This window comes from Osmerus mordax, chromosome 2, assembly GCF_038355195.1.
Source record: "Osmerus mordax isolate fOsmMor3 chromosome 2, fOsmMor3.pri, whole genome shotgun sequence".
NCBI lineage: Eukaryota > Metazoa > Chordata > Actinopteri > Osmeriformes > Osmeridae > Osmerus > Osmerus mordax.
In genome coordinates this window covers 20,217,356-20,289,444 of record NC_090051.1, presented here as the reverse complement: position 1 = coordinate 20,289,444, position 72,089 = coordinate 20,217,356, and the positions used below count along the sequence as shown (strand labels likewise).

At 47.0% G+C, this 72,089-nt stretch overlaps 2 protein-coding genes across 2 annotated transcripts; one reads left to right on the top strand and one right to left on the bottom strand.

The window, feature by feature from the left end:
• Positions 1 to 15,768: 15,768 nt before the first annotated feature.
• Positions 15,769 to 40,483, top strand: tmtops2b (teleost multiple tissue opsin 2b). Its single transcript, XM_067255111.1, has 4 exons — positions 15,769 to 16,887; positions 31,122 to 31,447; positions 34,819 to 35,052; positions 40,084 to 40,483. Exons 1-4 carry the CDS (start codon positions 16,521 to 16,523, stop codon positions 40,294 to 40,296), a joined length of 1,140 nt encoding a protein of 379 aa, XP_067111212.1. The 5' UTR covers positions 15,769 to 16,520; the 3' UTR covers positions 40,297 to 40,483.
• On the bottom strand, positions 35,981 to 59,663 carry st6gal2a (ST6 beta-galactosamide alpha-2,6-sialyltranferase 2a). Its single transcript, XM_067255110.1, has 7 exons — positions 59,529 to 59,663; positions 50,416 to 50,475; positions 49,204 to 50,270; positions 45,310 to 45,407; positions 44,580 to 44,681; positions 42,484 to 42,658; positions 35,981 to 39,276 (listed from the first exon to the last, which is right to left on the bottom strand). Exons 3-7 carry the CDS (start codon positions 50,183 to 50,185, stop codon positions 39,029 to 39,031), a joined length of 1,605 nt encoding a protein of 534 aa, XP_067111211.1. The 5' UTR covers positions 50,186 to 50,270; positions 50,416 to 50,475; positions 59,529 to 59,663; the 3' UTR covers positions 35,981 to 39,028.
• Between the last annotated feature and the right edge of the window lie 12,426 nt (positions 59,664 to 72,089).

Here is a 72,089-nt window from a genome sequence, read left to right as displayed (position 1 = left end):
TTTACACAGCTTGAGAATGTGGTTCTGGGTAATGGGATTTGTCTTTCGAATAATTGCTCTGTGTTTGGACAGAGAAAAGAAACTAATGACAGACAGGAACTAATCAACACCCGACAAACTACATAAACGTATTACTGTGCATGAATGTGATTTTCACAGGGTTTTTTTCATATGCTACGCAGGATATACGAAAAAGGCGATTAATCATTAATGTCGGTTGTCACATTTCAGACACAGGGCTATGCACATCTGTGAACTTGTTAATCTTCCATCGTGGAACTAGTATGGGAGTAGTGCTGCGTTTAACTAATGCATACACTTACTTGAAGTACATAGTGTTTAACATACTCACAGGCAATGTAGGCGATCAAGGCGAGGGCAACTAGCAGCTTCATCATCCTCCTGTTGAGTCCTGATATCACCCAGAGCACCCGCTTCATCATCTGCTTACTGCAGCATCAGGAACCCCGGAAGCACAGGAGGCTCTGGCTCACAGCATTTCAGTCACCAAAACGCTCGCTTTTCTTCAATCCCTCAGTTCCAGTTAACTTTCCTTGCCCAATCTGTACCTGTTGTTATGTGTGTAATTTATGGATAAACTGTAAATGTATTTTCCAGGCAAACAGTCCTCCAATCCCCGATACGTGGCCAACTCTCGACTTGCTAGCTAGCTAATGTTGCTCATCTCTGCCACCATTGCATTAAGGTTGTTACTGAATTTCCCTCATTCTGCTTCGTTGCACGTGTAACAATTATGCAGTAGAGTCATTCATTTGTGTCGTTTCTAAATGCAGTAAATCTGAGTAACTTGAGGCATTATCTGGTTGATTGGCCTGCTACACAATTTATCATCTACCAGAGTTAGCATTTAGCTAACGTTAGCTTGCCAGCTTGAGCCAGCTGCCGACGACATTATCAATATTAATGGCAAGGACTGCTTTGTATGTGTTTTTAGAAAACTAATCATATGCATTGGCCATGTTATAAGAATGTAAACGAATAGTTATCTTATCTTTCCACTAACGCTCGCATAACGAAGTTATTTCCCTCTTGAGTCGAAGATATTCCAAGCAAGCGATTATTCCATGCATCGATTGAGCAGCCTGCCGCGATAGCGACTATGTCGTTACACTTAGTTTGGACGCCTTGTCATAAAATAATTTATAATATTTTTTCACTTGCACTTAATAACAACAGAATGGCAAACGTTAAACTACTGAATACATTTTTACCGAAACCCTGCGTATTCATTATTCACTCAGGTAAGATGTGTCGATTTCCGCTGCATTCACCTCATGCACAGAGGCTTATTCATAAACTCATGCCTTGGTCTGCTGATGCGCACTTGAGTAATTTTCCATTTAACTAGTGCGCTGCTTTTCGGAGCCTATGCATTGTTTCTATGTGAAAATAATGTCACCGCTCGATTTTTCTTTTTACATTTTTGACAGAATAACACATTAACAACTTTTTAAACTACAGTGCAACGACATGCAGTGAATTGAGTCTTAACAATGGCTAACCAATATTATTAATTAAATCAGATAAATTATTTGACTTTGTCTGAATCCAATCATATTCTTATCATACCAGCCTAATGAAGGGGGTATCTCCATTTATAGACATAATTGCCTAGTTTTCCACTTCATAAATAGCACACTCAATGGAATGTGTATGATTTGTAATATTGAATGAGAATGAGTTATCCTAGAGAAGGTCACTGATGAGTTTAACACATTCACGAGGTTGATGGGAAGTCTTGCTTTAGTCATCAGGCCAATTGTTTTACGGAACAGTTTACATCCCACTCTCACTAATGTATTTTTAGGGCAAGGTTGTGAGTGAGTGCTGTCCTGTGAACCTGAATGGTGTTTGGGACACGGACACCAACAAGATGAACAGTGTGAGATCGGCTGCAAGAATAAATTAAAAAAGCTAAATGAACCTGGTCAAAGACTCTTGAACGTTCTCAGAATTGATCGGAACCTCGTTTGCTATTCCTCGACTCAGAAAATAAATCTGTCTTCCCACGAAAACAAGAAAACAGCTGTTTTTACCAAGCTGCCAAGAAAAACTTGGTAAAAACAGCCATATCCCCTCTCTTCACCCCTCTCTTCAGAGCCTCTTTGATCAGTTTGTAGTTTGTGAAGTAAGTAAGACTTTATTTATATAGCACATTTTATACAAGAATTGTAGCTCAAGGTGCTTTACATAAAATCAATAAAAACAATAATACAAGTGATAAAAGTAATAATTAAAATAGCAAATCTATAAAAACAATATAATTTAATAATTTAATTTAATATAACTATTAAAAGTAGTAAAACCCTTCTGAGATGAAATTACTTAAATGCTTCGGTAAAAAGGTAGGGTTTAAGCTGTCTTTTAAAAATGTCTAGCGTGTTTGCTCCCCTAATATTTATGGGTAATTTGTTCCTTTGTACCCTCTGAATGTACTGTAATCACCTTCAAGCTGTGGAACTCTGTACCCACTCCATTACTCCTTAGTGCGTTCCCCTTAAGTGTTCTAATTCCTCATTAACATTTCAACTCTGCCACATTAAAATGTATGCAGGCTGTCAACAGTGTTGAGTGAGAGGTGTACTGCAAGGGAAATCTGAATGCAGAGGAGGTGAGTGGGGGTGGATTTAAATAATCCAAAGTGTGTCTATTTAACTCATGCAGCACTTTGAGCACACATATAGACCTAAAGTCTCTCCCCAAATGGTCTTAGCTTTGATCAACACAGACACACACACGCGCACGCACGCACGCACACACATACACACACACACACACACACACACACACAGGCCTATAGCCAGAATCTGTGTTTTGTCCAACCACAAACGTAAATCAAACATTTTAACATTGGGAGAATTCTTAATTAATCAAATGTATCCTGAATTTTCCTCAGGATTAATAAAGTAAAATGAATGAACTTCAACGTAACTGGATCATCAAACCTTTGACTTAAATAGCCCAGACACCAAATCTAATGTGTTGGTGTGTGGTTGTGACTAGTTTCGAAATTCAAGATGAGTGCAGATTGGTGCATGTCGACTTGCAGTCATGGTGTGAAGACATATCTCTACCACACAGGAATCCTTCCTCTTCTGCTTGGCAGACCCACTGACATGTTAACCTCTGAATACATTTCAGCAGACGTTAGAGATCCAGGCCTCCAGCTTTGCCCTGAGATCTCATAGGTATGCTACCCCATACTGAGTCTCCCCTCCTGGGTTCTGAGGGGAGAAGCAGAACCAATATATACATTTTCCTGGTGCAAATGATAACCCCGCTGACATTGTAAGAGTCATTTGACATATTGCAGTGAATTTGTAAAAATAGGTCAACATTTTGACTCGAGTCCCGTGGGGGGGGAGTTACAGGAGGTATTCCTGCATGAGTCGGCCTGTTGTCCCTGTGTTGTACAGCTATCCTCTGGGGGATTAGGTGTGTTTCATGTGGATGGACTGTCTAGGGGAGGTGGAGAAGGACAGATTAACATTAAAAAACTCACTTTAAGGTCAGACAGTACCTTAAATCTACAGAATATTTTTTGTTAGATTTTTGTATTACATCAACAACTCATAGAACTGTGTTATCTGTCAACTTGCATATGACACAGGGTCGGCTCCAAGGGGGGGGGGGGGGGCATTGGGGGGCAATGCCCCCCCAAATGGAATGCTGTGTCCCCCCAAATGGAATGCTGTGCCCCCTCAAAAAATAATTTTGTTCAAGTATAAATAAGAAATACTGGCATTGGCTATAAATTAAATATCAAGATGGCTACACTTTCCTTTAGAATATGCAGGTCTGCTCTTATTTTGACTCTCATACATGCTTTGTAAATGCGTGCCCCCCTTGTGAAAAAAAAATGCCCCCCCATTTAATTTGTTCTGGAGCTGAGTCTGATATGACAGCTTGTTTAACATGGGTATAACTGGGTATAACTGAAGTAAGGTTTAACCAAAGCACCGTCAAGGTGCAAATGGTGGGTCACAATGACCCGAAGGAGGCACAAGGGTTGTTAAAGCTTTTTTCAGACGAAGGTCACCCCAACTCAAGCAGGTTCCCCTGCCCCTCAGTTCTACAGTTCTTCTACTGGAATCTGGAAAGCAGAAGAACATATGGAGGGCGGATGCAGGTCACTGTAATGGTGGCGAAAAGTGTGTATGGGTTTGTGTAAATGTGTGGGCTTTTGTATGTGTGTGTGTGTGTGTGTGTCAGAGAAAGAGATGATGTACTAAGGACGTAGAGAGGCCTTTCCTGTGAGCTAGTTCCACCCAGTCTCAAAGATGTCTGTCTGATTGGCTGGTGATGACACATCATACCTTGGTTCCTATAAGTCATCCCTGTCTCTCTGGGATCACCCGGGAAAGTGAAGCAGGTGTGTGAGTGACGTCCATGTCCTTCTCTGGCATTTAAGAGGCCCACTGATATCAATACTATAGGCTTACTATAGGCAACTTTGGCACCTTCATTGCAAGTAGTGTCAAACATTATATTTGTACGTACATTTCCTTACACATTTACGGTAATTGCTGACTTTATTCTGTGGCAATCATTATTCAAATCTAAATCCCCTTTAAATGTCACGGATCATTTGAATGCACCAGTCATTTGTGGGTTTGTCATTGTTAAACCATCCAGGTGCTGAGTTCTCTATCTGTTCACAACCAGAGATTTAATCTGCCTAGTAACAACACTGTGCTGCTGGTCACCACGACAGCGGCGGTGCACGCAGACACAGTTTGGCTGTGACTCATATTTCCTTCCTCCTTTTCTTCTGACTGTCATTCCACTGTAAAACAATGTAATTACAGTGCTTTTAAAAGTAACTTTAGATTAATCTGTAAGAAACTGGAAATGAATCATAAAAAAATTACTTTATCAGCACACTCTCTTTAATCTCTACTTCTACCATTAGATCTCTATCTTGGTTTCTATTATCTGCATCACCATCTCGTTTCCTTGTCTCTGTTCCTACAGTATCTGCATATTCACCTCTCTACCTCTCCTTTTACTGCCCCTTCCATTCCCCTCTTCTATCCATCCCTCCATCTCCACCACTCTTGCATATCACAGACATTAAATAAGGATCCATTTAGAGTATTCTAGCTCTTAAGAATCATAGCAAACATCTGAGGAGGTTGTTTAACAGTTTTTGTGGCCTCTCTCCTCTTATTTCAGGGGGTCAGATCGCTGAGGGGTTAGGGAATCGGGCTCGATTCCTGGCCGTGCGAAATGACGTTGTGTCCTTGGGCAAGGCACTTAACCCTACTTGCCTCGGGGGGAATGTCCCTGTACTTACTGTAAGTCCCTCTGGATAAGAGGGACTGGATAAGAGGGACTGCAGCCTTACACCCTCACCCCTCACCTACGGACTTCTTCAGACAACCGCCTGGTGGTCCCACCGCTCAAGACCGCCCGGTCCCAGCACAAGCTCTTCTCCTGTCTGGCCCCCCAGTGGTGGAATCAACTCCCCACCTCCATCAGAGACACTGACTGTCTCTCCACCTTCAAGAAAAGGCTCAAGACGCACTTGTTCCGGGAGTACAACGGTACTTAGGAATGGTTCGCTTGACCCGATGTTAGTTTCCTCAAGGATCACAATGACTCTTGCTTAGAGACTTGTTGCTCTTGTGGTTAGTGGTAACTGATTTAAATTTTTGTACTCGCTGTGATATATTGTTTTTATTATTGTTGCTTGTTTTTTTCCACAGGTACACTTGCACTTATAGCGGTTCATGTTGTTTAATTATAACCTGTTTAACTACATGCTCTTATGGTTCTTCCCTTTGGCACTTACTTTGGTTGTTCACAAAAACATTCAATATGCTGTCTTTGGATACAGGAATCTAATCCTCCATGATCTCCCATAGACACTCACGCACACACACACCCTCCAAAGTTTTAATACATCTGTATTTTGCACAGATACTGTACACAAAAAAAACTTGAAACCCAGAAGTCAGTCAGCGTAGTTACTCCCTTAATCAGGGCCTGTGTGGGCAGACACTCTTGCTGAGAGAAGCTGATGGTTTGATTGGCCATAAGACATGCCTATCTCTTGAAGTCCCTCTCGGTTTCTGTTCACACCATCAAGTAAACCTATAAAATATTCCATTTGATTTGGAGAACTGGAGTGGAAAGTGTTTACTATTTGATCTCCTATCCGATCTTTAATAACACGCTGGTTCAGATACACAGATATACTTTCTTGTCTTGATTTGCTGCTGCAACATCACACTCACAAGCAAGGGCACATGAACACACATATACAGACACACACACACAGTAAGGGCAGACATATAATTACTCTCTTTCACTGTGTCTTTACTCTCTTTGTCCGTCTCTTTCTAATAACAAATTTAGGTGAAAATCAATGTGCTGATGTTCTTTTAACCCTTGACCTCAAACCAAGGCCTTGCCTCAAGTGGACTAATTAATCTGATGTTTATAATTAGCCTTCAGCCTTCATCCCACCACACACACACACAGTAAGGGCAGACACATAATTTATCTCTTTCACTGTGTCTTTACTCTCTGTCTTTGTCCGTCTCTATCTAATAACTAATTTAGGTGAAAATCAATGTGCTGATGTTCTTTTAACCCTTGAGCTCAATCCAAGGCCCTTGCCTCAGGTGGACCCCCCAAACCCCCACCCCACCCCTACCCAATTCCCCCCACACCCACCCACCACCCCCGCAGGTTTAGTGGCCTGCCACGCTGTGAGCCGCTCATACAAACAGAAGTAATCACCTGTTCTGCAGACTCTGGTTGCCTTTTGGTCTGACTGCCTGGCTATGTGACTGCCTGTCGGGCTGTTTGGATGTCTGGTTGTCTGTGAGGTCAAGCACATTATTGGGTCAGCCTGCCAGCCAACCAACATGGCCACTCTAATGTAAGAGTCAATCAGCCTAATTAACACAGGATGATTCAACAAACAAGTCTAACGAGGACAGCGTGCCCCAGTCTCTCACTCTGGCCTAGTCCCTCATCACAGTGGCCACTGTCAGAGTCTGGATCAGACGTAATCCCTGTCCAAATGGAATTGATCAGATTATAAAGACGAGCAACAAATTGTATCATATCTGTCCTCGTGTTCTTTCAGTGAAAGGGATGTTTTGCAACCAAGCACGTGTGTCATTGGGATATTGAATCAAATAGAGTAGCTATACATTTCTGCTCACTATCACCCCAACCCTCTCTAAACCACTCTCTTTTTTCTCTCAGGCTTCAAGATGTTAGTTATGGTATTAGTAATAGGTAGGTATTAGTAATGATGGGAAAGCTTTTTGACAATGACACTGTTTTGACGAACATTTTGGCAGAATATGAAAAGATAAAGACTTCTAATGGAGGACCACTGGGAACAATTATCGCTGTGGAAATTATGGGGATTATGGTTATTATGATTATGATTAGTGTTTATCTCTTGCTCTTTTCATATTACCCTTCCCCCCGCCCCCCCCCCCCCCCCCCTCGCCCACCTTCACACACACAAGGTTTCCCTGCAAACACAATGTCATTTAGTCATTTAGCAATGTGAGGCGACTGGTCCATCCACATTGTCTGAGCAGCCAACAGCTGAACATCATCTAACCAATATAGAACTCGACAACACCAGTAAGCCGTAGAGCAGGGATACACATGCTCGGCACACACATCCAATACAAAGGGAGGAGGGACAGAGATTTGATCATTTATATTGCTGTCAACCTCTCCTACCTGTTGCCCTAGTTGGAAGAGAGAAACAGTATAGGGATGATGTGTGTGTGACAGTGTGTGTGTGACGGTGTGTGTGTGTGTGGATTCTATGTTTCTCAGCTTGTTCTTCACTGTCGTCTTTGTGCTCCTGAACAGATGCTGGGGAGTGAGATCACGTCTGACTTTTATCTTCCAGCATGCCAAGGACCTTTTACACGGAGAGCGGAACTCTCTAGGGGAGCACATTAGTAAACATGTCGGCTACGACGGATAACGACTGGATAATTACTGGATGTTCATGGTCAATTCTGCAGAATAGTTCATACATTTCAATTATATAGATAGTTAAAGATGGAGCAAATTTGATTTGGAATGAGTACAAAATATGGGGGCCCCCTGGTACTCTCTCTTGACAACTAGCCACTGTTAAGCTCTTTTTCAGCTAGCTACACTGCATTCTTTTGGTATTGCGTATTTTTAATATTCTTAATTTGTATGTATTCTTTTCCTTTTGTAGATGTTTATTCCGTTTTTTTTAAAATCAGTAACCTATTTTGATTGTAATGTTTTAAGCCTATTTCCTCTTCTTGCCTGGTTTAGTGTCACACTTTCCACTTGAGATTCTACTCTACCTACCTACTACCAACCTTTTTCTCTCCTTTTCCTGAGGATAATTGCATTCAAATGGTCTCACACAGTCTTTCATGCCTTGAATTTGTTGACTCAGCATCTGGCTTGAATTGACCACACACACATGCACAGGTCTATTGACTTGATGTTATTTATTCATGTTTAGAGTGTATGTCAGTGTGTGTGAGAGAGGGAGAGAGAAAGAAGGAGAGAGAGTGTGTATTGTTATTTGTGTTTATAAGGCAGCCACAAAAGCTGTCACTCTGCCATTCACTTTCTAAAACTGCAGGTAAGCTGGAAACACCGTACAGACTTGTGATAGCTAGCTTTTAAATCTATGTAATCTTTATAAATAATAAGTATGCATTTTTATATAAAATATACAGAAATATTAGTTGTAAAAATGTCATTAAAAAACGGACCCCTGTGCAACCGACCCAAGCAAGCACACCCTACAATTTCTCCAGAAATTGTATCCTCTCTAGTTCTTTTTGTGTGGTTCTTGGCGGGTCTGCCTTGCAAGAGCGATCGATATGTCCCAGTGAGAAATACAGTACCTGGATGACTGAATAATCCTACACATTTATACACACAGAGTACGGTAATTACATCTCTGTTATTCTCCGGTATTAACCATGGGCTTGTCAAAGAAGCTCTGAAGACTACTGTATGCCGTGACTAGATGTCTTTGTGTACTGTGTGCTGCCCTGGGTGCTTGTGTGCTTGTCGGAAACCTCTCAGGCATATGTGCTTAATCAAAGTTTGGCTATGTTGAGTTCAAATTCATTCCACTGGTATGCTTTCCAAATCACTTCTAGAGTCTAAACTCAAAACTCTTTCTCTGCACATCTCACTGGGCCCCAATTACCTTGCCTTCCTGCCTTCTCTACATAAGCACATCATTGTGTTTTTGTAGATTTGTTTGTGTCAGAGGCACTTTAACAGGAGATAACAGGGGTTACAGGAGATAACCCACACAGGTAATCAATTATGAAATAAAATAATACATTAAATAATAGATACCTGTACTCAGAAAACCAAATCAACATCAGAATGCACAAGGATGTGTGTTTTGAGGAAAGAACCACAGTACCTGTGGAGTGAATACCCAAAGAAAGAACCACAGTACCTGTGGAGTGAATACCCAAAGAAAGAACCACAGTACCTGTGGAGTGAATACCCAAAGAAAGAACCACAGTACCTGTGGAGTGAATACCCAAAGAAAGAACAGCAGGAAATAAAGCATACCTGCTGTGAAGCACACACACACACACACACACACACACACTCACACACACACACACACACACACACACACTCACACACACACACACACTCACACTCACACACACACACACACTCACACTCACACACACACACACACACACACACACACACACACACACACACTCACACACACACACACACACACACACACACACACTCACACACAGCACACACACACAGCACACCTGCTGTGAAGCACACACACACACACTCACACACACACACACACACACACACTCACACACAGCACACCTGCTGTGAAGCACACACACACACACTCACACACACACTCACACACAGCACACCTGCTGTGAAGCACACACACACACTCACACACACACACACACACACACACTCACACACAGCACACCTGCTGTGAAGCACACACACACACCACAAACACAGGTGAGCGCACACACCGACACACGCGGATAAGCAAGCACACTCCCATTCACACACTCAAACAGAGATTGGAATGCACACACTAAGTCTCTCGCTGGCACGCACACAAATACACACACATAGGTTCAACTGGACGTTAGAGAAAGCGAAGGAGTGACATTAAGGGGAGAGAGAAAATGTCCCCTATCTGACACCTCAGTCACAAGGACATTAGAAGGAAAGAGAGGGGAAAGAGCGCCACTGTCTCCTTTAGGGAGACTCTCTTTGAGTGAGGCCATTAGAGCAGGAGGAAGGGAACATTAATCAGTGGGCTATTCCGGAAAACCACCCATCTGTCGGTGGAGGTGTGTGCTACTGTGTTAGTGTGTTGTTTGGTAATGAACCAGCAGACAGCTGCTAATGGAGGTAGGACACCTAAGTGGAGCTTCATTAGTGGGTCTGGTCGAATCCTCCCTAGACGAATCATGGCTTACTGATGTTCCTTTCCTCCCCTTAACCTTCTTTCGGCGTCTCTCTCTCTCTCTCTCTCTCTCTCTCTCTCTCTCTCTCTCTCTCTCTCTCCCTCGCCTCCTCATGTGTCTGGTCCCAGATCTGTTTGGAGCACCCTCTCATCCTTTGATCCAGATGCAGCCAGTCCCAGATTCAGAACAGCAGTGCCAGCAGTCATGGGCACCAGGACAACTGCCCCCCCAGCCTGTGACAGACTGACACCTCTCAAGGGGGTCAAACAGCCTGAAGGGTGCATCCTAACCCTAACCCTAACAGTGAAGGAGACTGGCCACTTTAAACCTTTGTTACCGTAAGAAGTGGAGAAAGGGGAACATGCAGCATTTCTGTTAGGGATTTACTATGTAACTTGTTGAGAAATAGATTGGGGAAAGCATGTGGGTGGTTGCCTGAAGGTTTTAAAAAGGTCCAAAGGGAAAGGGGGAGAGAGAGAGAGTGAGAGTGAGAGAGAAAGCTAATGAGAGCCAAGAGACAAGATTGCGAACGATGAAATGTTCTAAGTGGATGAGACAAATGTCAGATGATGCTATATATGTTCCCCCCTGTCTATGTTCACTACTGTCTGGAGAGAGAGAAAGAGAGTGAGAGAGAGAGAGAGAGAGAGAGAGAGAGAGAGAGAGAGAGAGAGAGAGAGAGAAAGACTGAAATACAGAGTGAGGGGGGGCAGAAAGGAAATGGAAGAGAGGGACAGAGGTCACTGTCTTTTTCCCCGATGGCAACTGGGTGAAGGTAGAATTCGGCGTGTGTGGTGTTTTTATAAGGCTGAGATGATGATGACTGATGATGGTGTTCAGATGTTCAAGCTGAGCTGAGAGGCTTCTCACAAGGCCGACCCACTGAGGCTACCAACCATCCCTTCACCCCCTGTCCCTCTCTCTCCATCTGTCCATGTTGGCGTCTGAATACTGATTTGACACATACTAAAGAATGAAGGCATAGCTCGGACATTTTGAATGTAATTATTTCTCAGAAGAAAATCGTGATTTGATTTGATTTTTAAGGTTCCTCTCCCCATCCTGATTACTGTGATGTGCGCACACCGCACTTCAGATCAGTTCTTTTATACATTCTTCCATTATGATTGAACAACCAGAACCTATTCCCATGAAAATGCCAGACTGGAGGGTGAGGGGACAGTTTTGGCACCTGGCAAATAAATGGTTTCTGTCTCCACTAAAATGCAGAAAAGCCTTTTCAGCTCTTCACATTCTCCACTAGAATGGGCCGATCCCTCCTTACAGCTTGAACCGAATGAAACGATTCCTTCACAATAAAACATTTGTATTACCAGTGGTATTGCAAACAGTGGGAAGGCCAAAGTCTGTACGAAAGAAATGATTTCCATTACCTGGTGCCTTTTGTGTACAGACCTTGGCAGTCTCTTCCTTTTAAGAGAAGCTCTGAATCATGGTTGAAAAATCTGCCCCCTCAGGCACACTCCTAGTCTTAGCCGTTGTGTAGACTGCAGTGACCGGACACTAAGAACTTGCATCCTGGATCCACCAGACAAGTAAATAGGTTATGCACTTGAAACACATACAGTAATACACATGCCTTTTATTGAGGATAACCGGAAATGATGGTATCCAGTGAGATTATGGATAATGGATCTTATGATCAGTGTGGACCAGTAAAAGGACTCAGCTGTGGTGGTGTGACTGTGCAAGTCTAAAAGCGCCCTTCTCCTGAGGTCATTCCCATTGTAGCATGTCAGTGTCATAAGCTCACCGTCTTAGCGCTAACTGAGATAGAAGGGTGTGAACATGTTTTATTTGTGTCTGACTGTATGTGAACATGTGTGTGTGTGTGTGTGTGTGAAAGGGAGAGATGGGAAAGTGAACTTGTGTATGCCTGTCTACCACACAGACAGTACCCTTGCACACATCTCTGACCCTTCACAACAGCATCTCAATGTGGTCTTGGCCTAATCAGTTGTTGCCCAAGACAGGTGTGACTCAAATGTCCAGAGAAAACCATCACCTCCCTTCTCCTATCCTGTCCTTGTTCTTCCCTGTCCTGTCTTGATTTCTCTTGTCCTCTCCTATCTCCTCTACTGTCCTCTCCTTACCTCTGTTCCCCTTTCCCCATATCTCCTATCCTCCTTTGTCTTCTCCTCTCCTCATATCTCCTCTCCTCCCCCCTCCTCTTCTCTCCTTCCCTGTCCTTCCTTCCCCTGTCTGTTCTTTACCCGAACTCACATTGTAACTCGCACGTATAATTCCAATCTATTCTAATGAGGAGTGCTAATCAACACTAACAAGCAGCCAAGCTCTGGGACCACTATAGCAGGGAAACAGTCTGAGGCAGGGCCAACAGTAATCACAGCTATAATTTGTCATTTCCATTTTCTAATTCTGAAAAATGTGTGCAGTCCCCATTATGGTGCCAGTTGTAAAAGTAGATAGGAGTCAGGTAACAAAGGTATATCGTTTTTCTGCACGGGCAGCACACTTCACTCTCTCTCTCTCTCTCTCTCTCTCTCTCTCTCTCTCTCTCTCTCTCTCTCTCTCTCTCTCTCTCTCTCTCTCTCTCTCTCTCTCTCTCTCTCTCTCTCTCTCTCTCTTCTCTCTCTCTCTCTCTCTCTCTTGCTCTCTCTTTCCACCTCTCTCGCTCTCTATAAAATTCTCTTTTCAAATGTTCGCACATTCTGACTGATTTCTTTCCTCTGTCGCTCTCTCGGCTCCTCTCTCTCTCTCCGTCTCTTCTTCTCCCTCCCTCTCCCTCTCTCTGTATCTCTTTTCTTCTCATGCATTCTCCTTGTCTCTCATCAACACCCTACACAGCCCCAGGCTGCACAGCCCTCTGTCCTCTCACGTCTCAGACCCCCCACGAGGCCTGGGCAGGGTTAGGGCCGGGTGCAGCATGCCTGGGAGGGGTTAGAGGCCCCCCACTGACACCTGTGGATCAGAGGGTGCAGCATGCCTGGGAGGGGTCACTGCCACATGGGTCAGGTTCAGAAAGACAGCAGGAATAAACAACGCCGACCCAGATGTGACCTGGAGTGGATCTGTATCTTTACTACCTGCACTATTGTTACAGTAACAAGCGTAGTTACCATAAAGAAGACAAAACCATAAGATTCACAGGGATCTTGGCTGGGACTAGTTAGAGTTTGTCTATTTGCTACATTTGTCTAAAGTCTAAACTACAGAGGTGCATTCTGGGCCAGTACCGAGGAAGAGGGAAGACCAGCCTGGGCATTGCCCACCCAATTCACTGTCCCTGAGTCACATGGATTTGTGAAAGCCAGAAATGTTTCTGTCCACCCACAGATGCAATCCCTGAATAATATCTGTTTGAATTTCAAGTCATTTTTCAAACATACTGGTTAAATGGGAAACATGCTACTGTATTTCCAGATTAACTCTCCAGGATTATATGAGAGGGTTTCTGGTACACAAGTACACTTGACCAATCAACAGAGAGAGGATAATGAACAAGATTCCGAGGACTCCTCCAAAATATCATACAAGATGACAGCATTTCAGGGCTGGGCGGCTGGATTGCTAGCATTAAAAATAGGCTGAAATTTTAATAAATTTGTGGACGCTAACAATAACTTTGAAAGCCTTGTGGAACATTTCACAGCTAATCAAAATGTGGTCTAAAATTCTGTGGAAACGTCCGTGAATCTGACTGTGAGTGTGAGAACACACACACAGACAATAGCGCTGTGAAGCTCAGATTGCCTCTGAGGATTTGGTCTGTAATTTGGGATAAAGCAACACATTTTAACTGTAATTGTGTTCTTGTCAAATAAAAGAGATTATTTCCACATGCTGTCCTAACCCTTCAACAAAATTAATCAGGCATCATTGTGTTGTAAATAAGAGCTTTAAAATCCCTGCTGAGGCCTGCAATACTAATATAGAATGCTGATATCTGGATTAGTTTTGTCTATAACTAAAAGAGTTGTCCTATATGCTGGACATAGCTACTGTACACCAGTCAGGGCTGATGAGTTGGGTGTTGTAGGAGGACAGGTGGCAACTGGCATCCCTCCGGCATCACTACCTCAACTACATGCTTATTACACAAGCATACAGACAAGCTGCACATAGGCTACATACTGTAGTGCCTACAGTGCATAAACTCAGGAGGGGGATTTAACCAGTTCAGCTCTGTCACACAAACATATACAGTTCAGAGTGTAAATAATCCCCCCTCTTGGATGCTAAAGCACGCTACAACTTGTGTACTTCCTCTGGTGCCACAACCTCTGCCCTCAGCTCCTCTGGCCCAGCCTGTCTGCTTCTTACAGCATGATGTAGCAGTCCCAGACCTGTCTGTCTGCCTCTTACAGCATGATGTAGCAGTCCCAGACCTGTCTGTCTGCCTCTTACAGCATGCTGTAGCAGTCCCAGACCTGTCTGTCTGCCTCTTACAGCATGATGTAGCAGTCCCAGACCTGTCTGTCTACCTCTTACAGCATGCGGTAGCAGTCTCAGACCTGTCTGTCTGCCTCTTACAGCATGATGTAGCAGTCTCAGACCTGTCTGTCTGCCTCTTACAGCATGATGTAGCAGTCTCAGACCTGTCTGTCTGCCTCTTACAGCATGCTGTAGCAGTCCCAGACCTGTCTGTCTGCCTCTTACAGCATGATGTAGCAGTCTCAGACCTGTCTGTCTGCCTCTTACAGCATGATGTAGCAGTCTCAGACCTGTCTGTCTGCCTGCTGTAGCAGTCTCAGACCTGTCTGTCTGCCTCTTACAGCATGCTGTAGCAGTCTCAGACCTGTCTGTCTGCCTGCTGTAGCAGTCTCAGACCTGTCTGTCTGCCTCTTCCTGGATGGTGCCGTAATCTCTCACTCGTGTCATGAGAGATTGGTCATGTGTTGGTTGAGATGTGTCAGAAATAACCATTCCAACGCAAAACATCCAAATAATATTGTCTTTTTGGAACACTGAGGTTTAACTAACTCTATTTTATGAGATATTGAAAACTGTCCAATAACATTGGGATCATAGGGATCGTGGTGATTTGGTGTCTGTATGTGCATGCGAAGGAAGGTGCGTCTGTCACTTTATCCATAAAACTCCCACCTCTCAACTATTTCCCATTCGGTTTTTCTTTCTCTCTTTCACTATCTCTCTCTCTCTCTCTTTAAGGCTCTATCTGGTGACGTAGGCTGAGATTTGGCTTTAAAAGCTTTTCCGCGCTCATTCGAGGATTGAGAGCTCTCAGGTGCTCAACACGGTCATGCGGCCGATGTGCGGATTTATTGGAGACTAATATGTTCGTAGGGAATTATAACGTTAGTAGCCAGTTCGTGGAACATTTGTATACACAGAAAGTTTGTTTGCAAGGTATGGAATACTATACTTTCAATGTTGATTCTTAGCCTAACGGCCAGCATTCAGCAAGACGTTTCATACGATCAGAATAATGATAATGATTAGAAAAAAGATTAATTAACCTTACACAGGACATTATCCATTTACTCCATCTGCAGTCGAAGATTGTGAATTAATCTGGAGCCTTCGCGTAACGGAAATGTACACTGTGGACCAGCGTGCGCTCTCACTTGAGGACTGCCTTGCACCATCGCTTTACAGTTAAAATGCTCAGAAAATGCCAATTTAGGCACTAGCCAAGAATCAAAATAATTCGACAATTTATGTTAGATAGCCTACTACATCTGTAGCCTGACAATCTCGATTGTAGAGATGCATAAAGCTCAATTGATGCCCAACGAACAATACAAACGCAGATGAGTTTTCACTACAAACAAGTTTTGAAGAAAAAGAGAGAGAATTCCGCATACCTGTGTTATCCAGAGCATGGATTAAGCTACCATCTGGATCTCTACTATTGAACCCATCTCGATGGGCTGTAATGCAGTCTATAATCTGTAAATGGGCAGTGAGAATGGAAGAAAGAGATATCTAGATAATTGCTGCGAGTTGTGCGCCCTATCCAATTGCACCCAAGCCCTCATAAGACTAATGTGAAACTACCTTTAATGAATAAAACCCAGGATGTTTTCTGACCAGGCAGACCTGAACTACAGTTTCAACGTGAGCGAAGACCTGTTCACGTTCCTGGACCGAGATTCGAGCAACTCCACGGAGTCAAAGCTCTCCAGAGCTGGCTTCATAGTCCTCTCTGTGTTCCTGGGCTTAATCATGACTTTCGGATTCCTCAACAACTTCGTTGTCCTCATGCTCTTCTGCCGATTCAAGACTCTGCGAACGCCTGTCAACATGCTCTTATTGAACATCAGTGTTAGCGACATGCTAGTGTGCTTGTTCGGCACCACGCTGAGCTTCGCGTCCAGCATCCACGGGAAGTGGTTCCTAGGCACCCACGGGTGTAACTGGTACGGCTTCATCAACTCCTGTTTCGGTGAGTCAGAGGACGCCAGACCGCCACTTGCTGCTGTTTGTCTTCATTTCGGCCTCTGTTCAAACAAGCCCTTTTAATTTAGTGGGTTGTTTCTCACGTGGGTTTAGAAATAGGCACATCACTGTTTTTACTCATACATGCTGTTTAGGGCTGTAAAACAGCGTTCAGAGATCGTTATTTACGTTTTCAGTTAATAAAACACGGAGTAGGTGTATATTTTAAGAATCCGACACTAATAATGAAGCTTGTAAAGCTATAGAGAACCTCTGCCATTTATAACACTGCAACGTCCCTTTAATTAAGTCACCATGACGCTTGAGACTAAATAAATACATGAATATTTAATGTACTGTACAATAATTTCACTATTGTCTCTTCGGGCCTATTGGTGAATGTGCCATATCAGTAGTATAGTTGACATGCACAAAGACCAAGTGCATCAGTTCATAATGAAAAATATGTCTGAAGGTTTCAACTACAGCCAAAGGAAATGTGAAATTGTGTTAGAATATATATTTTTCGCATGAAAAACCATTCTGAAAGTGAACCTTTGGCTTATTCGGTTTGTATGCTGCAATTTGATGTCACACTTGATGCAAAGTCAAAGCCATCCACTCAGAGTCTATTGGATTGAAACATCACTCAGGCTTTGAAGTGACAAAATATATGTTGCTGTAGGCAAGTAACAGAAGCTAACAAGCTAATGAAACCTCCAGCTCTATACCAGGACAGCTGCCTCTAGCTCCCCTGGGATCCAGTCTGTCTGTTTCACACAAGATATGGACTGGGATTAATCCTATAGAGCATCCCATCTGGGATGTGAGACATCTCTTCTCAGCCACTTACTTGAAGAACGTGCACACGCCATATCCTCCTTAACGGTTATTGATACACTGTTTGATCGATATCATATCTGCAGATATGGATTATTGTTCACAGTAATCATACCAGCCAGTGTGTAAAACTCAGGAAGATGGTATGTGGTGTAATTATGACAGAGAGAGAGAGAGACAGAGAGAGAGAGACAGAGAGAGAGACATAGAGACATAGAGACAGAGAGACAGAGAGAGAGAGAGACAGAGAGAGAAAGAGAGACAGAGAGAGAAAGAGAGACAGAGAGAGAGAGACAGAGAGAGAGACATAGAGACAGAGAGAGAGACAGAGAGAAAGAGAGACAGAGAGACAGAGAGAGAGAGGGGGGGGGAATGTGTGTGTGCGTTCGTGTGCGTGTGTAGGGTTGAAGATGACACCAAGGTCTGAATGGTGGGTGGACAGTCAGGTAGTGTGGAGGGTGGCGATGGAGGGAAGGTGTGGACCGGAAGGGGGGTGGGGGGTGAGGATGAAAGGAAGGGGAGGTGTGAGTGGGATTTGACTGATTGTCTTGAAGAGAGGAGGGCAAGGTTGAAGAGAGAGAATAATGGGAGAGATTATAGGAGAGGATGGGAGATGGAGAAGCAGAGATCCAGATGTTAAATTGGCAGAGACAATCTGTCGAGTTGCAAGAAACAGGATATCTTAAGGAGGAAAACATTGAGGAGAGAAGAGGAGTTGGTAGGAGAAAGAAAGGAGATGAGGGGAGAGGAAACAAAGGGAGGAGAGATGATCGGAGAGGTGAGGTGATGATGGGAGGAAAGCAGACGGGGTCAAGGACAGGTGAGGGATGCGGTGTGGGGAGTTGACGAGGCGGGGAAGCAGGTCAAACCCATAGCTGTCACACACACATCAAAACACACACACACACATCAACACACACACACCTGAAACCCCTGATCCTGCATTCCTGTCAAAAGGACCAGGGGAGTGGCCAGTGATTCATGACTTGAATCCTTCCTCACAAGATTCAGCTTTTTATTTCTTCCTTTCATTCTCTCTTTCGCAGAATTCTGTCTCCTCCCCCCTTCTTTCTTGTCGTTACACACACCCACGCGTGCATACTCATGCATTCTCCTTTGGTCAGACGATTAAATCACAGCTATCGCCTGAATAACGTGTATCCGTTTAAAGCTTAATATGAAAGCACTCTTAAGAGAGTCAGATGGCTGCCATTTATGAGCTCCAGGCTTTGTCCCCGCTCCTGGAGAGGGACCAGGAGAGTGAAGGCTATTGTTCTGCTCTCTGGAATTTGCTTATCTTCAACATCCATTAAAAGCAGTTACAGTACAGAATGTTCTTCTACAGGAAAAGTTCAGACCCATATATCAAACAGGGGCTATTTGATAGCAGTTCAGAGCAACTCACAGTAGGAGTGTGATTAGCCAGAGTGCTATCTGTCCATGAGCTCTCAGTGGAGAGGGACGAGAGCTGCCGCTGCTCTCTCTCTCTGCTCTCTGTCCTGTGAGTCGGCTTAGTCTTACCGACCAGCACTAAGTCCAGGATTGCCTGGCTTTCTCTGGACCGATTGCCTCAGCTGAGTGTGTGTTTGCCCAGAACAGCTCAGGAAATGAGTGTCATTTTTTTAATGTACTATGTACCTTCTGTATGTATTTGTTTGTGTGTGTGTGTGTGTGTATGACCTGTCAATACAGAAAACTGCACAAAAGAGCACAATAAATAAGTGATATCTGTTCTTGTGTTCCATGTACTATGTACCTTGTGCATCTGTCTGTGTGTATGTGTTTGTGTGCGTGTCTGTATGTACGTGTGCATGCTAACGTGGATTTAATCTGAAAGCTGAAAGGATGAACCCCCTCCATGTGCTGTGTGTATGAACACTGAGCAGCAAACACTGGGATCCTCGTCTGCCACCGCAGCAGCAGGGTTAGGGTTAGGAGAGGGCTGCTCCAGCATATGCAGCTGTCAGCAGAGGGACGTACAAACATGGTTAGAAATCCCGTCAAACAGGGAGTCAGGCGGCTGAGGGAATCGGACAAGTAATCAGAAGGTTGCAGGTTCGATTCCTGGCTGTGTCGATTGACGTTGTGTTCTTGGGTAAGGCACTTCACCCTACTTGCCTCGGGGAGAATGTCCCTGTACTTACTGTAAGTCGCTCTGGATAAGAGCGTCTGCTAAATGTAAATGTAAACACCAGTGTTTGCTTGAATCTCTCTGGACTGTCTTGAGGCTGGGGTGCATATTCAGAAAAACACATTGGTTCCTTTGAAGTTGACAAGAATAATCCAGTACAAATACCGGTAAGTCATTTTAATGATAATGAATTGAGTGTTTAGACTCAAGACTTCCTTCCAGTCAAATATAATTGTAGTCCGCTATGGTGATACAAGGACACTCTACCCACGGTAACTGTGTCCTTGTAAACATCCAGTGCTCTGGATCCAAACGCACATTGAACAAACCAGACTTTCATCTTCAGACTTGTTCTGAAGTCTTTCCTGTAGTAAACAGCCAAGGAAGAGTGAGTGTTAGACCGAAGTTGAGCCCAGCAGGGGGTGACTTCACTGACTGCATGCTCGGGTCTGATAACCACAGGGACCATGAGGCTCAAACTAAAAGTGTCAACGCTTAAAATGCATTGTGTGTTTGTGTGTTTGTTGGTGTGTGCTCCTTCTCCTACAGTCCAATGATCTGGTGCCTATGTTTTCTTCCTGTTTCACAGGGCTAAGGGATCACTTCTACATTTCATTTAGCTCTGTTACACCCAACGTGTGAGAAGTACAGAGATGGAAAATGGATTCTGCGTGTATTTTGTGTTGGTTTTTCAGTGTGTGTGCTACTTCATGGTGTTTATCAGCTGTCAGAGTGACAGGATGTATATTATTTAAATGAATTCCCTTCTCACCTTCGCACACCTTCGGAAGAAATTGTTGTCTGCCCACACTACTCAGATGAATGTCTCAAGAAAGAGAAAGGTGATTGACATTAAACAAATTACATTACTCCCTCCCTCCCTCCCTCCCTCCCTCCCTCCCTCCCTCCCTCCCTCCCTCCCTCCCTCCCTCCCTCCCTCCCTCCCTCCCTCCCTCCCTCCCTCCCTCCCTCCCTCCCTCCCTCCCTCCCTCCCTCCCTCCCTCCCTCCCTCCCTCCCTGCCTGCCTGCCTGCCTGCCTGCCTCCCTCCCTCCCTCTCTCTCTCTCTCTCTCTCTCTCTCTCCCTCCCTCTCTCTCTCTCCCTCTCTCACTGTCTATCTCTCACATACTCTCTCTCAGACTCTCTTTCTCAGTTTTTTATCTAAATAAAACACAGAAGCAGAAGGAAGAGGTCATGTTTCCAGGGGCCTATCCTGGGGCTTGCATTGAGGGACTTATTTCACATGCCCTGTTATTTCTCCATTACCATTACTGTCTACTTCTGTAGCTGGCTGTGCCTTTCTGAACTCCTCCAGCAGCATATAGAACACGTCTAGTCAGGTAGAGAGCAGGAGGGACTCAGACATAGACCAAGGCAAGGGGGAAAAGCGAGATTTAATCCACACAGCAAAGCAGATAAACACATAAACAGTTGGCAGGCTCGAAATCCAGGGGCAGAAAATAGTTCACAAACGTCAGATGCAGAATCTAAAAACAACAGGAGAAATCTAGGTAAATAAACAGTCAGGGGTCTGAACGCTAGAAAATGCTGGAAAGACTCTTGAAAATACTGTCACGATCTGGCAGGGAACAAAGGTACAGACAGTAAACAGAGTCAATGTGTAGAGCACAGGTGAAGCTAGTGATGATAATAGTTCTCCATAGAGGGGCGTGGTTGAAAGCTGGTTGAAGGCTGAGTTATCTAAACCTCTTCCTGGTCATCCTGCAAAAACGCAAGATTCTGATGTTTTTAATCCATTTAGTCATTTAGCAGACGCTCTTATCCAGAGCAACTTACAGTAAGTACATACAGGGACATTCCCCCGAGGCAAGTAGGGTGAAGTACCTTGCCCAAGGACACAACGTCAGTTGGCATGACCGGGAATCGAACAGGCAACCTTTGGATTACTAGCCCGATTCCCTCACCGCTCAGCCACCTGACTCCCACCACTTATCAGCATGTTGGTAGTGAACGAAGAGCAGGGCACTCTTGGAATGACTTTCTAGAAGTTGTTCTGTTATCTGGCGTGTTCAAGCTGCCAAACCCCCACCCCCTCATCGGCAGAGTTAACCAGCAGATCAATGGTGTTTTGGCCTTCAGTGGCCCTTGAAGTGTGTGACTGGGAGAGAATGGTGGGCATGTTCTTGTCCTCTGCGCTACCACCCATCCTACGCTCAAATAGCAGAAACAAATCTATTCATTTTTCATGTAATCAAAATGGAAATACAGAAGAAAAAATGAAAAATGCGGTGGAACATTTGAGATGTGGTGTAGATAGAAGATTTATTGTTCAGTTTCATTTTCATGCCTGTGTGTGCATGTGTGTGTGCCCGTGCGTGTGTGTGCATGTGTGTGTGTGTGTGTGTGTGTGTCACACAGCATGCTATGCAAAATACAGGAAACTATTATAATGAAAATAGGATTTATAATAAGGCATTTCCAGTTGTGCGTTATTGCAATCATATTTATCCCACATCACCACAAAACCCTCTATTTATCTCTCTCTCTCTCTCTCCCTCTTTCTATCCATCTTTCTTTATCTACTCTTTCATAATTATCATCTCTGTTTGCTAAATTGACAACATGGTCTTAGATTATTCTCATATTTTTCTCCCCTCTTTCTATCTTTCCTTCTCTCTCTGTTTAGTGCTGATTAATTCACACACACGCTTGTCTCCGCAGGCAAGAGGCATGGTTCCCACACATACACACACACATACACACACACACATGGGAACAGTCATCAGAAATGTACTCAGTTATGAAGATGCCTACATACACAATGACAAACATATTTCAAGTGCATCAGACAATGACACTCTTTCACTCAATTCTTTACATGGACACGCTCCTCTTCTATTTACTGTCTCTCCTCCCCCTACCTTTCCGTACCTTACCCCCCCCCCCCCCCCCCCCACACACACACACACACACACACACACACACAAACACACACTCACCTCTACCCACTCTGTCCAGCCTGTCTGGCTTTGTTTTGACTGATCACCGGTTGGTGCTGGATTAACCTGTGGGAGCTGCACCCAGTATTAAACAATGTCTAAACTGCTTCACACACACAGACACACACAGACACACACAGTCAAAAACACAGACAGACACACACACACACCTGCTAGTAGAACGGGGAGTACACTCCCTAGCTAGACGTGGCCAGTGACCGTGTGTCCCTCCCTAGGTCCTCTCACTTTCCCAACACTATCCATCACCTCCCTCCCACCTCTCACACGACAACCACGGGCCTCCCTCAACTCTCACTGCTCATCCTCCCCTTTGTGTTTCCTGAGTTTAATAGTTAGGGCAGAATGTTCCCTGTAAACTCATCTCTATCGGTTTAATTTGAGTTGTCTGCACAGGCTTGTCACTCCTGCCATCCTGCAGGACACCCCCAGGGCAACAGGACAGGGGCAGGGGAGGGCTGTAGTCACTCCTGCCATCCTGCAGGACACCCCCAGGGCAACAGGACAGGGGCAGGACAGGGCTGTAGTCTTGCCCAGGGGCAGGACAGGGCTGTAGTCTTGCCCAGGGGCAGGACAGGGCAGTAGTCTTGCCCAGGGGCAGGACAGGGCTGTAGTCTTGCCCAGGGGCAGGACAGGGCAGTAGTCTTGCCCAGGGGCAGGACAGGGCTGTAGTCTTGCCCAGGGGCAGGACAGGGCAGTAGTCTTGCCCAGGGGCAGGACAGGGCAGTAGTCTTGCCCAGGGGCAGGACAGGGCTGTAGTCTTGCCCAGGGGCAGGACAGGGCAGTAGTCTTGCCCAGGGGCAGGACAGGGCTGTAGTCTTGCCCAGGGGCAGGACAGGGCAGTAGTCTTGCCCAGGGGCAGGACAGGGCTGTAGTCTTGCCCAGGGGCAGGACAGGGCAGTAGTCTTGCCCAGGGGCAGGACAGGGCTGTAGTCTTGCCCAGGGGCAGGACAGGGCTGTAGTCTTGCCCAGGGGCAGTACAGGGCAGTATTCTTGCCCAGGGGCAGGACAGGGCTGTAGTCTTGCCCAGGGGCAGGACAGGGCTGTAGTCTTGTCCAGGGGCAGGACAGGGCAGTAGTCTTGCCCAGGGGCAGGACAGGGCAGTAGTCTTGCCCAGGGGCAGGACAGGGCTGTAGTCTTGCCCAGGGGCAGGACAGGGCAGTAGTCTTGCCCAGGGGCAGGACAGGGCTGTAGTCTTGCCCAGGGGCAGGACAGGGCAGTAGTCTTGCCCAGGGGCAGGACAGGGCTGTAGTCTTGCCCAGGGGCAGGACAGGGCAGTAGTCTTGCCCAGGGGCAGGACAGGGCAGTAGTCTTGCCCAGGGGCAGGACAGGGCTGTAGTCTTGCCCAGGGGCAGGACAGGGCTGTAGTCTTGCCCAGGGGCAGGACAGGGCAGTAGTCTTGCCCAGGGGCAGGACAGGGCTGTAGTCTTGCCCAGGGGCAGGACAGGGCTGTAGTCTTGCCCAGGGGCAGGACAGGGCTGTAGTCTTGCCCAGGGGCAGGACAGGGCAGTAGTCTTGCCCAGGGGCAGGACAGGGCTGTAGTCTTGCCCAGGGGCAGGACAGGGCAGTAGTCTTGCCCAGGGGCAGGACAGAGAGTGACAGACAAACAGCTTCTAAGATCAACCGACAGAACATTTTTAGGGGATGAGAAGTGGAAGGGTGGTGTGTATGTGTGTGGTGTGTATGTGGTTTGTATGTGTGTGTGGTGTGTATGTGGTTTGTATGTGTGTGTGGTGTGTATGTGGTTTGTATGTGTGTGTGGTGTGTATGTGCACTTGTGTGTGTCTCAGCTGCATGCATCTCTTAGAAGAAGAAGGAGATATACGTAGGTTAGTTTTGGAGTAAATATGTATCATGCATATCTTTCCCCATGTGAATATTCATGCACTGTTTTATCTCACACTGACACTTAATACTATTCAAAGCAATATTCAATTTATCTTTGAATGTACGAATGTACACAAACATCAACATGTAGTGACTGGGGTATGTTGCATGTGTGATCCTGTTTATCACATAATCTCCCCCTGCTGTGTACTACACCCTGTCAGTTCTTATTAATTATTCAGTATAGCCCTTTGAAACTTATACAAACAATAAAGTCTTAACTGAATCTTTTCCAACTACCCCTCTTTACCAACCTTGCATCTTCTGAATTGCTGGTTCCTCATGAGCGACATGAATCTTCTAGAGAAGATTTTATCTGGAGATATGAAGGCCAAGCAATCTCTAGAACATTGCAGCCGGAACACTTCACATAGAATTCTACATCTTAGAATTCTAGAAAACTCAGAAACGCTCAGTTTAATAACTATCAGGAGTGTTCCGGAACTGGCTCCAGCTCTGCGTTCCATTTCTTGTTCTCAGCAGATGGCACCTGAGCTGGGTTTTCTCTGTTTTTAGCTCAGACGAAGGAGAGAGTAGACCTTCAGACCTCTCAGCGCTTGCTCAGACAGAGAAGAATGGTATCCCGGTGACATCATCCATTAATCCGCACAGTGTTTGTCATAAAAGCTATTTATCTTGTTGGGGGTGTAAACTCTCCTCGTTTAACTGCTTGGTCTGGTTTAGTCTGAGTTTTGCAATTCACCTGTGCTGTGTTGGTAGCTAACATTCAGAAAATGACACTGGCTGTTTTCCTGTAGCCTAAACTGCACTTGGTAAGGAAGGAATGTGGGGGTTGAGTTTCAGCACAAGTTCTGTGGCGAGTATTGTTGTTCTTTAGACTTCCGTTAAAATCGAATCAGTTCCACGCTACTTTGTATTAGGTTTGTTTACAGTTTTTTGTATTTTCCCAAAGCCACATCTAAGTAACTGAACCGTGTGCGGTCTCCTTTGCAGACCTCTGGTTGGGAAGATTCTATGCTTCTCTGTTCGACTCACTATTGTAGTTGAGATGTTTGTTGCATGGTTGTTGAGATCTTTTTATTGTGTGGCCCTGTCTGGTAGCTGGATGTGATTACTTTGCACTCTGCATAACGACAGACCATTCCTTGAATCTGACCACCGAAATTCTGTTCACTTCTGATTTGATGCTGTTCCTTCTATATGTTTCTATTTGTTTTTTACTCTGGATAAAAACGTCTGCTGATTGATGATTCGAATGTAAAGGTATCTCACAACCAGCATTACAAATTCTCACAGATTTTGTGGTAATCCACATCTGCTCCTTTGCTTCTTCGGAATTTAGCTCATTAAAACTTGTCTGGCTAATAATCTACTTTTGAACTTACATCTCGTTACAAAAGGTGTCCTAGGCAGATGAAAACATTTATTTGAGAAAATGAATTATGATCATTATAATTAATGAGCACGTAGACATTTATCATGTTCAATTTAAGACGTTTCAGAGACTGAGGAGAATGTGATCTCTGCATAGTCTATTCTGTTGTTTAGCCCTTGATTTACTCTATCTTTTCTGAATGTTGATTATGTTCCCAACCCACTGTCTCTTTCCCTCCCTCTGTTGCTATTTTTCTTCTTCTTTCTTTCATCTTGTTTTTTCTCTCTTGCCTCCTGGTAATTTAGATGATTTCTTTCCTACTGCCTTTTGGCAGTGAAACTAAATCGTCAATTTCCTTCTCTCTCTTTCTTTCTCTCTTTCTCTCTTCATCTTACAAAATGTGGTGTTCGTTACACCTTGACTGTAACCAATATTGAAAAATAATATATATAACCCTCTCCTTTTTTCTGTCACATAAAATCTGTTTATCTTCGGTATTGAAGCCCAGACCAACTGGCTCTGAGACAGCTTCTTCCCCCCAAGCTATCAGATTTAGGAACAAATGACCCTAACTCTGTTTTTATTTACAATGATATCCTTATAATTATAATATAATCATAGTTTTACTTTTAATAACATAGTGATATGTGGTTTTATGTCATTTGATGACAATAGCACCTTCAAGAAACTGCTCACATCAAGGTCTAAGGACGATCTGGAGCATTTACAGACGTGAGACATCGCTATTGAGTTTTTCATTTCTGCGTCCAATATCTCCAAACCTTGGCAACTCACACCAAAACAATCTGAATGGATAAATAAATCAAGAGGAAAAACATGTCTAATTTTAGGGGGGGAACTGTCCTTGTAAACAGCAGCATAATGACGTGTGTAGAAACAATGCAACATGGAAATATGATGGTTATAAAGATGAGCTGGAGCTGATTAAATCTGACCATGACCACCAAGCAATTCCACAAAAGAAGTCTCCAGATGGCTTTTAATCATGTAAATTGATGCAAAATGAAAATGAAATCGTTTTCGAAGCCATTTTCCTTCTCTCTGACAGTCACTCTCCACCTCTCTCTCCTCCCTCTATCTGTCTTACTCTGCATTGTTATTAGTTGTGACAGATTGAGCCGTTCTCTGCTTTATCAGACCTGTAAACATTCTCGTGGAATTCTCCCCGACTCCCTCCTGGTAGCTACCGAGACTCACAGGGCTGGTTGTAACAGTGTCGCTGTAATCGCGCTTGCTCGTTCGTTGGTGGCATCGTTCGAAATAATTAGATGAGAACATTGTGATGTAATTGTGATGCCTTAGCGAGAGTTCAACGGACGCTCGCTAACATTCCGTGTTCCACTCTGTCATTGCTAATTAGAATCATCTGCTTTAGAATGCCAAGGCTTTCTAGCACACATGCACATTCTAAAATATGTAAGGGATATTCGGTGGACAAACACACATAGACATCCACTCACTAACGGCTGAAATCAAATCTCTGCAGGTTAGTGGAGAATAAAACAGATCAGTTGTCTGTGGACATGATAGATGATGTGGTCTCTTGTCCCTATAGGGGGACAAGCCTCACCACTCAGCCTGTTCTCTGTCTCAGAACAGATTACTTACTGACAATCCTGACGACTGGTACTCTACCGAGGGATGGAGAAGAGAGAGATGGAGGGCAGGGTTTCCCGCAGAAAATGTGTTAGTCAAGGTGATAGGGTGAGATTTGCGGATGGACCGGGGGGGAGGGGGGTTCTCCTCCAAAAATGAAGTTCTCCTCCAAAAACTAAGTTCTCTAGAAATTCCGTTGGAATTCCGTTGGAATTCCGTTCATTCCGTTGGAATGAAAGGGAGAAAACTGGCGGAGAAAACTGGCGGAAACACGGCGAATATCGCTAATTAAAAAAAATATTAATTTTTTTAATTAATCATTATTTGTATTTTTTTTTACAACGTAGTTAATGCGGCAGGCGTGTGTTGCTAAGGCGGCCGCCTTAACGGCAAAGTGCTGCGGGAAACCCTTGAGAGGAGAGGAGATGGAGGTGGAGGGGAGAGGAGGAGATGGAGGTGGAGGGGAGGGGAGAGGAGGAGATGGAGGGGAGATGGAGATGGAGGGGAGAGGAGATGGAGAGGAGATGACATGAGATGGAGAGGAGATGGAGGGGAGGAGAGGAGATGGAGAGGAGATGGAGAGGAGATGGAGAGGAGAGGAGATGGAGAGGAGAGGAGATGGAGGGGAGAGGAGATGGAGGGGAGAGGAGATGGGGAGCAGAAGAGTGGAAAGGAGATGCAGAGAACATGGAGAGAAGCCACACCTCATGCAGATAGGTAGAGGCAGTCTCTGCAGTGCTTTGATAAACCATAACTCAACAGTTATTGGAGAGTATCTGATCAACACACCCACCTACATCCTTCATTATCACCTCAAGGTTCCTCCAGGCAACAGTAGAAAAAAGGAAATCCTAACCTAAACTGAATCATAACTCTGTTGACCATACTACTAAACCAGTCCTCTCTCTCAATCCAAAACCCCGCCCCCCCAAAAAAAATCCTGGATTCACTAGCACGTGTTTTACTCTGGAGCAGAATGGTGTGCCGCAACATCACCGCTCCGTTCCTCCTCTGCAGCCCTCGTACAGAGATAACGGACGTATGGAAATCCACCCCCAGTGCTGTGTGATCTGAGGATTTGGTTGGGCCCCAGTTGGGTGGAGGATAGCAAGAACAGCATCAAGAGGAAAACCTATCCGTCTCATCCTGCTGTGGTTCCGTGCTTAGATGTAATCTGGGTTACAATATCAATGTTGCTGTGTTAGTGTGTGTGTGTGTGCGTGTGTGCGTGCGTGTGTGTGTTGCACAAGGCAGCTTGTAAAGCTTTTCCATCTACTGACCCTGTAGAGAGTTAATGTCCAGGAAAGACAGATAATCTGATCCATGGGACATTCAGAGGTTATAACCAAACACTCTCTCTTTTCATCTCTCTAATCCTAGTTCTCCACCTCTCCTCTTTTCCCCCTAGACCCCTTTCCTGTTGTCCCACACACCATTCTGAGAGAATGCCTTACATACTTTTTTTCCCCGTCAGTAATTTTCTCACGTCTGAGTTATCGGATGTAACAAGAGGCTAGGATTCCCTCACTGTAACTATCAGCCACATGTCATTGAATCTTTTTAATTTTTCCCTTGACAGATTTTGTTCCACGTATTTCTGTGTGTTTACACTGATTTGCTTGTGTGTGTGTGTGTGTGTGTGTGTATGTGTGTGTGGCGATGGTGTATGACTCAGCCACGTTAATACTTGCATGTACAGTATGAGTGTCATCGGTGAACCAGATAGTGGTTAGCCTAATGGCACCCCCACTCGCTATACTGAAGAAGGACCGTGTCAAGGGTTCCTAAATCAAGCCTTTCCTAATCTGGAGCACCATCACATATTATGTTATTCAAATACATCATTATATGATAATATAATACATTTGTATTTTTATATTGTTTGCATCGTGCTGGGTATGCTGTATACTGGGTATGCTTTGATTGGCTGTTGAGGGGTGGGGGGCAAAGGGCAGAGATGGGGAGGGGGGGAAGGAAAGCAGTGGAGCGAAAGACAGAAAGACAGATAGAGGGAGGAGATCAGCACACAGACAAAGAAGAGATTCCAGTCTGACCTCCTCATTCCCTTTAGGGCAAGACTCATTTAGTCTGAGAGAGTGGTGAGCAATAAGATATTTTGTTCAGGTTCTGTTCTATCAGAGGGAAGTTCTATAGAACAGCAGAGGGAGGAGGCAATAGGTGGATTCTTATTCAGAGACAGAGAAGACAAACAGGGAGGGATAGGATGTGTGTATATGTGTGTGGATGTGTGTATATGTGTGTGTTGATGTGTGGATATGTGTGTTGTGCAGCAGGTTTTACTGGTGAGTCATAGTGACAGTGCAGATTCTGCACAGAAAAACTGAAGGGGTCAACCCGTACCTGATGTATAGGATATGACATCTTCTACCCTTCCCAGCTCCTTACCTCCCCTCTCCTCCCTCCCTCTAGCGCTCCACTCTCCCTCTAGCGCTCCACCCTCCCTCTAGTGCTCCACCCTCCCTCTAGCGCTCCATCCTCCCTCTAGCGCTCCACTCTCCCTCTAGCGCTCCACCCTCCCTCTAGCGCTCCACTCTCCCTCTAGCGCTCCACCCTCCCTCTAGCGCTCCACTCTCCCTCTAGCGCTCCACCCTCCCTCTAGCGCTCCACCCTCCCTCTAGCGCTCCACCCTCCCTCTAGCGCTCCACCCTCCCTCTAGCGCTCCACTCTCCCTCTAGCGCTCCACCCTCCCTCTAGCGCTCCACCCTCCATCTAGCGCTCCACCCTCCCTCTAGCGCTCCACCCTCCCTCTAGCGCTCCAATCTCCCTCTAGCGCTCCACCCTCCCTCTCCTCCTCCCCCTTCCTACCAACTACAGCTGTCGGCAATCCCTCCTTCCCCCCTCCACCTTTCAGCCATGCTCTCCTCCTTCCCCCCTCCACCTTTCCATTCCTCTACATTCCACCCCTGTAACTCCCTTCTCCTGTCCTTTAGACAGATCTGATAATCCTCAAATGGAAAAAGGGATTTGCCAATACAGCAGAAAACAAAAGTAATATCACAGTATTTTCCCAGACAGAACCCTCACCAGGCAAGTGTTCATTTGTTTTTGTTTGTTCCCGAAGGAGATTTGCCAGGGCGGTGATCCGCTTTGAAAGTTTTCTGTAGGATGACCGTGATACACATTTACATTTTTACGATTCTCTATCCGCTCAGCCACCTGACTACACAATACACAATGGGAAGGTGTATGGAAAGTGTACTTCTTGAGCTTGAGTGGATTTGACTGTAAAAATCTCAATGCTGCTGGGCCCAGCCCCTGGTTCTGCTATTAGGAAAATAAAGAAACGGTGGCTAATCCACCAGGGTGGTGTGACTGCATAGTGTCACATGTTCAGAGCACGTGCGATCACTGTTCAATGATATGACATACGTTCCTCTCTCCTCCTCAATATTCAACAATAACATACTATACGCACGTGTTCTCCCCTCCCAGGTATAGTGTCTCTGATCTCCCTGGTGGTCCTGTCCTACGACCGCTACAGCACCCTGACCGTCTACAACAAGCGAGGGCCCGACTACAGGAAGCCCCTGCTGGCTGTGGGGGGCTCCTGGCTGTACTCCGTGCTGTGGACAATGCCCCCCCTACTGGGCTGGAGCAGCTACGGCCTGGAGGGGGCGGGGACTAGCTGCTCTGTGTCCTGGAACGAGCGCACGGTCCAGTCCCACGCCTACATCATCTGCCTGTTCATCTTCTGCCTGGCCCTGCCCATCATGGTCATGGTCTACTGCTACGGGCGCCTCCTCTGGGCGGTGAAACAGGTATGGAGGTGGGGGGGGGGGGGTGTGCGGGTGTGTGTTCGGGTGGTGTGTTTGCGTGTGTGCGGGTGTGTGTGCGGGGTGGTGTGTGTGGGGGTCTGTGTGCGGGGGTGGTGTGTGTGCAGGGGTGGTGTGTGTGCAGGGGTGGTGTGTCTGCGGGGTGGTGTGTGTGCAGGGGTGGTGTGTGTGCAGGGGTGGTGTGTGTGCGAGGGGGGGGGGTGTGCGGGTGGTGTGTGTGTGGGGTGGTGTGTGTGGGGGTCTGTGTGTGCGGGTGGTGTGTGTGCAGGGGTGGTGTGTGTGCAGGGGTGGTGTGTGTGCGGGTGGTGTGTGTGCAGGGGTGGTGTGTGTGCGGGGTGGTGTGTGTGCAGGGGTGGTGTGTGTGCAGGGGTGGTGTGTGTGCGAGGGGGGGGGGGTGTGCGGGTGGTGTGTGTGCGGGGTGGTGTGTGTGGGGGTCTGTGTGTGCGGGTGGTGTGTGTGCAGGGGTGGTGTGTGTGCGGGTGGTGTGTGTGCGAGGGGGGGGGTGTGTGCGGGGGGGTGTGCGAGAGGTTTACCGTTTGTTAGAACGTCTGTGTGCGGGGGTGGTGTGTGTGCAGGGGTGGTGTGTGTGCAGGGGTGGTGTGTCTGCGGGGTGGTGTGTGTGCAGGGGTGGTGTGTGTGCAGGGGTGGTGTGTGTGCGAGGGGGGGGGGTGTGCGGGTGGTGTGTGTGTGGGGTGGTGTGTGTGGGGGTCTGTGTGTGCGGGTGGTGTGTGTGCAGGGGTGGTGTGTGTGCAGGGGTGGTGTGTGTGCGGGTGGTGTGTGTGCAGGGGTGGTGTGTGTGCGGGGTGGTGTGTGTGCAGGGGTGGTGTGTGTGCAGGGGTGGTGTGTGTGCGAGGGGGGGGGGTGTGCGGGTGGTGTGTGTGCGGGGTGGTGTGTGTGGGGGTCTGTGTGTGCGGGTGGTGTGTGTGCAGGGGTGGTGTGTGTGCGGGTGGTGTGTGTGCGAGGGGGGGGGTGTGTGCGGGGGGGTGTGCGAGAGGTTTACCGTTTGTTAGAACGACTTGTCTTGACAGGGTAAACTTTCTTCCTGTCAGTAAGGATATCCAGGAGGAACCATACAGTGCATTGCTCAAATCTGTTTCCGTGGTTCTGCATGTATGTGTGTGTGTGTGAAGGTTTTGGTCTGGCTTAGGGTCTTGTGTCCGTCCACCTTGAGAAGCCGTTTAAATCCTTTTCACTCGGAAAGGCTGATTTAAATAGTTTACGTCGCAGAGCTAAGAGTGGCGAGCAGACCAGTGGATCACCCTGCAAATCTGTTTGCAGCGTGTAAGAATCAGCAGCTTTCACAAAGCCTAAGCCACTTACTGGCAACATACCCAAATACCAGGCATACACTCACTTTTATAATATACAATGGACAGGGTCTTCTACGAATACACACCTCTCTCTCTCTCTCTCTCTCTCTCTCTCTCTCTCTCTCTCTCTCTCTCTCTCTCTCTCTCTCTCTCTCTCTCTCTCTCTCTCTCTCTCTCTCTCTCTCTCTCTCTCTCTCTCTCTCTCTCTCTCTCTCTCTCTCTCTCTCTCTCTCTCTCTCTCTCTCTCTCTCTCCCTCCCTCCCTCCCTCCCTCCCTCCCTCCCTCCCTCCCTCCCTCCCTCCCTCCCTCCCTCCCTCCCTCCCTCCCTCCCTCCCTCCCTCCCTCCCTCCCTCCCTTCCTCCCAGACTTGGCTTTATTGTGTAAAGGACCGGTTCTATGTTAAGGGGAGGGGCCAAGCCATCTAATCTTATTTTGGTTGTGGCGTCCTGATTATAATAAGTAGCTTTTCTCTAAGTACACCTAGACCTCCATTAGCACAGGGGCAGAGGGTACTTCACACCATGGCCACATCAAGCTACCCTGAACTCGACCTGTCCGGCATAAATGGCCCCTGCTATCAGCAACCTGCCTAGCTTCCGATCTGCCTGCCTGCCTGCCTGTCTGTCTGTCTGTCTGCTTTCTCCATCCACTTGCCTGTCTGCTTGTCTGTCTAACTGCCCTCCTTCCTGCCTGCCTGACTTCCCTCCTTCCTGCCTTAATTTACCTGTCCGTTTGTCTGTCCAGATGTCCATCTGCTGGCTATTTGCTATCACATTATTCATTAGTCAGTTCAACCAGGGAACAGAGCTCCAGGCAGAGTGGGTTGGTCCCCTCTCCCGGCCTGCCCTGGTGCTGACAGCAGAGAGGGGGAGATGGATGGAGGCGGTAGGAAGCCTGTGGCGGGGCAGGGAGGGCAGCTAGCGGAACGGAACCGATGGACTGATTATCACAGGCTCTGTTTGTGGTGGTGTGGGAGAGAGGTATAGAGAGAGAGTGTGGGTGTGAGAGAGAGGGGGGGAGTGGGGGGAGGAGGGGATGATGTGATGGGGACAGTGGGGAGTGGGTGAGATGAGAAAATGGGAGAGAAAATGGGAAGTAGACTGTGGCTGAAAGAGGAAGCAAACAAAGGTAATTGAAAGAATAAATAGAAGGTTAGATGAAGATCAACTTAATGAATGAGTGCATACATGGGAAAGGAGGAAGGGGTGAAGAGAGGAGGTGAATAGAGTGATAAAAGATTGGATGGAAGAATATAGATAAGGACAGGAGAATATATATGAGAATATAGCGAAGAATGGCAGACAAAAATGGACTGACAGAGAAAGAGACATAACCATAGAAATAGAGGAAACTATCATTCATATTTGTCCTTCAGGGTACCTGCATCTCTGACTAACAAGATGTTATGTGTGTGACGTTCACACACACACGTCTATGTACACAAAAACCCTACAAACACACACCCTTTCAGACACACACACACACACATCATCACATATAAAAACCCTCTTACACAAACCCTTTCAGACACACACACACATCATCACATAGAAAAACCCTCTTACACAAACACACACCCTTTCTCACACACACACACATGCATCTATTGCATTGAATACTCATTTGTATTCAGGATCAGATGGCATTAGACAAGCCCCCCGTCTCTGATGCTGGTAGTGTGAGGTCGAGAAGCCAACACTAATGTGTTGTTATGTAGTGTCCTTCAGGTCAAGGGCAGGCGATCTGAAACAACTCACCACAAGTAAATCACAATCTCCAGATATACCACATGGGAGCCCCGTTTCCGCACTGCCTCCTCTGCAAAACTCTCCTCTTCTTTCCGATCTTGTCGTTCTTCTTTTCCACCGATCGCCTAGTCAGTATTTATGCATTCTCTCTATTTAGCTTTCTCAACTTCCATCTCAAACTCTGATATCCATCCATATATGTCCTGTGCTTCTCCCCCCCCCCCCACACACACTTTAATATCTTCATGCCTTTGCTAATCTGCTCTCCTCCCCCTCACCCCCCCCCCCCCCTTCGAAGGTGGGTAAGATTCGGAAGTCTGCGGCGAGGCGGAGGGAGTACCACATCCTGTTCATGGTCCTGACCACGGTGGTGTGCTACATGGTGTGCTGGATGCCCTACGGCGTGGTGGCCATGATGGCTACCTTCGGCCCCCGTGGCATCATCACCCCTGTAGCCAGCGTGGTTCCTTCCCTACTGGCCAAGAGCAGCACAGTCATCAACCCCCTGATCTACATACTCATGAACAAACAGGTGAGAAGTGGAAGGGTGTGTGTGTGTGTGTGTGGCCTTGTTTTACTACCCTTGTGGGGACCAGAAAATCCCACAAGGATGGTAAGCTAAGACTAAATGTATCTTGTGGGGACAAGAGTTTTATGGGTTAGAATTACTGTTAGGGTTACAATTACATTAAGAGTTGGGGTTTGGAGCAGGGATAGCTTTAAGGTTAGGAACTAGGGTTAAGCTTAGACTTGGGGTGAAGGTTGGGTTTTTGGGTGAAGGTTAGGTCTGGGGGTCAAGGTTAGGGCAAACAGTATTTTTTTTTAAGAAGACACACGTAAGATATGCATGTACAACATTGTTTATTTACACAGTAAAAAAACAACAAAAAAATCACTGAAAGAACAACGTATGAATTCATACAAACAGTCGATATACATTTCCATTCAAGCCTAAGAAAGAGGCTTTCAATGACAAATCATAAAAGAACATTTGAAAAATGAAAAAATCAACCCCTAAGGCTGTTGTGATGGCGATAGGCTTTTCAAGAGCTCTTATTATTGTGGAACGCTTAATCTCCCTCTTCCTCCCTGCCCTCCTCACAGGAGGCCTCATTCAGAACCTCTAAAGGGACTTTGAAGGTGTTAGGTGAAAGAGGGAGAAGATGAACATTGTTTTTATTTCAAAGGCGGCATGGACCCACAGCACTCCATCCTCTGAGGGAGGTGAGAGAGCGTGTGTGAGAGATGATAGGAGTTGGTTCAGCACAAAGGGATTGGAAGATATACAGATGTGTTTGAGAGGCCAAGATAAGCAGTTGACCTCCAATCTGGGAACCAATCTCCAGTCATGATCTCGGCTCTACCCAATATGGATCCAAGCACCATTCAGATTAACACAACGGTACCATGACCCCTTTTTTTTATGATGAACCCCCCCCCCCCCCCCCCACACACACACACACACACACAACATACCTGCCAGTAAACCACACAACCACCCAAAAGTAAATAACAGAAATTTGGCACAATTTCAAGATTCCCCTGCATTTGGCCAGAAGGCATTGCATTTGAAGCATGTAGAAATCTGGCCAATAATACCAGCTCTCTCTCTCCAGCCGCTGGATGTGATTTCCTAGTGAGCAGGCATGGAAACAAGACCAGTGCCTGATGAACTATCAGACGATCTGCTCCTATTTTCAGCACAGTCTCTATCCTCTGTGTCTTGGACTGGCAGTCTATTCACTGCTCAACCACGTACTGCACGGACACAGGCAGCTTGTTAACCCCTGAATCCGGCTTCTGAACATCATGCTCTGTGCATCAGAAGATGTCTTCGCCTCACACATGTAGGTTTGTTTTGCGCCTTCGGTCTGTCACAATCACAAACAGATTTACAAGCACAGTTTACTATTCAACACTTCAAACACAAATAGGGCAATGGCACGGGCAATCCAGGAGCCCACTGTATGGACTCAGTTTGCGTTTGAGTTAGGATCATATCTATAATCATATTAAAGCAATATGTACAGTACTACTCAGGTACTGTAGTGTTGCGTAATCATTATGGTTGATCTGGTCAATCAAGTCCCTAAAGAGGAGATAATATAAGAATGTAAATGTGCCACAAAATACACACCTGGGAGAAACACGATCAACCCTTTTCCACTATCTTCACATGCTCTGCATTTTACAAGGTGTTGTTTTTGCTCGTGTGCTGTCAAGCAGCTGACTGGGCTGCTAGAACTCGGAGCGGAGCTTTGTGCGTTTGATGTCACAGCGAGCGCCAGGGCTGTTTGAGCCAGCGACCCTGCCTGGACACGCTTTAAAAAAACCCCAGAGCAGACAAGGTTCCGAGCCTCAGATTCCCGGCGTAGCGCGCCAATGCTGCCCAGAGCTCGCTAGCCAAGGCGTATACCCCTCCGTTCTCCGCAACACATCAGCTCTAACTCACTCTCCCGTGACGCCGTGCCTCGATAGCTGCTGTAGCATCCCGTGCCTCGAGATGTGCTCGCTTTCTGGGGTTTAGGGTGAGTGGTTGAATATTGGATCTGTGGTTTCAGCACACCGTAGCATTCTAGTTTTTCCGAGTTGTCTAGCTTGGCCTGATAGGGATAGGACATCTAAACCCACTGGGGGATTGGAGGTTCTGGAGGTCTGGTCTGGCACAGATTCAGTGTAAACACCACAAGCACGAGGCGGAAGGTAACCGCCTCAAATCCCCTGCCCTGATAGGATCATTTCCTGGCAGGCATGTTGGCTGGGTTCTCTCAGTAGAAACGGTGCAGAGTAGATAAGCTTTTCACCTCTCCCCTGTGAGAGAACCCTTTCAAGAACGCAACCCTTTAAAGAGAACAACCATTTAAAGAAAGCTAGATTTCTTGTTATTGCTGGAACCTTTTTGGGAAGTTGTTCTAGCTAGAACCTTTTGTTCAGTGACACTGACTTTCTATCCATTAGGTTTTTGGGTTCTTCAGAGGGTTCTTGCATGGGAACAACCACAGAACAATCTAGGGTGTAGAGCCATAGACCAAAGAAATGTATTTGGTCCATGGGTGGTACCCAAGCAATACAAGAGAAGCTCAAAGACATTTCCCTGTGAGTACGGCAAAGGATGACACAAAACTCACTGTGAGTTTGAAACGATCCTACACGGACCCTTGAACACGCAGCCCTAAATGAATCTGTGCACCGCAAACAGGTTTGTCTATTTGTCTGGATTACATTCATAAAAGAGTGAGATGGTTTTCAGAGACGACTTGCTGACTGGTCGGCTTGTATAGTTGGAGAGCCAAGTCATCCAACACAACACCACCGGAAACTTTGTAATTCAATTTCTAACAAATGAATTACATTTGGGATGCTGCAGTTTCTAAGGATGTAGCTAACAATATTAAATCACAGAATTTAAACAGGCGCTGGGTGTTGGTAAGGCAACCCAGGAAAAGTATCTGGTTGGCCGCTCGGCACAGGGTTACAATTAAGTGTTTTGAACAACTGCTATATAATTGCCCACCCTCTAAACCACATCATCAAACAGAACACTATCAAATTGTACTCTTTATCCAATGGTGGGGCCACCAAAGCCTTTCCCTAAATCAACCTTATATATACACAACGGACTCCTGCTTTTGCAGTGAAAGCCAGTTGTAAAGTGCAGAGTAGAGTGACAGTAGAGTGACAGCAGATTGACAGTCTCTTGGCAGATAAGTCTGTGCAGTCATGCGAGAGAGAGTGACAGGCATTGAGCACAGATACATCAACAGCGTCTTCAAAACACCCTGATGGTGACACCTTAAGACTTTTTCAGGAAGGTATGTAAGAAGTATCCCACAGCAACAGGGCTGTAGATCAATAAAATGTACATCCATCTCAGTTAAGAGTACAGATAATGTGTTTGAGGAGTGCCTGGTTACAGCTTGCTCATATCGAGATATGTCGCTAAAAGGGTATGTTTGTGTTTGAGTGAGAGAAAGAGTGTGTATAGCATGGAAGTATGTTTGAAATTCAGTGCAGAACACTTGACACATGGATAGAAATGACTAATACCTGTCAAAAAAAGTGGACTATTCCTTTAGGAAGAACAAGAGAACCCGAAGCTCTCGGTAAAGCACAGTTTCACGACAGCAAAAACACACCCAGAGATATCACAAAACATCTTGTCTATCTAAAACTAGGGATCTATTGCTATCATAGTTAGCCCCAGTGCTAGCCAGGCTCAGCTACAGCAGATTAAGGTTCAGGCCCACTGCGCCTGGCTCCCATCTCAGCTGAAGGTTTTGTCTCTTGATCGGTTCCGGCCAAAGGTTCCGGAATCACCTCTGGTTCTGGTCATGGTTTCCTTCCTTTGTTGGTCCCACATTTAGTGGCTATGGCTTTGGTTCTCCACTCCACCATACCTCAGCCCTAGAACGCCAGAACCTGACCCTGGAGAATGGCTGTGGTGGCTCTTCCGTTCTTGGGCGGTTTCTCCGAGGAGGGGGGGGGGGAAGAAGGTCGGAGGTCGTAGTTCAGAGGTCACAGTGGACGGTGCTGAAGCCCGGCAGGCTGACCCGGCCCTTCTTCTTCAGGTCCTCCTCAGGGCCCTGGTTGATCCTCTGGATCAGGGTCTTCTCAAACAGCAGGGGGTGGTAGGCGCCCAGCGTGCAGGCGGCATCGTAGTAGGGCTCGTGGTAGTGGCACAGGTCCGTCTGACGCAGCGAGGGGATGTACTCGTACACGTGCACCTTCTCGCACAGCGCCATCATCAGCAGGATGCCTGCAACGACGGGGAGAGAGAGAGGGAGAGGGAGAGAGAGAGAGATGGTTCTGAGTTTTTTATTTACATGGTGATTAAGTGGGGGTATTTGTGTGGAGTGTGTACACAGACTCTACTGAACTGCATGCAAGCGACTGTTTTACGCTCTGCACACACACACCATCTGTACAGTTATTGTGCTGTACACACAAAACACGCAGAAATCTGGATGACATTCCATTTTGGCCAGCGACTTTGCCCGCTTTTACAATTTCTCCATCGCAATTCCTGGCCATTGCGCAACCGTTCTAATTGACCTCTAACAGGCACCTCACAGGAATATATCCCATTCTCTCCAACTCACCCTGCCTATGTAGTGGCCCTTCTGTAGTGACACTTAGTCCACACAGTCCGCTGCCAGCGATGTTGCATTCCTGATGGCCTGAGAGGCCACGCTAAATACGCTAAGAACACGCCACTCTGCTGGGGCAGCAGAGGACATTAGGGTGGCCCTTTGCACTCTCTGCTGGTCCACTTCCTGTTGATTACACATCAAAACTCAGGCAGCAGGATTTCTGCTTGGACAAACTCTGGGAACATATACATTTGGCCAACGTGTCAGGAGAGGTCAGACACACACCTCTGGCAGAGTTTGGCGGCTGTATGACTTCCCTCGAGAGTGTGTGTGATTGTGTGAGTGCGTTTGTGTCAGATTCTATCAAGCGAGAAAGTCACTCTCTTAAAAGCACACGCTTAATCCCCTCTCTCTACCCATCACCCCCCTCTCTTTACCTCTCCACTTCTCCCCTCCCTCCCTCCCTCCCCCAGTTCTACAGGTGTTTCCTGATCATGTTTCGTTGCAAGCGGCGGGCGATGGAGAACGGCCCGTCTTCCATGCCCTCCAAGACCACAGTGATCCAGCTCAACCGTCGGGTCCACAGCAACACCGTGGCCTGCACCGCTCAAATCTCCACGGGCCTCAACCATGGTTGCAGCACCCCAGCCACCGAGCGCACCAACCCCCTAGAGGTCACCTCCTGAGTGGGCACGGTGCCAGCAGAGGCCTGCGGGGAAAGTCATGGGGGACTCCCACCATGACCAATCACGGAACAGCACTGCATGGTCAATTCTGTCACATTCACCAGACCGATTCTGATGATGCCGCCAGAATAAACTCCCTTGTCGAGGACTCTGGAGTCTGTCCATTTAGTGTGTTTACATTGTGTGTGTGTGTGTACAATAAACAGAAAATATTGTATACGTACATGTTGTATCTCAGACAAACGAGTGTGTGTGTGTGTGTGTGTTGACGGGTCTCCAACAGAGTGGGTGTGTGTGACAGACATGTACAATAAGGAGTATTGAATGTGCAATTTGTGCATGTTGTTTCATCTAGTGCCTGTTTTCTCTGCTTTGTGTGTGTACAACCCCTGTTCAGGTGTAAATATCATGTTTCCATACAGCTTCAGCTCCATCCCTCCTCCACTCAGCACACCCCGCCTCCCTGACCCCGCCTCACTCACCCCGCCTCACTCACCCCGCCTCCCTGACCCCGCCTCCCTGACCCCGCCTCCCTTCACGCCGCCTCCCTTCACGCCGCCTCCCTGACTCCGCCTCCCTCACGCCGCCTCCCTGACCCCGCCCCCGCCTCCCTGACCCCGCCTCCCTGACCCCGCCTCCCTGACCCCGCCTCCCTGACCCCGCCTCCCTCACCCCGCCTCCCTGACCCCGCCTCCCTGACCCCGCCTCCCGACGCTGTGCTCTGTCAGAGGAGGCAGAGACAGACAGCGGTGCAATAAGCTCCCCGAGGACACAGCTGCTTACAACTGTTGTGAGATGATGAACCCATGTGAGATGATGAAGGTGTCAGAATCCCTCCAATTGTGGCTTCACCCTCGCTTGTACAAAGACAGCTCAGTGGAGATGATTGTGTTTCTTGGTTTCTTTTCAATATGGTACAAATTCTTTCATACTGACAAAAGATTGAGAGATTCCAGAGCATTACCTTGGTTTATCTAGAGCGACAACACAGAGAACAGACTAACACACCACCCCTCTCTGGTTCAGACTGTAATACACAGACACAGACACGCAATCTCTGTTACCCAACACCACATTATACACTTTGACATTCTTTATTCACACCGGTGTGCACACTAACACACACACACACACACACACAATAGCTGTAAATGCAGGGATAAAACCCAACAGTGATTCACGCATCATGTGATGAGGGAAACACAAAGACCTACAAGCACCCCCTGCTTGTAGGTCTTTGAGTTTCCCTCATCGTGTTTGATGAAAGCCAACTTGCTCTTGCTTGACTGTAATTTGCCGTCTTTGAGAATACCACCCCACCAAACCCCCTCCCCCTCCCCCTCGTTTATCTGGTCTTAATGTCAGTATTAATGAGAAACAAAAAAAACGGAAGACCCCCCCCCACCCCCACATCACCGCTTGTATGGCATTTGCAGTGTAATCTTGGTAACTGCTTCTAGACGTAAGTGCTAAGTGAAATATATCATGACAAAGTGTTCTGATGCTGGGTGATGCATAGCACCACACACACACACACACACACACGTCTAGAAACAGGATACAGTGGCTCATACAGATTACAATGCTGCTGCTGTTCTGCGGTTGAAAGTAACTTATTTAACATACTTACGCCCGCTTAATTATTTCCAACACGATTACTACTGTAAAAAAATACATATATTAAGTACGTAAGCATGAAAACGTGTGCCACTGTGTCCTCCTAAGGCTGAGGAAAACTGACAGCAAGAATGTGTCTATGTATATTTATCACCAGACAGGTAGGATCTTAGGAAGCTAGGCCAGGAGATACAAGGACAGCCCCCCGAACATTAAACTTCCAGCATGCACCTCTGCACAATGGCTTGTGTGGCACTATGGAGCCCTTGTTTGATCTACGATCTGGTAATCTCCCTTCCTGTTGATGTCAAGCATCTATTGCCAACGTATAGGGATTATGAGGCCTGCTGCCTGCAGGAAAGCAGGAGCATAAATTCAGAGGAGAGCAAGTTAATAGTTCAAACCGAAGGCAGCAATTGACATGCCCAAGGGCTGTAAAACGCACACACACACACACACACACACACACACACAAGTTGCTTTGAAGTGGGAGGCCAGGTGAAATGTGCCAAAGGCATGAGGTGTGTGTGTGTGTACACATTTGTATGTATGGGCACGTGTTGGTGGTACCTATGAAGCCCGACGAGGGCGGGTTGGGCTGGATGTTCTCTCGGGTGTTGCCCTGGACCAGATCCCAGAGCTGCCACACGTATCTGGGATGCAGCACATAGAACGGCTGGCTGGGATTCAGCCTCCGGTGCTCCACATACGGACTGAACAGGTTGTAGTCCGGGCTGGCATACCACTGAGGGAGAGAGAGAGGGACGGAAAGAGGAGGAGAGAGAGACAGAACAAGCAAGAGTGCGGGGAAAGTGAGAGGGCAGAGGAGGGAGAACAGATAAGTAATTATTGCCTGCGATCGTGATAGAAAGCATAATGGTGTGTGTCAGTCAAGCAACAAAAAAAAGGTACAGCAGTTAAAAACGGATGCCTGTGTTCATAATTGCATACTTTTCATCCATATACACAAACAAACACACCCTTATTTTTCCATCAAAGTTCCTTGTGTTGACAGATTGGATTAGAACATTTATTGTTACTCTGCTTTCCTTTGATAAGCTGCAATAGAAGGACACGTTCATGATGAAAACATGCCATCAGCGCGTAAGTTCTACCTGGCAACTGACACCAATGAATTAACATGGGGTGCGCTTGATTTATCACTCAGTGAAATACCACTGGAACATTCCAGCTTCAGGGGATCATCTAGCAAGGTATCTGACCCGAGGTATTTGACCCGGGGTCTGGACCAGTGCTTTACATCCATGTAATCCACGATGGTACGCACGTCAGGGAAAAGATCAAAGCATTAGTAGAATTTTTAGGGGTTCAGGGTTGTCAAATGATTCAAAGCTCTTAAGAGGTTTGACCAAATTGAGTAGTAGTAGTTTCAATGCATGACGCAAACCACCCTCCAACTAGTAGCATGCTATACATAGATCCCAGCAGCATCCCATGCATGTACTAATGACTCCAAATGCACAGTGTGCTTATTAAATTGATGATGTAATGTAAAGCAGGGATTGAATTATTCTATTCATAAGAACACACGGAGCGAAGTGCGGCCATGATTCTATTTCCTTTCGCCGTTTCCAGAAATAGAAGCAAGGCGCTTGCAGAAGTCCGAGCAGTTGATTATCGCTCCATTTACGTGATCAAAAAACGCTGTCACCTGTTCAGGAAAAGAGAACGAGCCAGAACAAAGAGGGCGAGCGGGACGGAGGAAGATATAGATTTACATTTAGTCATTTAGCAGACACTCTTATCCAGAGCGACTTCTAGTAAGTACAGGGACATTCCCCCGAGGCAAGTAGGGTGAAGTGCCTTGCCCAAGGACACAACGTCATTTTGGCACAGCCGGAAACGAAACAACAACCTTCTGATTACTAGCCCGATTCTCTAACCGCTCAGCCACCTGACTCCCGACTCTGATATAAACACATGTAGCAAGATGGGAGACAATTGGCCCAGTGAAAGACGCAGAAGCCACGCGCTGAAGAGAGGAGAAAACTAGAGGGAGAGAGGACGGACGGATGGAGAGACTGAGGGACAAGGAGAGAGATGAAATGGCGGGGGGGGGGGGACGTCTTGACGGATCACACGTATGAACCACGCGAGAGCTGCACACTAGGACATTAATAATGGGTGGGGTCAAAGACGGAGGAAGGAGAGGAAGAGAGGAAGATGAGATTGGATGGAAGAGATGGATATTGAGGTGGAGATACAGGTTAGATAGACGTAGGTTAGATAGACGTAGGTTAGATAGACGTAGGTTAGATAGATGTAGGTTGGATAGATACAGGTTAGATAGATGTAGGTTAGATAAAAGGACAGGGTGAGGATGAGTGGGATATATGTAACCGTGTGTGTACATGTCAAAGGGTACAGTGTGTGTGTGTGTGGGTGTGTGTGAAAGGGTGCGTGCGTTTGTGTGTGTGTGTGTGTGTGTGGGGGGGGGGGGTTATCGAATCCTGTGTCCTTGGCTGGAGCAGAAAGATAAATGAATGTAACGTTTCCACTCATGGGCTCTGTAGCTACAGCTCCATATGCAGGGGTGGTTAGGTCTGCAAAGACTACCGTGCCCTACACAGCACCCTGTCCTCACACACACAGTGTGTGTGTGTGTGTGTGTGTGTGTGTGTGTGTGTGTGTGTGTGTGAGGGTACCTCGTGTAAGTTGACAGCATAGGGTGCAGGGTCCCAGGCCACCAGAGTCACATTCTGATAGAGGGAGCTGGTGTTGAACCTGTGCTTGGGGTTGTCCAGGATCTAGAACAGAACACACACGTTGGGTTACAGGAAATATAAAAATCCGTAGCTCGTTTACAGGAAACCACACAGACTCATACAGGTACAAATACAGCCCAAACGGCAAACGCACACACGCTCAAAGTACACACACACTCAAAGTACACACACACACTCAAACACACACACACACTCAAAGTACACACATAATATTGCAACAACCATCATCCTGACCAGTGCAAATACACCAGAATTGATCCTTTTTTCATTAAACCTTTGTTTCAGGTAGCAAACACTATACACACACACACACACACAGGAGAACTGGACACACAAGTTCACGTGTTTCAGTATGTGTGTATTATTCATGTAGATTATTCATATGTAGATGAGCCATGTCATATGCTGCTCCATGGTCATGCATACATTAAGTGAGTGAGCCACAGATTGTTCATGATCTCTAGCCGCTAATCCATAAATCATATGAATTATACTTATTTGTGAATGTTTGTGTAATGAGGACTTTACACATTCATGTATCCTTCCGAACTCCGGTGGACTCTCTGACAAACACGTACACCCAAGACACAAACGGCCACACACACACACACACACACACACACATGCATGCACACACAAACAGGCTCACCTGGGAGTTGATGACCCGGATGGTGGTCTTGTTTCCCACATCCTTCTCAAAGCCCTCGGTGGGGGCCGCGTTGAACCGCAGAACTGCATCGTGGGAATCTGAGGAACACAACCCAGAAACCACAACACGTGTCACCTGGAGCTGAACATGTGAACAGAGATCCAAATCAAGCCCAGGACCGGGACCAGAACCAAGCCCAGGAGTAGACCAGACACGAGTCACGCCAACACCACTCTGCCTACAGACCCAGAGGGACCCCCTCAGATCTCCCCCTGACAGAGCCTGGTCATTCAGGATAAATAGTCCACACATCTGGATTCCACCATCAACATTTTGGAGCACACATTTTTGGCAGACCACTTCAAAAAGCCTGAAAACAAAATCGATAATGCGCTTTAAAAGGTGCCCGTCCCTAACTAAATCCACTAGGGTGTCCTTATCGAGCACAGTGTTTACTCCCAACAAGCACTGTGATTGGGTGAGAGGACGTTCCACATAATCGGTCGTGTTTTGAGGGTGCTTCTGGGACAAACAAATAAACCACGCACGCACGCGCACACACACACACACATACACTGACTGAGGACGCCTTCTGGAACGCTGCAGTTTACTCAGCTTTAGAGAAGGTACACAAACACACACACACGTGATGCACCCCTATGCTTTTTGTAATTCCACCTATACTGTACACGTTCCACATGTGTGGTTATGGCTGTCAACATGTTTTCAGTTTCTATCGATCAGAATGAAGGAGAGCTTCTCACATGTCACAGAATGTGAGAATGGAGATAGATAACCACCTTGAGTTCCCTGGTGGAGGTCAGTGTAACCATCGCCAGTTTTTTTGATATAGCTTGTTACTTTTCTAGCACTGACAGCCCCCCTGCTCTCCCTGAACTAACAGAAGCAGCAGGAGAGACCTCTAGTGGCCGCAGTGAGAAACTGCAGCCCCTCAGCCGCACCAGGGACACTCAACACCCCATCCATCACTTTGAACAGTCATGCATTATGGTGGAGGTTTGCCTTGAAGCCATTAACAAACCAGCACAGGCTTTTGATGCAGTTATAATGTGTCCTTCTGCTGTCCTTCACTCACAGTGTACACAAGCACACCCACATACAACACACATGGCATGGCTCTGTCTGTACCCCCTCTCCCCCTCTCCCCCTCTCCCTCGCTCCCTCTCTCCCTCTCTCCCTCTCTCCCTCTCTCCCTCTCTCCCTCTCTCTAAAATGTGAACATTACAACACACAAACACACACACAATCTCACAGTTGTGCGTGTTGGTGGATAAGATCAAGGACTAGTAATCTGTGCTGCAATCGATAAGTAGACATCGCTTCGCTATACCTTAATTTGACAAGTGAATGATTGATGCTCCCATCTGAGAATGAAATATTGTGTGTGCATCTGTGTATATATATGTGTGTGTGTGCGTGTGCGTGCGTGCATGTATGCGTGCGTGCGTGTGCGTGTCACAGTGGATCGGCATTCAGCACCTTCACCACCTCTAACCAACACCTAGGGAAGCAGTGTCCTGTCTGACATTGGGAGGGTGCGCGTGTGTGTGTGTGTTCCCGCTCTGAGCTGACAGAGGCAGCCATACTAGCAACCTTGACAGTTGGACACCCCTGGGTTGCAATCAAAAGCTCCTTTGAACTAAATTAGGATTCAGAGAGTGAGTGGAAGGTTTGCATTCGCATTTGCAAACGGTCATATTGCGTTTTCAGAGGGAGCGACAAGCCTGGGTTTGGACAGTGCTGGTTCCAGAGAGACAAGCCAGGAACCAGACTTTTCTAGAGATGTAAGCGTTTGGCCACTAACAACCAGCCTGGTGATGAAGTAGAGTCCCCAACACTGCAGTACCAAACAGCTAGACGAGAGCTGGTCCCACCTAGACTGACAACTTTGTTCATGTGTTCATTAACGTGTTCAGGTGTTCATTTAGACAGACATGCAAAGCAACATTCAGAGGGGGAATCAAACCTGCAGCCTTTCAATCTAACACCAAGGTAAACACCTGGGGTTTTGGGTTGTGTTCATGTTTGAAAAGCAGCACACTGTGCTGGGTAAGTCTGTCTCAGGATGGAGATATGTAGGGGTGTCTAGAAACAGACAGCTATTCACAGTCAATGCCACTCAGGGCGCAGTTCATGCAAACCACCACAAGATGGCAGTACAACACAGCCAACAGGCCCAACAAGCACAGACAGACGCTGAAGACAAATCTATACAACATCTGCACCAACAGCGAGTGGTCTAGACTGTCAGTGGACACATCTAATTGCAACAGTCGTAGAGTCTGTCAGTTAGAAGAGGCTGATGAATGGCATTAAGCCTTGGGAGGTAAGAAACTTGTAGAAGATCAATGTAGCTAGATTTCCTGCCGTGGTCTGGTCTATAAAATATGTGTAGCAGAGTTCGACTCCCCCTGCAGTTACAAGAAGGCTCAATAATTCATTAGTCAGTTACGTTCATCAACAAAACAGAAAAGATCAACCTCCCTCCCCCTCTCCCCACCACCTCGCTCCCACGCTCTCCCCCTCTCACCACCACCTCCCTCCCACGCTCTCCCCCTCTTCCTCCCCCTCTCCCCACCACCTCGCTCCCACGCTCTCCCCCTCTCACCACCAACTCGCTCCCACACTCTCCCCCTCTTCCTTCCCCTCTCCCCACCACCTCCCTCCCCCGCTCTCCCCCTCTTCCTCCCCCCCTCCCTCCCACCTCCCTCTCTTTTGTTTAGTCTCAGAGATAACCAGTACAGTGCGGGAACATGCAGGAATGCAAACCACTCTTCTCTGCATCTACCTGCCTCGACCTGCACCTCAGAACAGATACTGTTCATACATTTCCATGTTTACATTACATTTACATTTAATCATTTAGCAGATGCTCTTATCCAGAGCGACTTACAGTAAGTACAGGGACATCTCCCCGAAGCAAGTAGGGTGAAGTGCCTTGCCCAATGACACAACGTCATTTGGCACAGCTGGGAATCGAACTGGCAACCTTCAGATTACTAGCCCGACTCCCTCACCGCTCAGCCATCTGACTCCCACATTTGTCCCATGTTTGACCTGTTTGTGAAACGCAGCGCCAGAACATTCGACAACGATAGGAAGACATGCACCAGCTAGTTCTCTGTGTGTTTAGCTATGTGAGCTGTGGGCGTAGCTCAGGTGGTTAGAGCACTTGACTACCAATCAAGAGGTCACAGGTTCAAATCCCCCTCTGCACTGTTATGGATAAGATAAGATAATGATGATCATGTTGAACAGCCATGTGTTGTGGCATTATTAAATGGACTGCATTTAGCCTTGTGTGAATCTCGATGCTGAACATGCACACCTCCCCTAAGTAAGAACATACCCCTCTCCCCTGTGCTGTGTCATGTGCCATATGGGCTCTGCAGCATAGGCCTGCCAAGGACGAACTCATGAGCCCAGAGGAAGATGATGCCTTGTGATTGGTGCATCATGAAGCTGTAGGGGTGATGTGACAACAACTTGATTGGCTAGTGGAGGGGGGTCCTCTCTTTCTTCAGACGAGCCATCTGTCGCACGGTTCACACTCCCCCCAGGCCCCCGGGAGCAGCCAATAGAGGCAGGGCCACGCCATCACACACACACACACACACAAACACGTATGCACACAGCACAGAACTAATGAGGCCTATCAGAATCCTACTCAAGATAAGATCACATTTACATTCTTACAGACCATTCAGAGCCGCTCAGCTGTTCCTTTCTGAACATTTACAACTAGGGCCACACTATAATCACCCCCCTTCTCCCCTTGCCGCTATACCTCCTTCCCTCCTTCCCTTCTTCCCTCCTTCCCTCCTTCCCTCCTTCCCTCCTTCCCTCCCTCCCTCCCTCCCTCCCTCCACTCACCGATCTCTTGTCCCAGTCCAGAGTGCAGGATGGCCCCAGCAGACGCGACCACGGCGCAGCTCCCGAAGCCCTTCTTCCCCCCCCGCAGGTACAGCTCCTCCAGGCTCCTAGGGGGCACCAGCTCGGCCCAGCCCAGGTCGGAGAAGGGCTGCTCGGAGCCGTCGAGCGTGCGCAGCTGGGCGTGTCTCCTCATCTGGCACAGCAGGTCCCCGGGGCTCTGGGTCTCTCGCCGCTGGCCCGTGAAGGCCACGTGGTGCTTGTTGGTGCTCAGGTAGTCCTTCATGGCGCGCTGCAGTCTGGGGCTCAGCATCCCGGCCGAGGCGCGGCCCTTCCTCAGCCTCTGGACCACCGAGGCCGACTTGGAGAAGTAGTAATCCTCGGACGAGTCGGCCGCCTCTCCTCGGCCCGCTGTCGTCATACGAGCGTTCCCCTCCTCCTCCTCCACCACCTCCTCCTCCTCACCGCCGTCTCCGCGTCGCGAAGCCTGGTTCTGGCGCCGGCTGGTGGAGGTTCTTTCCCGGTTCCGTGTCACCGGGTCGGGGTAGGAGCCCACGTTCTCCGTGCCGAAGGAGGACCAGGCGGCCAGGCTCTGAGGGTCCAGGTAGTCCTGCTGTGTAGCGTACTGGCTGTAGGGGGCGCCGTCTGGGCTCGGGCTCATCTCCAGGCTGGGCTCTGATGTAGAGGAAGAGTGTGTGGGGTCCAGGCCCGGATCTGTGTAGGCGGTGGAGAGAGGGGAGGCCGGCTCTGGACGGGAGCCCACGACGGTGTGGTGTTTGTGGGTCAGGCCTTGGACGGAGGCCAGGCGGCGGGTGTCGGGGTGCTGGGAGAGGGAGGAGAAAGAGGAGGAAGAGGCGGGGCCGGAGGAGGAAAGGGGCTCGTTCACGTGGGCATCCAGGAAGTAGGAGAGCAGGGCGAGGAAGAGGAGGGCCCAGGCTAGCAGGCCCACCAACACCAGCCGACGCCACTGCTTCATACTGGACATGGTCACACACACACACTCGTGTAGGCAAAGACCCTCCGCTCTCAGCCGAGCAGAGAGCAACCTGCCCGGAGTCTAGCCGGAGGGCCTGTAAAAGATTTTAAATGGTTGCTATTTTAATACGTCTCAAAAAAAAACAAAACAGGTTCAATTGAGCTGCATGTGTTTAAGCCAAAATATTATTTGGCCTTTTTCATTTGGATATCTTCCAGATCGTGTCTCTGAAGACTCACCTCAAACGATGTCCCTTCTATTTGTTGGAGTCCATAAATCTTCTACAGCAGAATTGGGCCCTGTGGAACGACAGAGTACAAATTAGCAGAGGGATTTGGAAGAAGGGAGAACAAGCACAGAAGCAGGGAAAGACACCTGCATGCGCCCGCACACACACACACACACACACGGAGGAGGGAAAACAAATGAACCACTAAATTGTTTGACACCTGAGCACCACATGTAATGGTGAGTTTTCTGCTTGTGTTGTAATAGAGCCCATCTCTAGAGAGCAGAGGAGTAGCTGTGGGCAGGGAAGGACTCCTCTAGTCCTAATTATGGTTCTCTACTTCTGTGGGCTGACCTTGTGGTAGCCAAGCCCAGCTAAGGAGCTCTGAGTCAGGCAGAAAAGTCTCAGGGGAGCCCCTCTGGTCCACCAGACCTCCCAGCAGGGCCCACACAGGGAAGCCAAGAATAAGCCACTGACCCCAGGCTACACTGACCCAAACAAGCCCAGTGGGTCCCCAAGGAGAAGGTACACACACACACACCACACTACACACAGCTGCCACCTCTCTCTCTGTGGGTTGAGAGTGAGTGTGTGTGTGCTTGTACATGCATTAGTGTGAGTGTGTGTACTCATATGGCCCTGTCCATGCTAAGAAATAAAAACAGACAGCTGTGATCCTTTGTTTAGCAGCTTGGGAGTTATAGGTCTTTCGAGAGTTCACCGTGTGTAAACAAGCCTTAGCGCCCCATCGGCAACAACAACATCCTCTGATCTCTTCATGCACTCAGAACCAGCCGCCGCAACACACACACACACACACCTCTCTGCTGCTCCACCCAGTCTCAGGCCCAGTTTCCCAGTCATGGATTAGGCTTAGTTCTAGCCTAAAACCCTTTTCACTGGAGATCTTTCTTTTTTCTCGTTTTAGGTCTAGGCTTAATCCATCTGGGGAAACTGGGCCTGGGCTTGGGCCTGAGAGTGTGTGTGTGTGTGTGTGTGTGTGTGTGTGTGTGTGTGTGTGTGTGTGTGTGTGTGTGTGTGTGTGGAGAGTCTACGTCACCTGGCAGTAATCAGGATCTGTGCCCCAGTAATTGCAGTTAAACAACATGAATGTGGCACAGATGGAAAAGAGGAGGAAGAGGAGAGGAAGTGTGGAGAGAGATAAAGGGACAGGAAAGAGAGAAAACATACTGCAGAGCTAGAGAGCTGGCTGAGGAGGGAGACAAAATGAAACGAGAGAGAGAGAGAGAGAGAGAGAGAGAGAGAGAGAGAGAGAGAGAGAGAGAGAGAGAGAGAGAGAGAGAGAGAGAGAGAGGCTTTATTTTGAAGTAGGAAGGAAGTGGTTAAGTGTTGGAGGGGCTTTTGCCCTTAGGTTGATGATGACGTGGTCTCTGAGTGATGTGAGTGAGATCAGGACTCTAGAGTGCGACCAATGTGGTCGCATATGCGACCAAAATTTGTACTGAATAGTGAGCAGAATTAAGTTCAAGTTATCGTTGATGCAGCCCTCCAACACATTTCAGGTTTCTCATGTGGCACCTTGTCAAAATTAATTGCCCACCCCTGAGTTACGGAGCTGGGCCATGGAGCTAACCCATGGAGCTAGGATGTTGATGCTAGGGAGAGTGTGGCAAGCTGGTTTAGCCAAGGCCAAAGGGCAAGAAAGCCAAATTACAGGTGTTGGCCATCTGAAGGGCATGCGACAGCAAGGGGGGACCCGCTATAAGACTTTGAGCCATGAAATGTTAGGTCTCAGTTCAGGGAAGCACTTTTAAACAGTAGCACTTTCTATTTTAAAATGTTTTATTTTGCTTGCAATGTTTTAGTTTGGCAACTCAGTGAAGCACTTAAAATATTTTTATATACAGTTTAATTGTGCGTCAAATAAAACCAATATTTACCTACACCTTATTCTTGTTTAAAGTCATTTACATAATATATATGAATGTATATGGAGCGTGATAAAAAGGTGACCTTGAAATTGTGGCAACGCAAGGAAAAATTTGGGTGCACCTAAATTTTCTGCTGGTGCACCTAAATAAAAAAAGTTAGGCGCACCAGTGCAACCAAGGGAAAAAGTTAGTCTGGAGCCCTGGAGATTGAGAAAGAGAGGGTGACAGAGAAGAACCTGAGCCAGCGGAAGCCTCATCACTTGGTCTACTTACTGACGCACATCAAAAGAGAAAGGCAGCCTATAGCGACACATCCACATCCTAACGATGCTATAAAGATGACCGACACCTAATCTATTATTGTCAGTAAACCCTGTTGAAACTGTTCTCATCACCTCGACTTCATAGTAAAACAAAAAAAAATTGGGAAACAGTACAGTACACACAGAACCATTGTATCTAACTGTCCAATTTCAATTAAGTTTTGGGAATTTAAATAGTTCAAGAACAGAATGTCCTTACAGATCTACTTTAGAGCTGTCAGACTAACATGGCGATATAGCGAGAGAGAAAGACACACAGCTAGGGGGGATATTGGGCAAAAGAAGGTTAGTGCAAAGCTATGTAATAAAATGTACATCCTCTATAATTCATCAGCTTTTCAGAGCATCCTGCTCTGTTAAGACACACGCACACAGCAAATACACACAGACATGACACACACACACACACACACACACAGGCACACAGACGCAACACACCCAAAGAATAAACACACGGCACCACAAACAGTGACCTGATCTCTCTCACACCTCATTATCACTATCAGACACCACTTCCATGATGTTGTCAGCCTCGGGGCCCTGGAGAGCACCCCCACAGGGACATCACCCTCTAGGGGGGAGAACTGAGAAAGACTGAGGAGTGGAGGAGTAGAGGAAAGGATGAATGGAGGAGAAGAGGAAGAGGGGAGTGGAGGAAGAAAGGAGAGGCGGAGTAGAAAAAGAGAGGAGTGGAAGAACAGAACATTCACCTCCACACACACACACACACACACCAGAACATCCACCTCCACACACACACACACACCAGAACATCCACCTCCACACATGACACCAGAACAGCTTGAACCCAGACTGACACACGGGCCTCTCTGACTCTCTCCTCGGAGACGCACATGGGACATCCACAGTTCCAAAAGAAGACATACAGACAGAGGGGAAGATGGAGAAAAAGCAAAAGATGGAAATAGAAAGGGAGGGAGAGAGCGAGACACTGGGTTTTGTAGAGTAAATGAGAGAGGGATGGAAGGACTTGATAATTGGGCCGCTGGAGATTGAGGTGGCTCATTAAAAACAAACCTCCATGAAAAGGAATGTGGTGGGAGAACGAGAGAGTGGTTTAGAAGGCTGTGATTACTAGAAGTGGGAGAAGAATGAGTCAGAGAGAACAAGATGTCCTCCACAATGCTGCTGCTCACTCTACTGGAAACACACACACACACACAGATAAAACACGGGCTAAGCAGTTTGTTACTCATTAAATATTAAGTGTCCAGGAGTGATGAAAGTGTGCCTGTGCATACGTGTTCTTGTGAGTGTTCTTAAACCCTTTCTCTTTTATGTCAAATAAGTGCCTTGGGAAAGCTACGACCTTCACTGAGGCAGATTAGGTACTTATCTAATCAGCGGCAGCCTGCACAGGAGAACACACATAGATAAACAACAGATAGAGGGGTGTGAAGTCAGGGTGTACGGGGGAGAAACAGTATGTTCAATCCGAAAAGAGGGAGGCGCCGAAAGACATTGAGAAAAGAGAGAGAGAACATCAAGCGAAAAGATAAGGAAATAATATTATTTTGGCCGATTTAATATACACTCCCTGACTGCCCTCCCTCCCTCCAGGTTCACCCACCCCCAGGCCCAGGGGTAAGCCAAGTTATTATTACTGTACACTGCTACCTGATACTGTAGCTAATAGCTACTGGCGCTTGGGTAGGAAAGCTGGAGTTTAACCCTCAATGGGCACTGTGGTCCTAGGCACCACGCTCTGCTGTGGTGCAGTGGAGAGGTGTGTACGGGCCGCTAGCAGGCTAACGACTGCATTAATAGGCTGCATTTTCTATCCGAATAATGCAGCACAGCTGAATAATGACCAAGGTGGGACGTGTTTCATTCGATCAAAGCTGGACAAAGAAGGAGACGGGGAGAGCACTAGAGAAAAAGAGAGAGAGAGAATGAGTCAAGGAGTGACAGCAGGGAGACAGAGAGAAACAGGCAAAGAGGGGATATGGGAAGAGAGAGAGAGAGAGAGAGAGAGTGACAGAGAGAGAGAGAGAGAGAGAGAGAGAGAGAGGAGCGATGCATGGCAGTAAAAGAGAAGGAAGACGCTCAAACAGCTTGATGCAGCAGGAGCTTTGAAGAGCGAAAGCAGGAGTCTGTCAGATGAAGAGACGCAGCCGTCTCTGCTGGATGGAGGGATAATCTGTTGTTCATCTCTCCGCCCTCCTCATCCCTTGTTCCTCATCCCAAGAGCTAAACACTGAGGGGTTAAAGCCCCTCCCACAACGCCTGCCTGGTTCTAATCCTGCTGCTGCATTAGGAGTCACTTCCTGTTTCCAATAACACACAATACCTTCCCGTCTGACAGCGTATCCTGCTCCTTTGCCCTTTCTCCCGTAATTTTCCTCCCTTTACTTCCTGCCAGCAAGGGATACGTGACTGCGTGTGAGTGTGTGTGTGAGTGTGTTACCTATCCACTGGGCTGTGTGATTTGGTACCAGCCATGGTTGTGCTGTGTTACAGGCTTGAAGCATCTGGGGCTGAACACACACTGAAGGCCGCAGACGAGCTTGGCTCATTCTAGCCATGCCCTGGCCTGCCAATCAAACACAGAGTACATACACTCACACACTCCGGAGAGTACAATAACACTGTCTCTGTAGGCCATCTTTCTCTCTCTAAGGACTACTCACTTCTTCTCCCTCTTTACACGAAGAAGAATGGATTACAACGACTAAATCCTATTTCAACGTCAGGTTAGTGGTTTTAAATGCGCTCGCAAACACACACACACACCGGCACACAGGCATGGTCTGATGAGGTCTGGGGCAGACCTGAGAACATGATCTCAATTATAGACTGATCCTGCAGAGGAGGATTAGAGCTGCTGTCCTCTTCTGAATCACTTCTCTCTCTCCCCTTTCCCCTTCTTCTCTTCTCTCTTCCATCACCCGCTGCTCTCTCTCTCTCTCTGTCCTGCCCGTCCTCCTCTATTCACCTCTTCTACTGCTTTGCTAAGACTCTCTACCACACTGAAGCGCCGACTAGATATGCTGTTTGAAATAGCGCGTGTTTCCAATGAGGCACACCGGTTCTGTTCCCCTTCCAGACGGGCCTGGAGCTCTCACCTGTACTGAGACCTGGGGGGGGGCGGAAGTCTCTCCCTCATTCACCCCTGCCTGTATCATATTCCATCTGGTACACAGGATTCACACCTGACCTGCATCGCTGAGCGGAAGCGCACACACACACCTTCCAGGCACAATAGGGGAGTACAGTACACAGAGATATGATATCACAGACGAATTTAACATGTCATGATCTGAACGCCACACAGACAAGCACAGTCACGGGGGTAGGATTATATTTAGCTGCCACCTGGACACACACGCACAGCCATCTGGTTCGAGAAACCCCAGTAGCAACCCCCCCCCCCCTCCCCACCACCATTGTGTATCTATGGGAAGCAGGGTCGGACTGGCCGTTGGGAGATTTCCCGAACGGCCGGTCAAATGGCCGCGGCATAATGCAAAAAACTAAATATATAATAATAATAATAATACACGGTCTTGGGCCGGTCTGCGTTTCAAAGTCCTGGGCTGTTTTTCAGTCCCAGTCCAGACCTAATGGGAAGCAACGCAAACCCTGTCATTACGGACAGGTGGATATGGTTCACTAAGACACAGAAGAGAGTTTGTTAGGCACGACAGAGCAGTAGACAAAGACTGACTTCGAAAGATCATGCAGCTGCATGAGAGATGGGATTTTTCGTAGAGCTGTATTTCGAGATTATATTGAACCAAATAAAGTGTTTGAATGATCATCAGTAGACTGAGGGGTTTTCCGTTGGTATGGCAGTTACTCGACAGGATATGTTTTGAGCCACTCTCCAGATCCGGAGCTAACCACACAAACAGTGACACCACGTAGCATTGTATCACCATGTTTTATACAGCACAGACTCAAAAGTCGCACACTACCACCCTTAACTAACATTACAGACAATAGTTCTTTCTTTTTCTTGGGTTTTTAACAGGAGAGTTTATGTAAGAATTGAATGATTCATTCAAAGAAAGCCACGCCCTAGATATGAACCAAACCAAAAACTATACCACTCCAAAATCAAGTTTCAGTTAAGTGCTCTGTTGACAAGGGGTAATGTAAAAGGAGAGAAGAGATGAAGAGACCCAAGGCCAGGCAAGGTAAAGAGAGGAGGTAGAGAGGAAGAGATGAGCAGAGGACAGCAGAGCAGAGGACAAGCCGGATTCTCCCCCCGCCTCCCGACCTTCACGGCCTGTCCTCCTTTGGATAAATCTCACAGGACACCGTGTCCAAACGACAGCCCATTGCCGGTGAGACGTAGGGTCTGGCACTCTCCAAGCACAGCCCACGCTGTGAGCCAGGATCCATCCAGGAAACACAGCTCTGCGTCGAACATTATAGCCCCATAAATACAGAGGCTGAGCACCAGGCCTACACAAGGCCCACAGCAGTTCATCCTGGAGACTGGACACAGATTCACCCCCTGGGGGAGACTAGGGGGAATCTTCCCTTCCTGGCCTGTTGGGGGGGGGCAGATATGATGAAGGTGACTGCATAAATGACCCTCACAACTACAGGGAGACAAGCACCTCTGTAATACACCCCAGAGATGGCCACTTCTAACTCTGATGGGTTAGAGGTTCCCGGAACCAGGCTCTTACCTATGAGAGCCTTTTATTATTGGTGGTACTGTTCAAGAATACAATAATGTAATTATCATTCATTGCTTTAAGACTTCAGACACACGTGCACAGTGCACACACACACATCCTGTGAGGCTCATACACAGGGCTAATTAAACACAAACATCTGTTCCAGTGTGAATTAGCTGGATTTATCGTGATTACATCACTAGCAAAGATGGAGGAAGAGAGAGAAAAAGAGGGTGTGAGAGAGAGAGAGAGAGAGAGAGAGAGAGAGAGAGAGAGAGAATGTGTGAGAAACCGCTGACCAACTCCAGACCAACTCCACACAGCCAGGGAGACGGACACACAGCCAGGGAGACGGACACACAGCCAGGGAGACGGACAGAGGAGCACAGCTGCTCTCAGTCATACCCCCCCCCCCGCCCGCCCCCCCCCCCCCCCCCCCAGACCTCCTCTTCTTCTGAAGCTCGTGTAAATACAGCTCTGCTCTGAACCCAAGTGTCTGAAATTACACCTCAACTTTCCCAACGTGCCCCGCTCCTGACCACCCCCCATCCACAACCCACCCACCCCCTCACACTTCGCATACCCCCTTTTACAGTCTCAACTGCAGCCTTCCTTCCTGGGAAACCCCTGATACAATAGCAGGGGGATTGGGAACAGCTGTGGAGAAGAGCATATGCTTTCACCTGTCATGTCATGTCCTGTCCGACAGAAGAGGTCAGACGGACGCAAATTCAATTGAGGTGACAATGTTGGAAAGGATGCAGAAAGGGAGCATTGCAAAAATGAAAGAGGGAGAGAGAGAGATGAGAGAGATCCACATTACACATCTGTTAAGACATTAGCTCGCTGACCTGCTTCAGGTATGTCTGTGTGTCTCTGTGTGTCTCTGTGTTTAACATGAAGTCCCTTGTTGGAGACTATGTGTGTGTACCAGTGAACACCTGTGGACTTCCTACCGTCCCTTAGGGAGTGTGCCCAGTTCAGGTCCAGAAATAGGCAGCTGCAGACCCAGAGAGGTGCCAGTCTGTGTGCTGTGCTAATTGGACAGAAATATGTGCAGTAACACGAATGCAGATGTTCTAAGGCGGTCACAGCACTCAGGGGGTTGGCGTGTGTGTGCTTGTTGGGAACCATTAGAATCACAATTTGTATAGAATGATTTGCAGAACAGGTTGGTTAGACCGGAGCACCACTCTCACATCATTTACATGAACTAAACAAAGGCTGTTTGGCAACCTTTTAAACTTTCTTGAAGTGCAGCCTAATATGCAATAAACAAAGCTGTTTGCAGAATCCTTGAGTAATATGCTTATCCTCTTATAGACGAAAAGCAGCATGATTTGATGTGGGTTATTTTCAACAAATGGAATTGCAATTCCTTCTCTAGCAGACACACTTATAAGCAGTGCTGTTCACAGTCCAATTTTAACCAAGATTATTATAAAGACAAACATACTTACTGTGCTCAAAATAACTTATCTTGAGCATGCTGCTCATTCGTAGTCTTATATTCATACTCATATTCTTATATTAATATACATTTAATATTCTAAATCAATTCCGTGTTTGTGTAAACCTACGTGGCGAATAAACCGAATTCTGATTGTGCGACAGCCTCAAATGACCCTAACTAAATGTATAAAAAACACGTTAATGCGGGAACATTGGAATACATCAATTAGAATGACCTTATAATAACCTAAAATGACATAATAATAATAATGACCGAGCTACGAGAAATATTCTACAACGAATTATTTATATTTAAAATGTCACATCTGACATTTCAAGTACTGCGTGACACAAGTGTAGTCTGTGTTTAAAAACACAGGAGGACATATTGATTAATGGAGACAGTTGAGTTTGGTCAACTAGGAAAACGATCACAGGTTTTTGCACAATATTACATAATTCAGTTCGATAACATGACAAATAGCTTTTGAAAGGATTCCAATTTGCTCATAGGAGAGTCGCCTATTCTACAAAATATACCAGCATCTTTCCTACCGTGGTTTGCCCCATACCCAGAAAAAGAATGATGGACCGTCTTTAGCTTGAACGATGTATTGTCAAATTATGTTCTACTCGTACATATCAAACCCTAATTCAAATACCATGATTGGCGGTTACCAATATAACGATAAGTCCGGTGACTACACGGCGGACTGCTCGCACAAAGCGCTCCTAAGCGTGATGGGCAACTGCTTGCGAACGCTGCAGCATGAGAGAGAGCGCGAGCACAGAACAAAGCCTTACCTAAAAAAGGTGCCCGTTTTAATTCTTCTCGACACGTCCGATATCCATTTTCTTCTGCCGTTTGTCTAGTCGCAGTGTGCGAAATGCACACCGCTATTTTTAAGCGCAGTGAATCAACCGCCTCCGCGAACGAGGTGCACATCGGTGTTGTCTGTCACATTGTTGCTGGCCTTTTCTTGCATCCACTTGATGTGTGGTCAAGGGGGTGGAGCAACTACCGCTCTTTGAGCTTCTCAACACCGAGCTGCTTTTACGCTGTAATGACCAGATGGGAAGTAACGGAAAGTAGGAAATACATTGTTACTGTACTTAAGTAAAATGTTCTGGTAGGGCCTATCAGTACTTTACTTCACTATTACATTTTCTGACTACTTTTTACTTTAATTCCTCAAAATTTTTACACAAATATCTGTGCTTTCTACTTCTTACATTTTCAAACCAGGCTCCTTACTTTAGTTTTAATCTGTATTTGGTGACATGATCAATATCATTTATTGTCATTGCGTGTCATTTCCTGGCTATCACGCACAACAAACGTAAGCTACATGGAGCACGGCAGAAGGCAGCTAGATATATACCAGGCAACTTGTGACATTTCATGGCCACAAAAGTGACTTTAAGGCAACCAAGACGGCTTCAAACTGACTTCTGACGTTTTGTGGCAGTCCTACTCAGTCACAGGAGAATACTGAATCAGCAGCAGTAGCACATGGTCAGCATGGTCAAACTATTCATCTGCCCAGTGTCATTAATAACAGTAAGCTGACATGATTCAACTCTCCTTGGTATCCATCCTACAACCCTATAGGGTATAAGGGCCTATTGCAATCATAAAAATGTGTGTGTGTGTGTGAGAGAGAGAGAGAGAGAGAGAGAGAGAGAGAGAGAGAGAGAGAGAGAGAGAGAGAGAGAGAGAGAGAGAGAGAGAGAGAGAGCAGGTTATATTAACAGTGTATCCACCAGCTGTCTGTCACTGTGTGTAGTGCATGATGGCTTGGTGATGGCGATCTCACTGCAGCCCAGTGTGAGGACACCATAAAAAGGGTTTGTCGGTCTTTTTTTACTGGTCTTGTATTCGTATCCGTGTTCTATGTTTTAGAGTTGTTTACAGTGGGGGTGTGCTGTTGTGTTTGTGGGTGTGTGTGTGGGGTTGTCAGATTATGTCCCAACGGACACATGTGTAACGTGTTTGTTTATCCTGTGTGCGTAGCATGTGTGTGTATAGTGTGTGTGTGTAGCGTATCTGTAGCCTGTGTGTGTAGCCTGTGTGTGTAGTGTGCGTGTGTAATGTGTGGGTGTAGTGTGTGTGTGTGTAACGTGTGTGTGTAGTGTGTGTGTGTGTAACGTGTGTGTGTAGTGTGTGTGTAGCCTGTGTGTGTAACGTGTGTGTGTGTAACATGTGTGTGTAGTGTGTGTGTGGAGCCTGTGTGTGTAGTGTGTGTGTGTAGTGTGTGTAGTGTGTGTAGTGTGTGTGCGTAGCCTGTGTGTGTAACGTGTGTGTGTAGTGTGTGTGTAGCCTGTGTGTGTGTGTGTGTAGCCTGTGCTGTGCTGTTCGGGTGTTTCGTCGCTGTGCTCTTAATTGTCTCATCAGTAAATGTCAAACGTCCAAATGGCACCGCAGGCCCGATTTATTTATTCATTTGTGTTCCATCAGATGCAGCCGCGCAGCGCTACGCAGCGATTACAGGCACACGGCAGCCGCTAATAAATCAGGAGGAGAAGAACGCCGACCGGCCTACTGGGAAACGACAAAAGACTACAGAATCCACCAACCTTCATCTGTAGAGGGTCAGGATGGGCTGACAAACACACGTGTCCCCCCTCCACGGGCGTCTCAGAGAGATCTGTCAGGAGGATGGAGAGACGCACGTGCACACACACGTACCCGTGCACGTACACGTGCACACACACGTGCACGTGCACGCTTGAAATCTCATGCAGACACGCAGTGGTGAACTAGAAAGTAGAGTGCGGACACAGCAACCTTTTACACAGCAGCGTTTTGTTCAGACACACACACACACCAGCCTTTTTATAGAGACACACACAAGCTTTTAATGGAAGATGACTCACACACACTCACAGGTGGGCTGTCTCTATGTCTGAACACCTTCCTATCCTGAGGATAATGTCAAAGGATCTGTACCCTTTTGTGTGTGTGTGTGTGGGGGGGGGGGGGGGGTGCATGCATGTTATTGAAATATGTCTGTCCAAAAGCATTAGTTAATGATGAATAATCTACCTTTCTCACATCCCCCTTACACACACACACACACACACACCCACACTGCCTCAAGGACATGCAGTAAACACCTGTCCAGGTGCTTATCAGCCCAGTCTGGCATGCCATAGTCTACATACTCCACAGTGTCAGTCACCGAGACCTCATACTGTTGCCTTAGTTACAGGATTCAATGTGTGTGTGTGTGTGTGTGTGTGTTTGAGTGTGCCGGCACAGGTCTGTGTGTGTACGGGTGTGTGTCTCACAGTTTGACATATTTGCGTTGGGCCCTGTTCTTTGAACATGGCTGAGCCTGGTGAGGCTTGGTTTAGGTGAGCACCCTCCTCCTTCACCAGTCGACAGCTTCTATCAGCAGGAGACCAGGGATCCTGATTCACATGACGCACCAACAAAGACTACACAGCACCCATTGTAGACTCATAGTCCAGATTTTGCAACGAAGAAGTTGGTGACATTGAGTAAAGTATTCACCAATACTAACGGTGATGAAGCTGGTATCTCAAATGAGGTTTTAAATATCACGGCATTTGCGCAACCGTCCATGCAAAATTTGCTCAGTGATTAGCCCATCTCCAAGGAAAGCAGGAAGTCGGTATTGTACTAATCCTGTTTGCCCGTGCTGTGTGTTCTTTGAGTTTTTTACCCAGCACTAATTTTTGGGTCCCTCTTTCATCATCCCCAGCATTCCCAAATGTCATAATTCCCATTATCCTGTTCTGACATTGACGACCATCATCAGCCTTCTGTAGGACCTATATGTTGAACATGATTTAGAAGTCTACAGTGGAGTCCTGAAGACTCATATCTCTTTTGAAAGGCATCAGAGAAGATAGACAGTAACTTCCTTAGCTAGCAGTTGAACATCTGTCCATCTGTAGTGCACGCCATCCACAGTTCCTCACCGCTCCTAATCCCGATGATCAGGCGAGGTAGGAAAAGCCAGAAAGCGTGGCGGTTTCCATGGTGACGGGCGGATTGATCCTGTCGCGGTGGTCGTCTCGCAGCTTTAAACGTTCCAGTCATTAGGACATCCCATCTGCTGTTGCTGATTACAGAGGCCCACTGATGGAAGCGTGATGTGAGACCACACACCCAGAAACACTGCTGGGTGTGTGGGCTGTGTGTTTGTGTTGAAAGGAGGAAGCTATCTGAAACCTACCTTTCATGGACCTTGTTGAATGATGAAACCGAGACAAGGAGTTGTGCACCTAGACAATAAAATCTCTCAGGTCAACAAATCTCTCAGGTCATCAAACACCATAAAACTTCTGTCATCCCTTCCATACTCAGCACGGCATCCTTTACAGAGAATGAAAGAAAACATGAAACCTGTCTAAAAATAATAATAATATTGAATGCATAATAGATAATACTGAAAGAGTCATGAAAACAAGCCATTGGTTTCCTTCCGTGGTTCCCCACAGTTATTGATAATGAGCAGAGGTGGATGAACAGTGACCTTCTCCAGCTTCGCTAGGTGCTAATCAGACTTCCCACCTCTCGGCTCTGTGTGCAGTCCAGCCTCTCTCTGCTAGCACAGGTCCTAGCCATCCATGATGAAGTGGAGCAAGTGGGGTTTGTATGCCATTCGACTAACAACTAGTCTTCCTGAGTATTCCCCCATACTGTGTTGGATAAAGCCTTCCCTCAATACCTGTGAGGTTGGGGAATAGGTGGTGCTGTACAGGCTCGTGGATCTGCAGAGTGATTAGTCCTGCTGTTTATCTGGGACAGGAGGGGGGGGGGGCAGAGAGGGAGGAAGAGAAGAAAAGAGGAGAAAGAAAGACAGTGATCATGTAGATAAAGGGCACAAACACCGAAAAGGAGAGCGAGCGAGATGGAGAAAGGGGAAAGGAAGAGAGAACGAGAGACAGAGGGAGCAGGGTCCAGAAAGAAAAGAGGGAGAGAGAGAGAGAGAGAGAGAGAGACAGAGAGAGAGAGAGAGAGAGAGAGAGAGAGGTGTACAGGTGGAGAGGAATGGTGTAGTGTTAATGATGAAGGATGAACACACCCCTATCATCACCATGGGTCACCAGAGGCCCTTAGGTGCCAAGCTGTGATAAATCTCACAGTACACACTCACTCACACAAACACACACATGCTATGTTGTGTGTTTCCTTGCAGTTGGAATCACTCGAGCACACACACACACACACACATGGTCGCAATCACATGGCTCCTGGCTTTGCCATGCCCTCTGTCCGACCATTTTTCCTTTCTTGTTTTCAGTTTCACTTCCTTTCCATTGTTCCGTTCTTCTCTTCTCCCATTCCCTGCATCCTGTTATCAGTTTGGACACAGTTCATCTGAACCCCCAGTTGCTTCTTCAGTTCCTTCCTCACATAGTCTCATTCTCCCTCCTTATCTCCTTTCTTCTTATCTTATCTTATCTCCTCTCTCTCTCTCTCTCTCTCTCTCTCTCTCTCTCTCTCTCTCTCTCTCTCTCTCTCTCTGTCTGTCTGTCTACTCTTTTATGATTTGTCCATTCCTTTCACAATACCTTTATCTTTTACCTATCACGGTGCTCTCATTATTTGCTCTAGCTACTTTTCTCATTCATTCATTCATTCATACAGTCAGTCAGAATTTGAAGTATTCCTCCTGACAGTGGTCTGACCACAGAAACAACAGAATTCATTGTCATTTTGGTTTACTGTAATTCAGACTGGATCAGATGATGTGTGCTGAGCTTCCTGCTGAGTAAGCCGCCCATGATCTGACGGCTGATGTAAGCTGTATGTAATGTGTGTCTGATACACTCTGTGCATCGTTCCAGACTGTGTATATAGCCCCAGCATTTGCAAAGTGTATATGATGTGTCATAAACTGGTCGAGTCTATGGCACAATCAAGTTTACAGTAAAAGGACAAAAATAGCCTCAGACTTTAGACTTAGCACCATAGACCAGGGGGGTATTCCAGATAACAGGTTATGAGACATAGGCCTATCTGTTTGCGTTAACTCCCTGTGTCAGCATTGTGTGTTGGCTGGAGAATTTAACATTAAAGTCGCTTAACCTGCTCAATACTCACCCGTTTCGTGTTCTCTCTTGCGACACAAACCAAAAAAAACAGTGTATTTTGTTTCCTGCGTGTCTCTGCTTGTTTTCTCAGGCCCAGTCTGCCTCATCCTATACCCCTCATTTTCACTCCTACTAACTGGAGGAGACAGGGATGAGGGGGTCACATTTGAGCGCGACACCTTCCCCAGGCGAAGCTCCTCCATTAGCGACAGCGCAGCGCCCGCCAGGCGCTAGCTGCGAAGTGGGTTGTTTCCATGACAACGGAGCGCTTTGACGGACAGGTCTGTGTGTGATCAGTGGTTCTGTGTGCTAGCCAAACGTGATGCCAGTAAATTTGTATCTCTCTTGCTTTTAGGCACACACGAGACACACACCTCAGAAATACACACAAACATGCAGTGAGAGAGTACCACGCACTGACGGACACACACACACACACCAACAGCATTACACAGACCAGCATATACACTGACAATCCAAGTTACAGTAATGTAGCCTACTGTACTCGTTACAAATGCATGTACATGGATAAGTTAGACCCTTTACAACAATTGAAATGCCAAATAGGCCAGGAAACCACCCACGCAGACATCCACAGAATCAATAATATGACCACGCTACCCAGAAGGACGCAATCTTTGCTTCCTCTTCCAACAAATATATTCTATATCCTCAGCAATGTAACATAAAAACTATATCTCTCTATGTTCCTCTTTTCGCCCTCTCTCTGAACTGTCATCACCGATCCTTGCTTATGTGTAGACTCTACATCTGTTGCTGTTGAAACAATATTATATCATCATTGTATGCCACTTATTACCTCTGGCTGTACATTCTTAATTACAGAGTCTAGTTTGAGCCTTAGGCAGGCTCTGAGGACCTGTGTGTGTGGATTGTGTGTGTGTACTGTGTTTATAAGTCTGGGTTAGCAAGGCTATGGAAGCACCTCATGAACACAAACTGACTGCTGTGTAATCATTCCAGGTGCATTTTATCCTGAGACATCTAGTTAAGACCGATGCAATCTTTGACATGTTTTGTGGCTTCACGTTATACAACCTCCAACAAGCCTCTAGACGGCATGAATCAGTTTCCTCCAAGTCAGGTTCAATATTTTGTAAGAAGAAGATTTTTTGTTGTTGCCGAAAGTCTTCCTGAATGCCAGTGGAATTGCCTCAAGCTTTTATCATTGTTTTAAGAAGCAACATTAGGTGGACGCGGTTTTCTTCCCTTGTCCTCCTCCTTTTCCTCCTCCTCTCTCTCTCTCTCTCTCTCTCTCTCTCTTTCTATTTCACACCCTCTCAGCCAGCTCCACTTCTTTCTCTGTCTTCCTCGCATCATCCCCTCCTCTGAGACCCTTCTCCTTTTCATCTGTTGTTCTGGTCGTTTCTGCTCCACCATGTGTTTGGCACTAACTGGTTGCAAAGCCATCCTCAGAGGATTACAGTGTGTGGAGCACATTAAGCCCTGATTTCTCACTTTCCATTCCCTCCCTCCCTCTCTCCCCCCCCTCCCTCTCTCTCTCTCTCTCTCTCTCTCTCTCTCTCTCTCTCTCTCTCTCTCTCTCTCTCTCTCTCTCTCTCTCTCTCCCTCCCTTCCTCACTCCCCCCCTCTTTCTCTCTCTCTCTCTCTCTCTCTCTCTCTCTCTCTCTCTCTCTCTCTCTCTCTCTCTCTCTCTCTCTCTCTCTCTCTCTCTCTCTCTCTCTCTCCTCTCCCTATATCTCTCTCTCTCCCTCCCTCTCTCTCCCTCCCCTGTTTCTTCTCCCCCCTCCACCTCATACAGGATAGATGTGACTGACTGGGGACTGGCCATCTTTCCTCCCGGTTCAACAATGCAGCTTTACATCAAAGAGCGGTTCACAGCAGAACTTTGTTGTTTTGCTGCCTCACAGGTCTATCTGAATCTTTTATGTTTTCTTCTTTGGATCCTTCTGTGCTCGTTGCATGGAGACACGCATTATATATCTACGCTGGCAGGCTGTGTTTCAGTTGGGTACAATTAACCGCTATAAAAGAGGGTGAGCATTTTTAGCTCCAGCTCCAAAGAAGATGTGTTTTCTTTGTGCAACTCGTCATGCCTGGCAGGTCTCTCGCCGTTGAGCGCAGGGCCACTCGTCATGCCTGGTTCACTCTGAGCTTATCTGCCCCTGCAGGACGCAAATACAACAGGCCTCATTAGCAGAGCGCTTGTGAACAGCAGGCAGCATTTTGAAAACTAGCTTCTGAGAATGGAACTGATTATTGAAACTGAAATGGTTCTAATTCCCCAGAGAAATTAAAGTTACTAAAGATAAGTTAGAGACTGAGTACTGTTGGAAACCATCCATGATCAGTGAACACACTGTAGAATTTCACTTCTCCTGGAACACAAGAAAGGGTAAACATGTGAGATCATGCATGCTCAACACATGCAGATAAAGCCAGGACTGCTGTCTCTCTTTCTCTCTTATTCTTTCTTTCTTTCTCTCTCTCTCTCTCTCTCTCTCTCTCTCTCTCTCTCTCTCTCTCTCTCTCTCTCTCTCTCTCTCTCTCTCTCTCTCTCTCTCTCTCTCTCTCTCTCTCTCTCAAGAACAAGAGGTCGCAGGTTCAGGTTTTCAGGTTCAAATACCCCTCTGTCCATTGCTTTGAATAAACGCGTCTGCTAGATGAACACATGACCTCACATGTGTGTGTGTGCACAAACGTGTGAGTGTGTACTGTTGGGTTGGGAGAAGTGTGTGATTGGACAGTAGTGCCCTTCTCCGTCCTGACCACCAGCTCTGGCTTCCAGACAGGACCAATGAGGTAATGAGGCACACTGCTGACCCAAGCAGCCGACAGCCACTGGAATAGTCTGGAAGGATTAGAGACGAGGAGCCCAAGGACATTTTTAGAAGAAGTCACATGTTTATTTGGGGGCCATATATTAAGTCATATATTTGTTTAGGGTGGCAATATATCATGTTACAGTTAGGACAGGGATATGTTTAGTTAGTTTAGTTAGTTCTCTGAAGAGAAAGGGAGTCCATTCTTATCCAGTACATTTAAAGACTGTCTGTAAATCCGAATACATTGCCTATTTCTGTCAGAGTCAAATCTGGGTCTGGAATTCACAAAGGCATTCTTGGCCATTGTTTTCATCTTGTAAGCTTGTACTTAGCTTACTTTTCCAAAATAGCTCTACTGAGAAACATTGACAGCATGAGAGTGGTTGCCGAATTCAGTATGTTGCAGAGTCATTATCAGAAGAATAGAATGGTTGTATTCAGCATTTACAATCAATCTAGTACTTCCTTTTCACTATATAACAGTTCCAATAGACCCTGGTGTGTCATGGGACTCATGTGCCTGCTGAATGCTCCCTACTGTTGAAGTGTATGCAGAGACACGCACATACACACATTACACACATACACACACCAAGGCACCCCACACACACATACACACATGAAAAATGCATAACCAGACCATTAGTCATACCATTCATATTGCTCCCTGAAGCATCAGAGGATGACTTTCGTCTCTCACACACACACACACATGCACACACACACACATACTCATTCACATCCTCAACCACCTTCCAGCCTTACTCTGCGTGTAGCCAGGTTTCTGCTAATTCAGCTAGAATCTTGTAGACGGAAATGTCACAGGAACCAGGCATTTTGAACAGCATGTCTATGCACATGAAGAACTATAACAGCTTTAAAATAGAATGTACTGTTGAATACTTTGTATTCCCACTGTAGACCTTGGCAGATGGAGAGATACTTTCATATTTTCTGTTGAAAATTAAGGTGGTTATTTTTCTCCTCCCCTTGACTGATTTAGTAACACGGTTTAAAACGCATTTAAAAAAACAAGTTTGAAAAGAAAGAGCACGGAATGAGAAAGGCAAACGTCTCCCTGGAGGGTAGGGATGTTCTCTGCTCAGTACTTCAATCTATGGATTTACCAGAGCTTACACAATAAACCCTGTTTCTTTACGAAGATCCCTTGCCCTGATCCTTTCTGTGACCTCAGTGTGCTCATCAGAGATGCAGCCTGCCTTTGAACGCACGCTGGTTCTGCCCCCCTCCCGCGGAACCTGAAGAGGTCGAGCCTCCCCCAAGCCCTCCTTCTACGACGAGGTCGTCTGCGCCAGCTCTTGATCCTCACGTCTCTGTGAAGGTTCACCTTTTCAACTGTGTCAGACACTCTATCAGCGCTGGAGTCCAGAGGTTGGAATGAATGACAGCCATACGTACCTGTTTCCATGACTCTGACTTGACCTGCAAGCACACACACACATACGCAGTGACACACACACGTACAGACAAACATAAAGACCTCCACCCTTATTTTTACCCATGATACACCGCGAGGGGTTCCTGTTAGTGTCTCTCTGCCCGCCAGCAACCATTATGACTGCTGGAGAGAGACGAACAAAGAAAGAGGGGGGGGGGGGGGGAGAGAAAGATGGGAGAGAGAGAGAAATGGGGTAGAAAAAGAGGGGGCGAGGAGAGAGAGATGGGAGTGAAAGTGGGGAAAGGGATATAGCTGAGAAAGAGAGAGCGAAGGGAGAGAGAAAGAGAGAGAGAGATGGGAGAGAAAGAGAGAGAGAGAGAAAGAGAGAGATGGGAGAGAGAGAGAGACATACAGATGGGAGAGAGAGAGATAGATGGGAGAGAGAGAGAGAGAGAGAGAGAGATGGCCGGGTCTTTCTGTGTGCTTATCCAAGTGTGATGGATGGTAGGGAACAATTCAGGGCTTTCAGCCAGAGTGTGAACCTGGCATGATGCCCCTAAAAGACTGGCAGTTCTTGAGATAACATTTAGACAGACACCCCATGCCTGGGTGGACCACTGAGGAGAAAGGGCTGGAGGCTGAGGCTGGGGCTGGGGGCTGGGGCTGGGGGTTAGGGCTGGGGCTGGGGGTTAGGGCTGGGGTCTGGGCTGGGGTTGGGGTTGGGGCTGGCGGCTGGGGCTGGGGGCTGGGGCTGGGGCTGGGGGTTGGGGCTGGGGCTGGGGGGCTGGGGCTGGGGGAGGAACATTGAAGGCTGTAGTGATTGTTGTTGGCTATGCTGTAAGCACCTTCTTGGATCAGCAATGTTTCCCCTTGTATGTATGTGTCTGTGGGTGTGTGTGTGTGTCTGTGTGTCTGTGTGTACGTGTGTGTGGGTGTGTGTGAGCTGTTTTGTTGTGACTGTGAATAGGAGTCTTTGTCACATTGAGGAAGCAAATATCACATTAACACAAATCCACATAAATGATTAACCTTTATGCTGTTCGGACACAAACTTTGGGTGTGTGTCTGTGTGTGTGTGTGTGTGTCTGTGTGTGTGGATGTGTGGGTGGATGTGTGGGTGGGTGTGAAAGAGATTATGTATGTGTCTGTGTCTGGGGGGTCAGGTGGCTGAGCGGTTAGGGAATCAGAAGGTTTCTGGTTCGATTCCCCGGCCGTGCAAAATGACGTTGTGTCCTTGGGCAAGGCACTTCATCCTACTTGCCTCGGGGGGATGTCCCTGTACTTACTGTAAGTCGCTCTGGATAAGAGCGTCTGCTAAATGACTAAATGTGGGTGTGTTTATGTGTGTGAGAGTGTGTGTTTATGTGTGGGAGTGTGTGTGTGTGTCAGTGTTTCTGTCTGCTTGTTTACCTCTCACAAATAAATGACCAGATGTTCTCTTGTGAACCAGATGACTCCTGATTCGAAAGGTCTCCTAACCCTCCCAACAACCTACTGACAGAGGTGAGCTATCAACAAAATAAGCCTCTGTGTTTCATGTAGCCCAACCTAATAGGGCTGACTTCTTTATTCTTAGAGTCTCTTTTGTAGAGTTGAACGAATTGCTTCTGTTTTTTGGTGGTTTTCAGAGACACCCACATACACACACACACACAATATCTATATCAGAAACTTCAAGCAGCTTTCTGAGGAAACAAGATAGAATGTATGTTTGACAAGGGCACACCTTGAATGTATTAAGAAACTCTAGTCACAAATTTTCACTCAGAAAGCTCTAAACCTTCAAAAACTCCCACACACAGACAAACACGCACATCCACACAGACTCACACCAACTCTTAAGTGCTGAGTAGATCCTAGAGGGGTTTTCTCCCCCTCCCTGCAGGGCTTCCTCTGGGAGGGAGCTGAGCTGTGAGTCAATGAGGAGCTGTGAGGAGCAGAATGATGTTTGATGCTGTCCTTCTCTCTCAATCTCTCTCACTCTCTCTCTCTCTCTCTGTCACTATCTATCTATCTATCTGTCTCCCTATTTATCTCTCCTGTATGCATTTATCGATCTCTCCCTCTTTCACTCCATCTCTCTCTCACTATCTCTCCCTCTTTCTCTCTCTTTGTTTCTCTCTCTCTCTCTTAGAGACATGAGGATGAGAGGAGCAGAGCAGAAAGAGAAGAAACGGAATTTACGTAACAGGAAACAGTTTTTACACGTGACATTTTGGGCCGTATGTCATCTGCAGCCATACCCTCGATGGCCCCCTGAATCAGGCGTCACCTTTATCTCTCTGCTCTGTAGGCTTCTTGTTGTAAAACTTTCAAGAACAAATCATGCTGTTTACCGTTTGTGTGCCAGTGTGTATGTATGTGGTTGTGCATGTGTGTGTGGTTGTGTGTGTGTGTATGTGTGTCAGTGTGTATGTATGTGGTTGTGCATGTGTGTGTGGTTGTGTGTGTGTGTATGTGTGTCAGTGTGCTACCTCGTCATTGCTGTTTTCTATTTGTCATCTGCAAAGGCATTTCCTGCTGTGTGACTTCCTGTTTCCCCGTAAACCAATGAGAGACATATATCTTGTCTGCTCTGAAAAAGAGCCACAAAGGAAAGCAGAAGGGATAGGGTATGAGAGAAATGGAAGACGTTACCAGAGACTGTGCCCGCTGTTTTGGGAAAGGGGGGGGGGGGGTGGAAGTTGTCATTGAATAATGGATTTCAGTGTGTGTGTGTGTGTGTGTGTGTGTGTGTGTGTGTGTGTGTGTGTGTTTGCGAGCGGGGATAGAGAGATTCTGGAGTGTGTTGACAGTCAGGAGGAGTGAGAGAGTGACAGAGAGGGGGAGAGGGAGGGTCACGTCACAGGCATGTCCTGTGGAGATGCAGACAGCAGACAGCTCCGGGCTCTGGCCTGCACGTCTGAACACACAGGAAGGGGCAGACACACACTGTGCACACACTCTTGTCATGGCTGAAATGGTGTATTGTGTATTACCCACAGCCACAGTCACTATCAACACATAGTATTTAGTGGGAGTCAGGTGGCTGAGCGGTTAGGGAATCGGGCTAGTAATCAGAAGGTTGCTGGTTCGATTCTGGTTCGATTC

Bases quoted from the DNA above. Each gene is read 5' to 3' on its own strand.
- st6gal2a (XM_067255110.1), bottom strand. From the start codon at position 50,185: ATGTCCAGTATGAAGCAGTGGCGTCGGCTGGTGTTGGTGGGCCTGCTA. The intron at 44,682-45,309 runs GTGAGCCTGTTT...GTTCTGTTCTAG, and splicing joins TCCGGGTCATCAACTCCCAG to ATCCTGGACAACCCCAAGCA. The intron at 42,659-44,579 runs GTACCCTCACAC...TCTCTCCCTCAG, and splicing joins ATGCTGTCAACTTACACGAG to TGGTATGCCAGCCCGGACTA.
- tmtops2b (XM_067255111.1), top strand. From the start codon at position 16,521: ATGTTTTCTGACCAGGCAGACCTGAACTACAGTTTCAACGTGAGCGAA. The intron at 16,888-31,121 runs GTGAGTCAGAGG...CTCCCCTCCCAG, and splicing joins CTTCATCAACTCCTGTTTCG to GTATAGTGTCTCTGATCTCC. The intron at 35,053-40,083 runs GTGAGAAGTGGA...TCCCTCCCCCAG, and splicing joins ACATACTCATGAACAAACAG to TTCTACAGGTGTTTCCTGAT.